General features: G+C 39.1%; 2 protein-coding genes and 3 long non-coding RNA genes across 5 annotated transcripts; 4 read left to right on the top strand and 1 right to left on the bottom strand.

Moving 5' to 3' along the window:
- Window positions 1-2,514: 2,514 nt before the first annotated feature.
- LOC131531568 (uncharacterized) lies at window positions 2,515-35,889 on the bottom strand. Its single transcript, XM_058762403.1, has 3 exons — window positions 35,812-35,889; window positions 31,339-31,973; window positions 2,515-2,700 (listed from the first exon to the last, which is right to left on the bottom strand). The coding sequence occupies exons 1-3, from the start codon at window positions 35,858-35,860 to the stop codon at window positions 2,515-2,517; spliced, it is 870 nt and encodes a 289-aa protein (XP_058618386.1). The 5' UTR covers window positions 35,861-35,889.
- Window positions 35,890-35,947: 58 nt separating this feature from the next.
- Window positions 35,948-38,293, top strand: LOC131532275 (uncharacterized). Its single transcript, XR_009268864.1, has 4 exons — window positions 35,948-36,840; window positions 37,010-37,226; window positions 38,130-38,168; window positions 38,250-38,293. It is a non-coding gene; the product is annotated as an uncharacterized LOC131532275 (long non-coding RNA).
- A 22,896-nt stretch (window positions 38,294-61,189) lies between these two features.
- LOC131531522 (uncharacterized) lies at window positions 61,190-62,534 on the top strand. Its single transcript, XR_009268711.1, has 3 exons — window positions 61,190-61,500; window positions 61,732-61,861; window positions 62,411-62,534. It is a non-coding gene; the product is annotated as an uncharacterized LOC131531522 (long non-coding RNA).
- A 345-nt stretch (window positions 62,535-62,879) lies between these two features.
- On the top strand, window positions 62,880-67,444 carry LOC131531570 (uncharacterized). The gene is made up of 11 exons (XM_058762404.1): window positions 62,880-63,053; window positions 63,166-63,261; window positions 64,312-64,578; window positions 64,658-64,753; window positions 64,909-65,038; window positions 65,140-65,267; window positions 65,380-65,646; window positions 65,736-65,831; window positions 66,059-66,188; window positions 66,733-66,860; window positions 67,133-67,444. Exons 1-11 carry the CDS (start codon window positions 62,880-62,882, stop codon window positions 67,442-67,444), a joined length of 1,824 nt encoding a protein of 607 aa, XP_058618387.1.
- Window positions 67,445-67,482: 38 nt separating this feature from the next.
- Window positions 67,483-68,016, top strand: LOC131531521 (uncharacterized). The gene is made up of 3 exons (XR_009268710.1): window positions 67,483-67,574; window positions 67,730-67,859; window positions 67,961-68,016. It is a non-coding gene; the product is annotated as an uncharacterized LOC131531521 (long non-coding RNA).
- Window positions 68,017-72,089: the final 4,073 nt, after the last annotated feature.

Genomic DNA, 72,089 nt, shown 5'->3' on the forward strand with positions numbered 1-72,089 from the left:
AATCCTCCTATTAATATAGCAGCTCCTAAAAACATTCCTAGTTTAGCAAACCATGCTCCCCATGCTCCAAATTTCAAATCAAACCAATCCCATATTCGTTTGTCCCTTCCTGCATTTGCTGTAACTTCAGCTCTTAATTTTTTAATTGTAATCATCACTTCACTAAAAGCTCCTCCAGGGGCAGTATTATTTGGTATAAAAGTGCAACATTGATCTCCAAACATAATACAGACTCCTCCCCTATCAGCTAAAAGCCAATTAAGGGCCTGTCTGTTTTGCCATGTCATTCTACTTGTTGCGTGCACTTGTTCTCCTAATAAGGTTAACGCATCGTCAGTATAATTAATAAATCTTTGTTGATTATAATAAATGTAATTAATCCACTCTACATTTTTGTTAGGCGTGATCCAAACAAATAGTGATTCAAAACCTGCTTTCACTTCATCTCTTGCCTTGAACTCGTTAGGAATCCCTCTCGATTGTCCAATTGAGTCTAAATATACTTTGGGGTCTGGCTCATAACCTCTTTTGATTCTGTTGTCTTCCTTGTTTACACTTTGTTCTGTTCCCCATTGTGCCATGTTAAGTTCTTGAAGTAATCTTACTCTTACGCACATACCTTTCCATCCTACTGGTAAAGAAGGCAACAATGTCTCACCTCCACAGATCCAAAAGAAATCTGCTATTATTAGTGATTGTTCTTCATACATTTTTATATAAGGCAAAGCAATAGTTTTATTTTCACATTCTTCAGGTGTTATTTTATTTCCTTTCTTTGTTCCAAGTGCTAAAAGTTCTGGAGCTCTAGCAGGAAGTCCAGACTTCCAATAATTTTTCTTATCTATGTACCAAATGATCGCACATTTGCCCTTGAACTTGCCCACATCTTGTGTTCCTTTTGGTTTATGATAGCACTCATATTCTTGTTTATAATCTATGCCATACCATTTCGGAATCTCTACTTTCCGTTTTTCAATTTTTATATATTGGCTGATGTCCGAATACTGACACCAAGATCCCCAGAGTGGTGTCACAGACCAGTCAGGCCCTTCACTCCACCAATCACAACGTTCCACATCCCCGGAGTTCTAATCACACACACCTGCACCTGATCACTCCCTCATCAACACCCATTACAAAAGCTCACCACACACACACTTCATTGTCCGATCTCGTCATTGCTACATGGACTCAGACAACCCAACATCCTGAAACGAAGAAGACTATATCCTTCCAATATTCTAAGACCGCTTACCTTGTATGACTTACCTCCTGTGTTCCTCCTCCTTGTGTCGCCCTCTCTCTCTCTGCAGAAGTCCCAGCACGAAGTGTGTGTGTGTGTGTGTGTCACTCCCTGGATTCAACCTGTCTCGTCTACCTGTATTCCTGGAAGAAGAAGAGAGTTATCACCACCCTGTCATCCTCATTAGCATTTCTATTCACAAGATATCTACTCACCTCTCAAGACCTCACGATTCACCTGTGTGCTGAACCTGTTTAAATAAACCACCTTATACTCACCCATCACCTTTGTGTCCGAGTCCATCCATAACAAGTGGTCTAAAAAAATTATTTGTTAATTTAGGATTTCCCAAAAATCCTTGACATTCAGCAATACAATATGGTCTAGTAAAATCTGTCAAATGACAAAAGTTTCTCCCAAATTCGGCACCATTTTGGTAGTCATGTGGATTTGGTACGGCTATCACTTTGTTTAACAGAGATTTGGAGCATAGCAAGCAATTTTATTTCCTTGTTTCTCTCGCAGTAAAAGCTGCCCATTTATACCATTCATTATTTTGAGCTGTTTCCCATAATTCATTTTGACTAACTCATTCATCTCTTTGCATCTCATAATCTGTGTCTCTATGATTTTTGATTAGCATTGGCTCTGTCGAGTTGATATTGTTATCTGTCAGTCCTGTCTTCCTGTGTCTTGTGTTTTCCCCTCCTCTCGTGCCCATATTTGGTTTGTTCCTGTCCTCGTTGTATGTCATTATGAGTTGATTAGTCTCCTTCCGTGTTTGATTGTTCCCCACCGGTTTCAGTTCTCCTCGTTTGATTTCCTTCTGTTCATAAGCCCTGTCTCCACGTCAGCTGTTAATTGTCATTTTGGTGTCCCATGTCTCCTGTGTTCCTGCGTCTGGAATAAAGTTTATGTTTTGGTTAAGTTCCTGGTTTGCCTCGTTTCCCTGGCCTGAGAGGATCGTGACAGTTATCACTGTTATTCAAAGGTTGAGAAGTTAGTTGAAGGGAAGTCTGGTTGCTTTCTATTGGTTGAGCTTGGATTTGCATTATTAGGTACATTAGGCATAAGATGGTCTTCATACACATTGTCAGATTTGTTCTCTTTCCTCTCCTGTTCCTCTGGCAGGAAGACGGGAGCTCCTTGTGAATCCTTTTTTGTGCTATTGTTTGTTTCCATTTCATCTTGTGTTTCTGGTTCCTCCTTGTCACTGTCTGCTGCATAGTCTGCCTGTCTGTTTTCCTCTTTCCGTCTTTTTCTTGGGAACTCTAGTACAGTGGTTTAGATGATACCAGGTTGTGCTTTCCTCCACTTGGAGTAGCTCTCACCACTTTGTAGGGTCCCTCTCTCCTGGGCTCATTCCATTTTCTCTGGAATACCCTCAGATATACCTGGTCACCCGGAACAACTGGACACGTCATCTCCATTTCCTCTCTGGGCTCTTTTCTTTTTTCCTGTAAATAGATAGCTTTATGTATGGCAGTTGATTTCTTCATATATGAACGAAGTTCCATTTGTAATTGCTCTAGAGGCGGTCCTTTGTAGGGATCTACAATATGGTACAGGCATGGGTCGACCCGTAAGCATTTCATGCGGTGTTAAGTGCGTGGTTCGGTTAGTTTGCATGCGATAGCTCATTAGTGCTAGAGGTTAATTCAGATCTTTAACAATAAAAATCTTCTTCAAAAGCAAATAAGATACCATCATTGTCAAATCCTAAGTAAATATAAGATTTTCACTTTGTCTTTTTTCATTATGTAAAGCTTGTTTTTTAAATGTCTAAATGGACTTGCCCCTATGCCCTGATGTAAATTTTTTGTGAGATTGCAGGGAAGCAGTAGATCCACTAGAGTGGCTTCAAGTGGAAACTGTAGAGTTATACATTGTAAAACATAATTTGCTCAGACTGTTCTCTCAGTGAAAGGTGTAAAATTTTTGAATTCATTGCCTGACTATTTGAAATATTGTCAGACTGTGTCTCTGCGTCTTGTGTTTCCCCTCCTCTTGTGACCTTATTTAGAGTTCCTGTTCTTGTCCTAGTTTTTGTCATTAGTTAATTAGTCCCCAGCCCTGTGTCATTAATTATCTCGTTTCCCAGTGTTCTTAAGCCCTGTGTTTCCTAGTCTCAGTGTTTGGTCTTGTTTCGTCATATGTTGGTAAGTTGTCATTGTGATTGTCATGAATCGTCTTTCTGTAAGGTTAATAGTTGTTAATGAAGTCCTATGCTCCGAAGCTCCTACGTCTCCACGTTTCCCTGGTGTCAACAACGTGACAAATATATTGTAAATTATAATCATTTTAAAAAAGCCACGAGATCTTGGCTGATGCATCAACAAACTTGTAATCATGTTTAGTGTACTCATATTATAAACTTGTGTATTATTTGTTGTTTTGTTTTATTTATTTATTGTTTGTAATTGTAATTTATAAAAGCCATCCTAGGGACAAATGTTGCAAATTAGCTTTGGTTATAAGCACTATGGTACATGCATGGGATGACTGTTATTTCAGCTTTCATCTATGTTTATTGTATCTGTCCCTAACAAATAAAATATAAAAATAAAAAATATGTTTTGATCTCTATGAAATACACCATGTTCAATTGCAAAATTAAATAAATTAAGCATAAGTGTCCCTACCAAATCCCAAATTTCCAAATATAATTCAGGGGGGAGACCATCTAGACCCGCAATTTGCCTTTTTGAATGCTTTTTAGAGAGACGTGGAGCTCCTCCAAACTTAATGGGGCCTCTGAAGATTCTTTATCCACCTGTGAGATCCGAGGCAATTCCAATTTATCTAAATACTGCTTACAAATTGGTTCATCAAAATATGTTTTGGCTTTATACAGATTTGTGTAAAAACCTTTAAATATGTCGTTAATCGTCGCAGGGTTCATGGTGACCTGACCATCCGGTGATTTTATTGCGCTAATATATGCCTTAGACTCACATTCTTTCAGCCTAAGGGCCAATAGGTGACTAGGTCTCTCTGATTCTAAATAATATTTTTGCCTAGTCCTATAGAAGATAAATTCTGCCTTTGAGTGTGAAAGTAAATCATGTTCTTCCTTTAAAGAGGACAGCTGTGTAGCCTGTTGCTCAGTAAAATGTTGTTTTTGTAGGTTTTGTAATGATTGGATTTTATTTTCTAATTGTGTAAACTGGTGAATTTTCGCTTTGGCAAGAGTAGAAGAGAAAGATATACAGAATCCTCGTATAGTAGACTTAGTCGTTTCCCACATTATTTGAGGATCCACATCAGAGGTCATGTTAATTTCAAAAAATTCCTTTATATATACTTTTAGAGAAGTAATGAAGGTCTGATTACTTAATAATGATGCGTTAAAGCGCCATCTAGGGGATTTGGCTTTAATATCGGAAAGAGGAATATTGCATATCACAGCAGAATGATCAGATAATAAAATCGGTAATATAGAGATGGAGGAATTAGACGAAATTAAAGATGGGCTGAGAAATATGTAGTCTATCCTAGAGAAAGTCTTGTGTCTTTTAGAAAAAAAAGTGAAGTCCTTAGATTTAGTGTTCTGAATTCTCCAAAGATCGATTAAGTTGAGCTCAGTGATAAATTTATTCAGTAATTTAGAAGATGGATTGATTGTTGTATCAGATTGAGATTCATCCAAAGCAGGATTTACAATAGCACCACCCACTGTTACGGAACTATACCAGGACACTGAGATGATAGTTAGAAGGTTTATTATGCACACACAGCAGAAGGAGCAGGAGAGATCAGGTGAGTAACCAGGACAATGATACTTTAGGTTTTCTTGAAGTGGTGGGTGATGCTATGGCTTGTCCTACAGGTGATGGAAGCACACCAGTGCCGAGATCCGGGACAAGGAGGACTAGGAGACGAAGAAGGATGAAGACGAGGAGAACACTCTGGAGAAAACACAGGAGGTAAGTACAGGAGTAAATACTTTCAGGAGATCGCTTGGAATAATCACTTGCATCAGGTAGGAGTCCAATATGTATCAACGAGACTGGAAACTGGAGTGAGGTGCTGTGAGTGCTTAAGTAGCTGGCTGGGTGAATGAGTAAATGAGTAACGTGTGGATGATCAGTATTCTGGCGATAAGGTGCGCTGGTATTGCCTGGGATGTGAATCAGGCTGTTCTGTGTCACCCACCACTAATGGGCAATCAGTATGCTCAAGTAGTGTTTTGGAAATATTTGTAAAGAATTCACTGTCTGTCTTATTCGGACCGTAAATAGAGACCAATGCTAACCTATTATTATGTATCTTGCAACGGATAAAAACAAATCTACCCTCCTCATCACTTCCGATATGTTCAGTTGTTATATGTAACTTCCTGTTAACAAGGATAAGCACCCCCTTAGATTTATTAAGACCACAGGAGAAGGCTGTTTTCCCGTTGCTTTGTAGAGCTGCAGCATATGTCTTCTTCTGTGACAGTGAGCTGATAAAATCCTCCGCTTTCTGAGGAGAGTCAAACATCATCTGCTCACCTTTGTGCCGTAGTTTAATTACCGCCGGATAGGTGAGAAAGGGCTGGAGACCAAGTGCTGTCATCTTCTTCAAGACTGGATTAAAGCTCTTTCTCTTGGTAGTTGTGGCTGGACTAAAGTCGGGAAAAAATAGTAGCGTGACATTGTCCTGCGTATATTTCACCGGATATGCCTGCTGAGCACCCTTCAGGATCGCTGATGTGTCATGCCATCTTAATACACGGAAGATGAGAGTACGCGGCCAATCTGAGTTTTTCCTTCTGTCATACATGCGATGGGCCCGGTCAATCTTGATGTCACGGCCTTTCAGGGAAGGGATCCACTTGGAAAGATTAGCTCTGAGGAAGCCAGCTGCATCGGAGCCCTCCCACCAGTCATACGTTATTTCTCCTGCTCCTATCTTCAACGTTTGTCGTCATCTCATTGAGTTGTTCCAGCTGATTTCTTAAGTTTGTGACTGTCCTCCTATCCTCACGTGCAGTTGCTTGATTGGAATCGGCCCAGTTACGTGTCTGCTTCGTGCTAGCTAGTCCAGTCCCTCAAGCTCCGCTCTTGCAATGCTGGGGTCAGTACAGAGTCTACCGCATCTCTTAATGTTGAAACCACAACCGAATCCAAAGTACTTTGCTGCTCTTTAAGTGTTAGCTTGATACCGTTAGCGATAGAACCGTCGAGATCCTCTCTGGAGATGGTCGAATCTTTTCATTGCTTTCTTTATTGGCGATTGCTCAATCTCTCTTTTCCATTTGTCTTTGATTGTTGAAGTATTCACAATGGGTTAAATATCGAATGGTTCGAAATTTACTGACAGGATTTTATCATATTTGACAGAGTGAGCAGAGCGAAGGACTACGCGTGCATTGCTGTCGAAGGGTCACATGATCTCTGTCCTTTGTTGGACTGTTTTAATAAACATCCGCGTATGGATTCTGCCTAGGCTTCCACCTCACCTTCATTACAGACCAGAGAAAAGTGGTGAGGGCATCTTCAATGTTACGCTTTGTGTGTGCAGTGGGGCCTGCAGCTACGGTCATGACATTTTGACTTTTTAGCTGTCCTCTATTTTCACCCTGCCATATAACAGTCCACACAGTGCCACCTTTCACTTTTCATGAATCTCTGCTGAAGGTGGATTTAGCGTGATAACTTTTTCATGCAGTGGCGGGCAAAGAAGGCACAGGTGATGATTCTGGATTTTGCACTGTTGCCAAAAAATTATAGCCTAATTAGTTTGTTTTATTTCATGAAATATCAGTCTTATCAGGGCTAATATTAGCCTATATGCATTAGCTAGCATTATAATAATGATAAGAATAATAACAACAACAATAGAGGCTATTTTGACATAACATAATAATGTTATGTCAAAATAGCCTCTATAACAGCCAGGCTATAGTCTTCTTAGGATCAGCCCAACATACCTGGAACAGTAGATGTAGTGACAGCAGTTGTCGAATTGGAGGTGTCCATTCTCCTTTTTTTATGAGTGAGAATTATCTGTTATGAACTTTCAAGAGACATCACTATCTGAGCCTGCTCCTCCATTGGACTCAACATCATTAAGGCTCTATAGTGAGACTAAAACCTCTGTGGCAGTCCATCTCTTTTTTGCTGACATTTCTGAAGTAAAGCTAAGTTTTTGCTTAAAAATAGTATATAAAAACAGCTAGGAAAAAAGTTGCTAGGCAACAGTGATGCAGATTTTTCAATGGTGGGAAAAGTAGCAAACGCTGTAATATCGATTGTCATGACTAAGTCGGAACTGACCTTTTTTTTTTTTTCTTTTTTCTCTGAAATAGCCTTCGTGCACAGCCAGCCTTGTACTCTCCTAGGTTCACGAAATTGTCGTCCATAAAATGCGTTGCACAAATTCGAACATTTGGGTTGTGCTGTTCTGTTGTAAACAAATCTTAACCAATGATTCCTAATTGCATCTACTTTCGGAAGCCCAAATAAAGTGCTTTTGCTTTCGCATAGAAACACACAGTGTCTCCCTGACATGGCTGCATCAACACTACTGTGGTTACTGAAACCACACCTTCTTTCATTACGCAAATATTTCCACATCGTGACGTTGACATGTGGGGGCGTGTTTTAATGAGGCGTTTTAGCCCGGTCTGGATCAGCCTTCTCTTTTAGATAGAATAAATTATTTTGTGGGAGACTTTGAGCTTTGTAACTTTGCAGATCTTATACATGGACAAACAGCTACATAACACACTAAAAAAAAAAAAAGAAAAAAAACGAAAACAAGAAATTGCATCATATGACCCCTTTAAGATTCTAAACATCCACGCGAGTCGCGCGCACATGTAAACGGCCACATCTCCTCCGCGTAAACAAACAAGTTCATCCTGGCTACTTTTGGGTCACACTTTATATTAAGTGGCCTTTACAATATGACCACAAAAAGTACATTGTACTTATTTTCCGATGCAAGTACATAGTAGTTTTGCAAAACACTTTTGCTGCTATTGAGGTGGGATATGGGTAAGGTTAGGGAAAGGTTTGGTAGTATGGGTAGGTTTAAGGTGTAAGGGATGGGTCAACAATGTAATTATAAATTTAATTGCAGAAATTAATTACAGATGTAATTGCATATATATATTTTTAAAAATATAAGTACAATTTAAAAACATGTATGTGCACAATAAGTGCATTGTATCAAATGATTAATTTAAATTTAAGTACATAGTAGTTAAGGCCACCTAATATAAAGTGGGACCACTTTTTGTTTCTGGAAGAAGATGCGGTGAGAGGAATAACCCAGAATTTAACTCAGAAGAACACAACGCGATGCGTCGTGCGGCTGGATCCAGTACAGGATATCACTCTGATGAGTAGCCTAAGATTACTTGCATCTGTTGTTATTGTGACGTAACATACACATTTGGTAACACTATTTCGATAGTCCACTTTAGACATTGTACTAACAGTAAGTAACTTTGCAACTACATGTCAACTAGCAGTCATTAGAGTATTAGTAGACTGTCTGCGTAATATCTTCTAACAATTTATTTTGATGGATCCACAACATATAACATACTGACTATGAGAAACTTTGCAAGTATATGTCAACTTATTATACTAACCCTACAAGAATAACAAGATGGAGACAGGAACTAACAATTGGAATTTGCATTGATCAAGTAGAGTAATCACCTTTTGGGACAGAAGGTAATTTGCATGAAAGACACTGGGAACTGACCCACCCTCTACAGTGTGCAAAATATCTCTAAACTCTTAGGATCTGTATTAACTTTTAGTTTACTTCTTGTAAGAATAAGACCATTGTACCAGATGCCCTGAGACAATTCAAATGATACCAAACATGGCTGTAAATATTACTTGCAGTCATGTAGAACATTATATTCTACGATTGACCATTCTGAGTGAGCTGAGTGAAGGGAAGGATGGGTGAGGGGAAGGAAGGGGATGTAAAGCAACTGATGCATATGTGTGAGAGGCGTTTTCCCGCATTTTCTCTCAGTGGGATGTGGAAACAGATGTCTGTATGTTACTACACCATGTTTGTGTTGTCCATCTCAGAAGTTCAAAGTGTCTGAGGTTCTGTAATTCTTACATGGTTAAATAACCAGTCACACTTTTGTAGTAAGATTTGTTTGTGTGTGAAGGCCCTGCAGGCAGTGGTGTAGCACAATCCGTGTTCTTAAGTGAAGTAAACTTCAGCCGAATTCCCATTTGCAGGGAGCAGAGAGCAGTGAACACTGTATAGGGACCATGTCAACTGAAACACAGTTCATTCATGGAGTTCTCTTCTAACGAACTGGTGACTTGAATCAGGTGTGTTAAACAAGAGACATGCAACATATGCAGAGTGGGGGGTCACGAGAACCAGGGTTAATATCTGCTGACTTACAGTAAACCTTTGCATTGATCATGCCACCTTCAGGAGGGTGTGACCTCTGTAGAAATTAAAGGTCATTATCTCAGTCAGCCAAGAAGAACACAGGAACAAAAGATGAAAGAGATCACCTGAGGTCAGCCTCAGAACCTCAAGACTTCATATCTTGGAGGCCTCACTCTTCCCCCAGGGCCAGATTAACATTGTTGAAGTTTGCCTTTCTTCATTTTACTCTGAAAAATATCCAAACAAACTGTCACCACTGCATTGCTCACTTGTATATTTGTATTTCTGTTGCATGACTAAAAGCAAAGTATGTAGCTGCTTAAACATATATTTCAAAGAGAGGTGTTAAAAGAAGCTGTTGACCCCTTGTTACCAAGGTGCTTTGAATTAACACTAGAACTACCAAGGCAGTCATTTTGACTTTTTACATTTTGCATTGTTATAACTGTTGAAATAAAACCCAACTATAGTACCCTGACTTTTCTTAAATGTGTGAATATTTAATTCTAATATTATGTTATTAAAATTACAAAACACAAAAGAGTTCTGAGTATTTCTACCTTAAAAGCACGATTGGCTCGTGGGCGTGGCCGCATTAGATATAATGAGTTGAGACGGGAAAAACTGGACATCGCGTTGGTTTCATACGGATTACTTTAACAGAGAATATTTGTTTTGGACGTCAAGTCAAGTCACCTTTTATTTATATAGCGTTTTTAACAATACAGATTGTGTCAAAGCACTTAACAGTATCAAATTGGAGGATAGAGTGTCAGTAATGTATAATGATAAGATCAATTTTCAGTTAAAGGCATTTCATTATTGCATTCAGAGATGTCATTGACTAGCTCAGTTTAGTTTAAATAGTATCTGTGCAATCAAATTGACGATAGTCGCTAGAAATTAAGTCACATTTGCAGTCTTGGATGTTCAGGGAAAATTGCATTCTCGTAGGTTCTAGAGCGAAATGAGAAAGTAACTGTAATAATCTTTTATATTATTGAATCTTCAAACTTCGAATTATGCCCTACTGTAAGTGACAGTATGTTTCAACGATTTGATATTGCGTTGGCACCTCATGCGCATATCCATTGCAAACAGCGCAGCCTGTTCATTATTAAAATAAAACAAAATCACCAATACGGATAAAATGTTACACAGTCAATTTAAATCGTCTATATTATAGTCTGTGCTGTAGCTACAGCGTGAGCCCTGGTCCACTCCAGTTTGGCACATTTTTGTTCATTATGATTTTTTTTCTGTTGATATTGGAACGTACAAAGCCCAGTTAGTTTAATAAATAATTGTTTAGTTTCAAATACATTGCGGATATGGAAACATTTGGATTTGTGCAGAATGAGAGCGGTGCGTGAGCCCATACTTTTATTTTCGCCTTAAATTAGGTATTGGCTTGTTTATAGCTATTCTCGGCTTGTCTGCTTTCCTGTGAATAATAGGCTATATTTTATTAATAAACTGTGTACCATAATTTGGTTTTATACCATCTTCGTCCATCAGCCTCCCTTAAGCTTTTTCTACAGCCTAATGGCTATCTGCTTTACTGATAGTAATGCTATTAACAAGGTTGTTAATATTACAATTGTTATTAGTATTAATATATTTATTAATACCGAATTGGGCCTCCAATGTCACTGTTATAGTACATTAAGCATTTTAGAATGTCCCAAAACCGTGCCTTAAACTATATGCAAAGCTGACTGTATTTGAACTTGAGTACAAGTTTAAAATAAAACTCTATGAACCGCTCTATTGTGAACGAACTAGCAGTATGAACCACTAACTTAAAAGCTGTAAAATAAAAAGGAAATGTTTGTGGACTTACTTCATTTAAAAGTAAACATTTCAAGCTTTCTATACATATCTCATGTCTTTGAAGCAAGTATTTGCATAGATTCATGCTGTTTTATTTACATGTCTGTGAAGAGAGGTGGTGGAGACAGAGCCGGTGCATGCGCACATCAATATTGCGTCTTTTTTCTCATGCTGAACAACAATATTTAATGTATCTGCATTACTGTATGGGTAGGTTTAGGGTTGGGGTAGGTGTAGACATTAATAAAACACAATCTAATAGGTAGAAAAAAAATATTTATTGTTGGTTTCCGGTAGCTGTATCCCTTCTACCCACAACCGTGAATATAACACAATTACTGTATTTGCATTACTGTAAGGGTAGGTTTAGGGTTGTGGTAGGTGTAGACATTAATAAATCATAATTTGACAGGCAGCATTTTTCGTTGAATTGTACTACCTACTGTTTTAATGGGAGGTAGCAAAATCTGACAGGGTAGCACAAATCGATTAGTCACCAGAAGAGACAGACGGCAGCGCGTAAGTGTTTTAATACTTGTTCGTAGATCTGTTGTTTAAATTAATTACTTGCTGCTAGGAAAGAATACTTTGTTTCCTACCTATTTCTATTCTGCTTTTTCGTTGTGGTTTATATTTGTGATTGCACTTGCTGGTAATTATAATAATTGCCCCTGGGCTAAAAAGGAGCCTGTGTCTTTTGCTTAGCTCCTTTCGTGCACTTAAGTACAAAGTGTTAGTTTCGATTTGAGCCATTTGCCCTGCTATAGGCTGGTGGCTGTGCAAATTAAAAGGTGGCCACAGCTTTTTTTCACTCTAGACTGTGTATTTCTTTGAGGTCTGCGCGCTGACGCGGAAGCGTTCAGCCGTCGTGTTCAGCCTCCTCGTGTAAAGACCTGCGACTTTTTCCTGCACGACTTTAACCGAGCAACGACACCAAGCTACACACTTAAGTATCATTTTTTCCTTCCCTCACACACTCACCTTTCCTATCCTCTTTCCTTCAACCTCTATCATGTGTCTCCAAAACATTCCGGTTCTCTCTCAACCATGCTCTAACATCACACGTAGACGGCAACATAATCCTGCTAACCTACGCCCTATCTCTACATCTTCCACTACACCTCTTGCTTTCTCTGTGGGTCTCTGGAATTGTCAGTCAGCTGTCAACAAAGCTGACTTCATTTCTGCTTTTTCTTTAAAATCCACGCTCAGCATCTTGGGCTAGACTGAGACCTGGATTCGTCCAGAAGACTCAGCAACCCCAGCTGCTCTCTCTAATAATTTCTCTTTCTCTCACACCCCGCGTCAAGTTGGCCGGGGTGGGGGCACTGGCCTGCTCATTTAAAAAAATTGGAAATACTCAACCATCTCTCCCCTATGCAATTACAACTCATTTGAATCTCATGCCATTACTGTATCAGCTCCTGTAAAACTCCAGATTGTGGTAATTTACCGTCCCCCTGGCCAAATTCTAGCCACCTTCCTAGAGGAGCTGGACGGGCTGTTGTCCTCTATCGTGGAGGATGGCACTCCACTCTTAGTCTTTGGTGATTTCAACATTCACCTAGACGAGCCTTATGCTACAGACTTCCATTCACTCCTAACTTCATTTGATCTCAAACGCCTTACCACTACTGGCACGCACAAAGCAGGCAACCAACTTGATTTAATTTACACACGCAATTGTACTGCAGATAACATTCTGGTGCAACCGCTACATATCTTCATTACATTTTGCTAGCCGTGTGCCACCAACCCCCCTACCGGTTACTTTTAGACGAAACCTACGCTCCCTTTCTCCCTCCCATCTTTCCTCTGTAGTGTCCTCCTTTCTTCCCTCACCTACCCATTTCTCATCTCTGGATGTAAACGCAGCCACTGACACTGTATGCTCTACCTTAACCTCTTGTCTAAACAACATTTGTCCTCTCTCCTCTAGGTCAGCACGGGCTGCCCCTTCTAACCCCTGGTTATCTGATGTTCTTCGTGAACATCGGACTAAACTCAGAGCGGCAGAGGGAAAATGGCGCAAAACAAACGATCCGTCGGACCTGAGTAGGTATCAGTCTTTGCTCTTATCTTTCACTGCTGAAGTCCACACTGCCAAATCCTCACATTTCCACAACAAGATCAACAGCGCTCCAGACATGCGTAATCTCTTCAGAACATTTAATTCTCTCCTCTGTCCCCCTCCACCACCTCCCACCACTTCTATTACAGATGATGACTTTGCCACTTTTTTCACAGACAAAACTAGATTGATCAGTGATTAGTTCTCACCTCCACGCACACAGGACCCCCAACCAACCACATCCACTGCTAAAACTCCCATCTTCTCCTTCTGTCCCCTGAATGAGGCTGAAGTATCCAAACTTCTCCTCTCCAACCATCCTACAACATATCCTCTTGACCCAATCCCCTCACACCTTCTGCAAGCAATCTCTCCCACACTCTTACCGGCACTCACACACATCAACACATCCCTCCTCACAGGCATCTTCCCCACTGCGTTCAAGCAGGCTCAGGTATCCCCACTGCTCAAAAAACCTACATTAAACACTTCTCTTATAGAAATCTACAGACCTGTCTCTCTCCTTCCATTCATAGCGAAAACACTTGAACGAGTTGTCTTCAACCAGGTCTCATTGTTTCTTTCACAGGCCATTCAACTGAGACTGCGCTACTCTCGGTCACTGAAGCCCTGCGAATTGCAAAAGCCCATTCCAAATCATCAGTCCTCATTCTGCTGGATCTATCTGCCGCTTTTGACACTGTCAATCATCAGATCCTCCTGTCTCATCACTGGGCATCACTGGGATTCCACTTCGCTGGTTTGAATCCTATCTCACTGGTAGGTCTTTCAGGGTGGTCTGGGGAGGGGAGGTATCCAGAGCACATCAGCTGGTCACTGGGGTTCCAAAGGGGTCAGTTCTTGGACGCCTTCTCTTCTCCACATACACTACATCACTGGGTCCCATCATACAAGCGCATGGCGCAAGACTGAGCTTCTTGTCTTCCCTGCCACCCCAACTCTACAGCATGATTTTACCATCCAGTTAGGTTCATCAAAAATTACCCCATCAAGTTTGTTCAGAATTCTTGGTGTAATCTTCGATGACCAGCTGACTTTCAAAGACCACATTGCAAAAACTGCTCAATCTTGAATGTTTCTAGCATGATTAGCATGCTACTAGCATGATTAGCATGTTATTAGCATACTGCTAGCATGACTAGCATGTTGTTAACATGTTTATAAAATGATTAGCATGTTACTAGCATGTTGCTAGCATTTTTATAGCATGATTAACAAGTGACTAGCATGTCGCTAGCATGTTTCTAGCATGATTAACATGTTAATAGCATATCACTAACATGATTAGCAAGTGACTAGCATGTTTTAGCATGATTAGCAAGTGACTAGCATGTTTTAGCATGATTAGCAAGTGACTAGCATGTTGCTAGCATGATTAGCAAGTGACTAGCATGTTGCTAGCATGATTAGCAAGTGACTAGCATGTCGCTAGCATGATTAGCAAGTGACTAGCATGTCGCTAGCATGATTAGCAAGTGACTAGCATGTCGCTAGCATGATTAGCAAGTGACTAGCATGATTAGCAAGTGACTAGCATGTTTTTAGCATGATTAGCAAGTGACTAGCATGTTTTTAGCATGATTAGCAAAGTGACTAGCACGTCGCTAGCATGTCTCTAGCATGATTAGCAAATGACTAGCATGTCTCTAGCATGATTAGCAAATGACTAGCATGTCTCTAGCATGATTAGCAAATGACTAGCATGTCGCTAGCATGATTAGCAAGTGACTAGCATGTCGTTAGCATGATTAGCAAGTGACTAGCATGATTAACAAGTGACTAGCATGTTTATAGGATGGATTAGCATGTTTCTACCATGATTAGCATATCGCTAGGATAGATAGACAGATTAGAAATATTAGATAGATGAGTTTGAATGGGTTAGAAATAGTACATAGAGGGGAAACTTGATTGAGTCTCAAAGGATTCTGGGAGTTTAAGTTAAAATTTTGACAATTGGAGTTTGAATAGTCTTGGCTCATCTGAACATTCCGTCAATGTAAGTCTATGGGATTTTTATGATTTTTAATCTTCAGTTTTATGAAAACCATAAGTCTGATCAGTTAGAAAAGATATAGCACACCCGGCGAGATCAGTCTGAAGATCTGGGCTGAGTTTGGAGTCTGTAGAGTTAAAGCTCTAGGAGGAGTAGCAGTCAGAAATTTTAGTCTCAGAAGAATAATAATAAGTTTAAATAGGATTTCAGTAAAGCCTAGTTCACACTACACGACTTTACACGTCGGGAGATCACTGTGCTGTTCAGACTACATGACTTGATTGTCTGTATTTAAGTCGTTGTGGTGTTCACACTACGTGACTCTGTGTAAATGATCTGCAACCAGGGGTTACACACTACACGAGCTGACAACAATTCTGTCACCCAAGGACTCGATTCGGTCCCTAAACCACATTTTGTCATGAAAACACGCGAGAATTGACCGTTAGCAAAGAGCTTGATTGACATGAGATCTGACCAATCAGAAGGCTTATATTATGTGCAGCCACTGCTGCCTGTCTTCATAGAAATCCATGTTAAAATGGGGTAAAAAAGATTGACTGAATTTAAACTTTTTCAATATAACTAAATATAAATATGTGAGGAGGGTTAAGCTGTGCTGTTGTTGGCTGCCATGGTAACGGCAATAAGCTAAGGTATTCCTTTAAAGTCTACTTGTTTTGCGCACCAGAAAATCTGTCATGTCCAGCGCTGTATGCATGGATAAATACTGAGTGAGAAATAATAAAATAATGTTTAAACGTGTGCTCTTATCATTCTGTGGACAAAATCCCATGAACTTCGCCCCGAATAGGAGCTTTATATGCACATGTGCGCTCATCTGTTTTCAATGCAGGTTAACCGCGACGCTTCATGTCATCTTCCCACTCATTAAACTATGACAGGTCCTTTACTGCAAAAAGACGGTCACTGCGACACACTACAGTGATGAAACTACGACGCCATGTGCTTTTTAAAACCATTTTTATAGGTTTCACGTTATATTGTTGGCTCGGAAAATATGTAAATGCGCATGCCCAGTAGCCGCAGCTGTATCTAGCCTTAACCACAAATCAGACAGAAGAGCAGATTAACTTCGGTGGACTTCAATTTGAAAAATGGTGTGTTTCGCGGTTGAAATAAAACACTTTCTGATGTTTATTCATATTCATTTTGTGCATTAAATATGAAAAGACAATTGGTTCATGTGAACTGAGGCAATACAGTGATCTGTCACGACACATTGAAAAGCCACAAAACAGTATTTATTGTTTGAATTTCTTTAAAAATAACTCAATTTGAAAGCTGAGAGTCCTGAGATCTTGTTTCATATCAGAAGTATCCTGCTCTGTCTTCTCTGTCGGTGTGTTGTCAGTTTCCTCTTTGATCTGCGATGTATTTTTCACTGCGTGAGAACGTGTGTAGTGTGAGAGCTGCATTGTTTGTCGGTCATGGCAACAGTAACTAGGGTGGGCGGGTTTTGCGAACGGTCTGCCTTGCTCTTTCATTGGCAGTAGCTCATCACCACACCTGACACCACGTGATTTTGAGTCGGCCTACCGGTCCAGATATTTGGCATGCTAGATATTTGTTTTGCATCGGCGAGGCGTCGGCGACGAGTCAGCGAGCGTCTTTGATGCATCGTTGTGTAGTTCACACACAGATTGCGGAGCGCCGATCACCCGCTGATTTTCCCCCGATTACAGCCCGACCTGTCGGCGAGCTCATTAACTTGCAAATCGGGCTTAAAATCCTGTAGTGTGAACTAGCCTTAAGTTGGCTTTCTCAAGCCAACTTAAAGAGAGGTGCTAAAGTCTGATTTTGTGGTGGCTTTAACATTAAATTATTATAATCATAATTATAATAAGTTGTGACAGTGTTGAGTACTACTGTAAGGTTAACCTTGCCTGCTTTAAATGTTTGAAAATGTTTAACAGTTTAGAAAAATGTAGAAAAAAATGTGGTCTTACAGGTTTGGAATGACATGATGGTGAGTAATTAATGACAGAATTTTAACTTTTGGGTGAACTATCCCTTTAACACAGCCAGTAAAATCATATTGGACTCCCCAGAGGCAGCTGGTGGAATACAAACCAGAACAGGAGGAAAGCCTCACAAATAGCTCAGGACCCACCGTCTCCAACATGAATTTGAAAAACTCCCTTCAGGCAGACGATACAGGGTACCCACAGTAACAAGAAATATTTTCAAGAAATCTTTTTTATACCATCTGCCAATACATTATAACATAAATGACCATAATCAGGTACACTATGCAACTAACCATTGTTATTTATTTATTGTTTGTTTTAGTGTTACAAGCCTATGAGTCTATACACTCATTTTATGTCTCATGTTGTTTGTAATTCATTGGGCGAGAAGTTCTCGTATGTCTTGTGTCTCTGATGTATTGGACTGTGAAGTGTATTTGTGGTATATGTTCTGTAGGGCCGAAGATGAATTTCCACACATCTGGACAATAAAGATTTTCAAATTCAAATTTCAGGTGTTTCCATTTAAATTTTGATCTACTTCTTTTTTTTTTTTATTTAAATAGAAATCACAAACTGGATCACAATGGAACATAGGGCTCATTTTGTCAGGACGGACAAAGGGGAGACCTACAATCTCCAGGGCACTTAATGCTGTCCTTAATGCTGGACACTTTCTTTCATATGCCCCAAACACAGGGACCCACCTCCTTCAAACTCAAAGGCAGATCTCAATGCCCCCACTTGAACCCAGCTGGTGCCAAGATCCAAGCCCTGCCCCCTCTAGACTGCGAATTCCAAATGCTCTTATTTTTTCCATTTAGCACTGTGTAGCTGCAGCTTGCAGACATTTCTTGTATTTCCCCTGAATGCGGAGGCCCACCGCCTTCAAACGGGGGTTGAATCAGGTCTCTAAGCCCCCACCTGAACCCAGCTGGTCCCGAGCTCCAGTTCCTGCCCTCTCAAGATTGTGAACTCCAAAAGCACTCACTTCCCTGTCTGCTACGGTGTAGCTGTGTCTTGTGGGGATTCCCATTTATATCTCAGTGAGGGAGGGGCCCTGGAGCTTCAGACTCAGGGGGATGAGAGGACCCCTCGGCCCCTTCTGAACACCAGTCCTATACTCTGTTGTGGAGAGAGCACACCCAAATTTGAAATTTTGACTGGCTATAACTCCAAAACAGGGCCATGGAGATAATTGCATCAGGACGAGGATGTAAAGTGCTATACCTGACACCTTAGTTCCAACCTCCAGGACCCCCACCTTACTGAATTATGAGTGATAAAATGGAATAACCCCCCTGTCTGTAATGGTGGATGGCTTGTGGACATTTCTTCTCATATCTCCCAAATGTGGGACCTACCACCTTCAATTTTGTGTTGAAGGCAGGTCTCAAAGCCCTCACCTGAACCAAGCTGGTCTCAAAGCCCTCACCTGAACCAAGCTGGTCCCAAGCTCCAAGCCCCGCCCCCTTAAAGACTGTGAATTCTGAAAGCACTTACTCTGTAGCTACAATGTAGTTTTATTTTGTAGCTGCTGCTCAAGGACATTTCCACTTGTATCTCACTTGTAATGCAGGGGCCCACTGCCTTCAAACTGGGGTCGAAAGGAGCAAGGGGTTTTATGGACCATGATCCAATTGCTAGTCTGCCACTACATCCTGTTAATCAAGAGCCCACAAACATTATAAATACATTAACTGAAATTCAAATGGTTTCCACTTTGCAGTAAGGTTCACAAAAATGCTAACCAAAGAATTGCTGCTCATGTAAATAAGCGTTATTCATTGTTAGTTCATGATAACTAATTAAGTAATGTTAACACAGCATGCACACTGAATGCTAATATTAATAATTGTAATTGTTGTAAATGGGTAATATTCAGGGTTAGTTACCTGCTACCTAGTGGTTCGTCACCTCAACTAACATATTAACAAATGTTTCATCTATACAGTTGTAACAGATGGAGTCCTTAGTTTAAAAATGCAGGAACAAATGCGAAAACGTAAAATCTAACGAATAATTGTAATACAGTATGAAGATCTAAATCAACATTTTAACGATTCACTCGTTTTCTCAATGCATCGATGACAAACCCTGACAATGCATATGCATCGACCTTGAAGTGTTCGTGCCCTCAGATCTGTCATTCACACGCTCCACTGTTTACCGCCTGTCACAGGATTGTGTTTGCGCTCAGTCAACGTGATTTCACCAAGTGCAAAATGTTCCTGGATCAACATCCAGAAACATATAGCTCTCACACATTATTGAGCAGCCAATGTGTGATCTCTCATTAGTACTCGTGGTCAGTACTGCCAGAGTAAAGTAGTTTTACTTTTCTGTAGTTTTTCAATGGCTCTCGGTCATACCGTCAACATTACCTGAGCGAAATATTAGAAATATATTTCGAATGGTGATGCGGTTTATATAAGGAAATATCTCGATTTTCAAATATGTGTAAGTAAATGCATGTTGCGCCTTTATAGAATGACATTTGATCTATAATGGGTGATGGGCAAAGTAGACTGATAGTGTAATCTATTAACTACACATAAAAACACGTCTTTTTAATTAAGTAACCTACCAGATATGGGTGATAGAGCCCTACATTTCAGCCCGGGCTGAACTATTTTGATAGTTTCGAAACAGAATTAAGGGTGATTGGGACATAAGGTAAAATGGGACAGTATAACTATACAGAATTTATTTTCTCACCTAATGAGAGTCCTAGGCATAAGACCACATAATTAAAATGAGATGCCCTCATTGGTGTGACATCATGTAGGTGGGTGGGGCATGCATCAAACAGGAAGTTGACCATGAAATGCATAAACTGAAGAAAATGACATAAGCTTTTGCTAGTTTTCATAATAAGGTCCTAAAATAGTAGCCATGACAATATTATATAAACTTTTGATGGAAACATAAATATGATGCACTACTTCTACAAAATCAGTAAAAAAAAAGTTTCTATTTTCCGAATGGTTGTTTTTATTTTTTCCCCATCCACCCAAACACAGTTTGGGGATGATTGGGAACCATTGTATATGATCTATATGTCCTAAATTAGTGGTTTCCAACCTTTTTATTTATGCAAGCCCTAATTAACCACAAAAGTATTCATGAACTATCTAGATTTTGCTAAAATAAAAATTCTGAAATAGAAGCATTTTGAAAATAGAAGCATTATAGATATATATTTTTTTCAGTAAAAAAACATATTCAGGTTTCTGTTAAAGGTTTGTGCAGGTTAAATGTGTTTGTCAAACAGTTAATTGGTGATGGGGCCACCCAACAATTTATTTAATTTATTTATTTATTTATTGCTTGTCTAATATTTTATTTTTAAATATTTTCAATGACTTCAAGACTTCTTTTACCTCAATTACATGTGTTGCATTGTATGAATATTGGATGGATTTATGAAGTGAGAAATAAAGTTGAACAGAAATAAACATGGGCTCTTCATAATGATGAACAGAAAATGAAATAATTGCATATAAAATTATATTAAAGTATGAACTAACTTGTCCAATACAGTACATAGCACATTTTTCACTGATTTAGGGTAGTGTAAGACTGTCCCAATCACCCAAACGTTGTGTGCCAATCACCCAAATGTTACCAAAAAATTTTTTTTGGCTCAGTTTACAGAAAAGTGTACATCACGTAACCTTTCATCATAATATAACATTTTCCTCCTCAAATGGGTATTTAACATCTTCAGTATTAAAGAAATATATAATGTTGGGCTGATGTTTTTAATTTATGGCAAGAAACCTTGCTCATACTAGGGTGAATTAAGGGTGATTGGAACGGTCTTTGAATTTCCGATTTAAGCTGTTTTGGGAGAAGGGGGAAAAATGACGAGCTCGGTTCGGACACGGGCCGGTAATTCTGATAAGCTGTCGGACACGGGCCGGGCTAGGGCCTGAGCGTCTCGGGCCAGGGCCGGGCTAGGGCCTAAATTTGAGGCCCGTGCAGTTGCTCTAATGGATGTCATGCCGTAAAAATATTTTAAATGCATTTAATGTGAATTTAACAACAGAAATATTGTACATTACCAATTATAACACTTTCATTTTACAGAGAACAAAAAACAATTTACATTATCAAAGAACATTTTCATTCAGTCTAGCCAGTTCAGGCACTCTCAAAAACTCCCATTAAAATCACAGACGCACGCTGTTTACACTGTGAAATGAATATCTTACTTACATTTGTACGTACATCTGCACTTTTTTTGTTTCTGATGAGAGAATTCGAGTAACCCCAGAGTGCACCCTGGACAATGGGGCGACACGTGTCGCTCCGCCCACCTTCAATTTCATTGATTTATGATACAGCAGAGCTTATTGGTGTAGACATTTGCGCATGCGTATTCTTTTATATAGGCTACATTTTTATGAGTGATCTATGCTGTTTGGCTGTATTACAGACATATTAAGTGCTAACAACAGCAATTTCAGTTAGAATCAATTAACAAATGTGTTTTTTTTTTAAAACCTATGACGAATTAGTTAGATTAAGTTCCTATCAAACGCTTGGTGGCGGGATCTCCGAGTACTTCGGGCAGAACAGAGCTGTGTAATAGGAGCAGCTCATGAATTCAGTCTGGGGAACAAATTCTTAATTCGTGCTTCTTACCTACGAAAAAAAACCCAGCCCCTGCCGGTGAAGTGGAAGGCCGAATAAATCCATTCTCCAGTGCCTTACAAATGTAATCATCCATTGCTGACCTCTCTGGAGCCAACAACAAGAAGAGTCTACCTCTTGGAGGGCAAGTTCCTGGCAGCAACTCAATGGCGCAATCATAGGGTCGGTGAGGAGGAGTATCGGCCCGGGATTTACTAAACACATCCTGGAGATCGACATATTCCTGGGGGACTCGAGATAGGTCAGGAGAAGAAACAATCAGAGCAGGAGGTGTTAGTTTGACTTGAGGAACGGCTAGTACCTTAGTTCTTGGCGTATTTGACTCATGCTGGTTCCAGATTTGTCGTTTAGGCCCCCAAAAAGACTCAGGAGATGAAATAATTCCATCCATTGGACATGCACATCTCCATCTGGTGAAACGGCTAGTTGGCCAGTCAATTTGAGGATTGTGAGAAACAAGCAAAGAAACAAAGAAAGATGGGTAACTCAAGAACCTCCGGAGATGGAGGATCTTGGGGCAGAGCCAGAGAGTTCAAACGTTGAAGTATTTCTGTGAGTATCTGTTCATGATGTTGAATAGCAGTAGCTTGATTGGTGAGCTCGGATAATATTCTCTCCACATTTGACGAAGGGCCTTGACTCTCTGCTGGGTCCATCTTTTGGTTCAATCTTGCTGTAATGATACAGAAGCAGGAACTGCCAGACTATAGACTAAAATCTTGAAGGTTGTCCTTAGCAGGGCTAGAACCCATATTTCCTGGTCACAGAGCTGGTGTTCTTCCTGAGTGAGCTAAATCAAAGTTGAGGATTTTGAGACCCAAGTGCAGAGGAATAACAAGTGGGAGACGAGCAGTATAAACTTCAAGTGGCTTTACTTGTAGAAGACACAAAAACAAAAACAATGAACAAATTACAAACAAAACCAGAAGCAAAGCTTCCAATAGTTACAAAAAAAGGAAAACAAGCACAATTGCTTACAAAAGACTCACAGTATGCAACATGTAGGTAGGCTCAAGATTGAACAAAAAACAATGGCTAAAGGCAAACTTAAATAGAGCCCTACACAGGTGAGTATCGTCAACAATAATTGCTAGGTACAACTGAGAGTTCTTGCCAATGGTTGCCCCCTGGCAACTGGGAGGAAGATTGCAGGCAACAGACATCCTGCGCCCCCTTGTGGCTGGGAGCAATACTGCTCGTCGTGGCAGGAGTATGACCCCTAGTGGTTGGAGGATGTATTGCTGGCTAAAGTCTTACAATTTATATGTATAGCCTATATTCTTTATTTTAGGATCGGTGGATAAAAACTTAGGATATGATGATAATTCACTGTAGTTCAGTAAGACATAGGACAAACCCGCAAATGGCAAATAAGACAATTATACCAAATAGTCCATCAGCATGAACTGGGGTTTTATGTGTGGATAATGGGAATAAAAACCTTGCTGAAACAATATATATATATATATATTAGTGCTGGGCAACGATTAATCGCATCCAAAATAAAAGTTTTTGTATACATAATATGTGTGTGTATTTACTATGTATATATAAATACACACACATGCATGTATATATTTAAGAAAAATAAATGTTTATATATAATAAATATATTTATATATAATATAAATTATATGAATATAAATATATACATGTTAATACAAGTAAATATTTTCAAAATATATACTGTATGTGTGTGTCTTTATATATACATAATAAATACACACAGTACACACACATATATTATATAAACAAAAACTTTTATTTTGAATGCGATTAATCGCGATTAATCGTTGCCCAGCACTAATATATATATATATATATATATATATATATATATATATATATATATATATATATATATATATATATATATATATATATATATATATAATTTTTTTTTGCATATAGGCCTATTTTAAATGTTTTCGTTTACTAAATAACTGTTATTAAATCTGACCTACAGCAAATATTATTAATGTGCTTTAGTGTGTATTTAAGCAATTCAATTCAATTAAATTCAAGTTTATTTCTATAGCGCTTTTTACGATACAATCGTTGCAAAGCAGCTTTACAGGAAATTACGTTTCTACTATATATATGCATACAGTGCAGAACAGTTGTGCCTTTACATCGTACACCCGTTGTGAGCTTTTGGATATCGGTTTGCGAACTTCCGACACTTTTATGGACAATCTTCGACTCCTTCCTGAGATCGCTAGGACACCCGAGGCTATGCACCCTACCCGGCCGGGCGGAAGTGCTCGCAGGCGGCGTCGAGATCGTAAACAAAGGCGGGGGAAGCGCGGAGGACTAAGAGCTAAGCTAAGGCTAACACCACACCGGCTCTCTTTACCCAGCATTTTCCTTGCCAATGTACGGTCGCTAGTGAACAAAATGGAGGAGATTCGACTCAGCATCACACACAGCAAGAAACTTTTGAACTGTAACGTCCTAATCTTCACGGAAACCTGGTTAAACAGCGGAATACCGGACACCGCTATTGAGCTAGCGGACGCCACACACTCGGGCGGATAGAACATTAGATGGCTCCGGTAAGACCAGAGGTGGTGGATTGTGCATTTACATTAACAAAGCTTGGTGCACAAACTCTGCTATTGTTGGGAGTCATTGTTCAGCTAACCTTGAGTTTCTCATGGTTAAATGTAGACCGTTTATCTACCGCGGAGTTCACTTCCACCATTATAACTGCAGCCTATATTCCCCGGATGCTGATGCCAAGCTTGCTATGAAAGAACTTCACGCAGCCATCAGTAAACAACAGACTGATCACCCGAAGCGGCTTTTATTGTTGCAGGTGACTTTAATCACTCAAACTTAAAGTCAGTGCTACCCAAGTTTCACCAGCATGTTTCCTGTCACACCAGAGGAAACAAAACCTTAGACCATGTTTACACAAACATGGCTGGAGCTTACGTTGCGACACCCCTCCCCCACCTGGGACAGTCAGATCACCTTTCTTTGTTCCTCACCCCCAAATATGCACCCCTCATCAACCGTGTGAAGCCATCAGTGAAGACCATCAAGGTGTGGCCTGCGGGGGCAGATTCCACACTCCAGGAAAGGTTTCTACACACAGACTGGAGTATGTTTGCTTCTCAAGCCACCAGTGGCGCTCACACAGACATTGACTCTTACACCTCCTCTGTATTGGATCATATCAATACCACCATTGACAGTGTTACAACCCAGAAACAGATCACCACATATCCAAATCAGAAGCCCTGGATGAACAAGGAAGTGCGTCTCCTGTTGAAGTCACGCAACACTGCCTTCAGATCAGGAGATGCACAAGCCTACAGCACATCCAGAGCAAACCTGAAGAGGGGCATCAAAAAGGCCAAGCACTGCTACAAGCTAAAGATAGAGGGACACTTTTCCAACTCTGACCCTCGACGCATGTGGCAGGGCATTCAGGCCATCAGTGACTACAAACCCACCCACTCCACCCCCGCAGCCACTGATGTCAACTTCCTGAACGAGCTAAATTACTTTTATGCTCGCTTTGAAAGAGACAACAGAGAAACTGCCACCAAGCTCAATCCCTCAGCTGACCACCCACCAATCATACTCTCCTCCACAGATGTCTGCAAGGCACTGAGCCGGATCAGCGCACAAGGCTGCTGGACCAGACAACATCCCTGGTCGTGTTCTCAGGGCATGTGCGGAGCAGCTCGCTGGGGTTTTACAGACATTTTCAACCTGTCTCTTGCCCAAGCAGCCGTACCAACATGCTTTAAATGCACTTCCATTGTGCCAGTGCCAAAACACTCTAGTCCGAGGTGCCCTAATGACTACCGCCCTGTAGCACTCACACCCATCGTCATGAAGTGCTTTGAGCGGCTGGTCCTGGAACACCTAAAAGACTCTCTACCATCCACATTGGACTCACACCAGTTTGCCTACCGTAGCAATAGGAGCACAGAGGACGCAGTTTCCATGGCACTGCACTCTGTGCTCACTCACCTGGACAATAAGAACACTTATGCACGTATGCTGTTTGTTGACTTCAGCTCAGCATTCAACACTGTCATCCCAACCAAGTTAATAGCCAAACTTGGAGACCTGGGCATCAATACCTCAATGTGTAACTGGATTTTGGACTTCCTGACCAACAGACCCCAGAATGTTCGATCAGGATTCACCTGCTCCACATCCATCACACTTAACACTGGTGTACCACAGGGCTGTGTGCTAAGCCCGTTTCTCTACTCCTCTTCACCTCCGACTGCAAGCCTGTGTATGGATCTAATTCCATCGTCAAGTTTGCAGACGACACCACGGTGATTGGCCTCATCAGTAACAACGATGAGACTGCCTATAGGGAGGAGATCCAGCACCTGGCCACATGGTGCACTGAAAATAACCTGCTCCTCAACACCACCAAAACGAAGGAGCTCATCGTGGACTTCAGGAAGGAGTCAAGAGGCACACACGACACCATCCACATCAATGGAATGGCTGTTGAGCGTGTCTCCAGTTTCAAGTTCCTGGGGATCCACATCTCGGCGGACATGTTGTGGAAAACCAACACCTCCAGCCTGGTCAAGAAAGCTCACCAGCGCCTCTTCTTTCTGAGGACACTGAGGAAGAATCAGCTCTCCTCAGCTATCCTGGTGAACTTCTATCGCTGCGCAATAGAAAGCATCCTGACCAACTGTGTCACAGTATGGTATGGGAGCTGCTCTGTTGCGGAGCGCAAGGCACTGCAACGGGTGGTGAAAACTGCCCAGCGCATCACAGGGACTCCACTACCTGCCATCGAATACATCCAGAGGAAACGCTGTCTGCATCGAGCTCGCAGCATCCTTAAGGACTCCTCTCACCCAGCCCACAGACTGTTTTCTCTCCTGCCCTCCGGTAGGCGTTTCAGGTGCCTCCGGACCAGGACCAGCAGACTAAAGAACAGTTTCTTCCCCAGAGCTGTCTCTTTACTGAACTCTACCCCCCGTTGATCCACTTCCTCATATATTATTAACTCTTCTCTCCTACCTCACATCTGCCTTATTTGCACTACTGAATGTAAATTTTTATCACAGTAACAACTGTTTACTTTTGTATCTTGCACTACCATACCTAAATTGGATTATGCTCATTTGCACTGCCGACTGTTGTTACATTATCAATGCTTACATTAATATTTTGCACCGTATGTCTAATTGTAATACGCAATCACTTCCACTGCACTTTTACACCTTGTTTATAGTAACAGTCATCTGTATATATATTATATTGATAGTACATATCACCTGTAAATTCTGCCTATAGTAATAGCCATCTGTATATTTATTCACTATACATATTCACCTGTAAATTCTGTATATTTATTCACTATACATATTCACCTGTAAATTCTGTATATTTATTCACTATACATATTCACTTGTAATTTCTGTATATTTATTCACTATACATATTCACCTGTAAATTCTGTTTATATTAATAACCATCTTTCTATATATATTTATACATATACTCAGTACATATCCTTGTCCTGCACTTATTCAACCATTGTATATACTGCACTTGCTACTATTGCACTTCTGGTTAGACCTAAACTGCATTTCGTTGCCCTGTACCTGTACTTGTGTAATGACAATAAAGTTGAATCTAATCTAATCTAATCTAATACACATACGCACACATGCACATATATATACATACATATACACATACACACATAAGAAACCCAATATATTTAAGTTATGACAGACTTAACTTGGTAATTATGTGTTGGGTTGGCATCCTCCGTGGTCCTCTGTGGTGTTGCCATCATCTCTTCTCAGGTGTTTGGTCATCTCGGATCTTTTTAAGGGTTGGATCCAGACTGACGCTTCAGTAATTCCTAGTTACCACGGGATGTTAATCCCGTGGCAGAATCAGAGAAACAGATAGAGACATAATTAGCGTAGCTGCTGTTCTATTCAAGCAAAAATGATTTGTTCAACTCAATCTAAAGAATTATAATGTACATTTGATCAGATATAAATGCAGTACAATATTATAAGATGCATTATGTGAATGCTTGGCTAAAGAGATGTGTCTTTAATCTAGATTTAAACAGAGATAGTGTGTCTGAACCCCGAACGTTATCAGGAAGGCTATTCCAGAGTTTGGGTGCCAAATGTGAAAAAGCTCTACCTCCTTTAGTGGACTTTGCTATCCTAGGTACTACCAAAAGTCCATAATTTTGCGACCTTAGGGAGCGGGTTGGATTGTAGCGTGGTAGAAGACTAGTTAGGCATGCAGGAGATAAACCATTTAGTGCCTTATAGGCAAGTAATAATATTTTGTAATTGATCCGGAACTTAATAGGTAGCCAGTGCAGGGACTGTAAAATTGGGGTAATATGATCATATTTTCTTGACCTGGTAAGGACTCTAGCCGCTGCATTTTGGACTATCTGTAGCTTGTTTATTGAAGATGCAGGACAACCACCTAACAGTGCATTACAATAGTCCAGTCTAGAGGTCATGAATGCATGAACTAGCTTTTCTGCATCTGAAACAGGTAGCATGTTTCGAAGCTTGGCAATGTTTCTAAGATGGAAGAATGCTGTTTTTGTACCATGGGAAATATGATTTTCAAAGGACAAGTTGCTGTCTAATATAACACTCAGATTTTTGACTGTAGAGGAAGTAACAGAATCTCTTGGATTACAATTTGCAACTAGACGGATGTACTGAGTACTGTTTTTTGGACCAATAAGTAATATCTCGGTCTTATCTGAATTTAATAGGAGGAAATTATTGGTCATCCAATCTTTTACATTTTTAACACAATCTATTAGCTTAGATAGTTCAGAAGTTTCATCTGGTCTTGTTGAGATATATAGTTGAGTATCATCAGCATAACAATGATAACTAATCCCGTATTTTCTAATAATATCACCAAGGGGCAACATGTATATTGAAAATAGCTGAGGACCTAGGACAGATCCTTGTGGTACTCCATACTTTACTGGTGATAGTTGAGATGACTCCCCATTTAAAAAAAACAAAGTGGAAGCGATCGGATAGGTAGGATCTAAACCATCTTAAAGCCTGCCCTTGAATACCCGTATAGTTTTGTAATCGATCTATGAGTATGTCATGGTCTATAGTGTCAAACGCAGCACTAAAATCAAGTAAAACTAGCAATGAGGTGCAGCCTTGGTCTGACGCAAGAAGCAAGTCATTTGTAATTTTAACAAGTGCAGTTTCTGTGCTATGGTGAGGCCTGAAACCTGACTGAAATTCTTCATAGAGATAATTTTTTTGCAAGAAGCGGCACAATTGAGCAGACACAACTTTTTCTCAAATTTTAGACATAAACGGCAGATTTGAAATGGGTCTGTAATTTGCCAGTTCACTAGAATCTAGTTGTGTTTTCTTAATAAGAGGCTTAATAACCGCCAGCTTGAATGGTTTTGGGACGTGACCTAAAGATAACGATGAGTTAATAATATTGAGAAGCGGTTCTTCTGCTACAGGTAACAACTCTTTCAGTAGTTTAGTGGGTACAGGATCTAATAAACATGTTGTTGGTTTAGATGCAGTGATTAGTTTATTTAGTTCTTCCTGTCCTATAGTTGTAAAGCACTGCAGTTTTTCTTTGGGAGCGATGAATGAAACTGAAGTACTAGACGGTGCAGAACCTACATTTGTTATTGTATTTCTAATGTTATCTATTTTATCAGTGAAGAAATTCATAAAGTCATTACTATTAAACTGTGAGGGAATATTTAGATTGGGTGGCGTCTGTTTATTTGTTAGTCTAGCCACTGTGCTAAATAAAAACCTTGGATTGTTTTGGTTATTATCTATGAGTTTGTGGATATGCTCTGCCCTGGCAGCTTTCAGAGCCTGTCTATAGCTGGACATACTGTTTTTCCACGCAATTCTAAAAACTTCCAAGTTAGTTTTTCTCCATTTGCGCTCAAGATTACGAGTTTCTTTCTTGAGAGAATGAGTATAACTGTTGTACCATGGCGCAGTACGTTTTCTCTAACCTTTTCATATTGAGGGGCAACAGCTTCTAATGTATTAGAGAAGATAGTGCCCATGTTGCTAGTCATTTCGTCTAGTTCACGTGTATTTATGGGTACACAGAGCAGTTGAGATAAATCAGGCAGGTTATTTTTGAATCTGTCTTTGGTGGCTGGAACAATAGTCCTGCCCAGACGATAACGCAGAGCCATATAGTTAATATCGGTAATATGCAGCATGCACGATACAAGGAAATGATCAGTAACATCATCACTTTGAGGTACGATATCTATATCAGTAAGATCAATTCCATGCGATATAATTAAATCTAGCGTATGATTAAAACGATGAGTGGGCCCGGTGACGTTTTGCTTGACTCCAAAAGAGTTTATTAGGTCAGTAAATGCAAGTCCTAACGCATCATTTGTATTATCAGCGTGAATGTTAAAATCTCCGACAATTAGCGCTTTATCAACATTAACCAATAGATCTGAGAGGAAATCTGCAAATTCTTTTAGGAATTCTGTATATGGCCCTGATGGTCTATACACAGTAGCCAGAGCAAGAGATAGGAGAGATTTCTTTTGCATATCTGACAGTGTAACATTAAGTAGAAGTATTTCGAATGAGTTAAACCTGTATCCTGTTTTCTGAGTAACATTGAGAAAATCACTATATATTGTCGCGACACCACCGCCACGACCAGTCTGACGGGGTTCATGTTTATAACAGTAGCTTGGTGGAGTAGACTCATTTAGACCAAAATATTCATTTGGTTTAAGCCAGGTTCCAGTCAAACAAAGTACCTCAAAACTATTATCTGTGATCATTTCATTTACAATAACTGCTTTGGGTGCGAGTGATCTAATGTTTAGGAGCCCAAGCTTTAGAAATTGTTTTTGTTCATTTATTTTGCATTTTTCAGGTTTAATCACAATCAGATTTTTTTCTAGATCCTACATTAAATTTATATGTTGACCTCACTATTCGGGGAACAGATACAGTCTGTATAGATTGGACAACGCAAGTACTTCTGTCATTTAGGAGGGTAGCGCAAAAGCCATCATACCAGTTATTTGAGAACTGGCTTACTAGTCAGATGGAGCGTAGCGTCCTGGAGATGTTGTCCGACAGGAGTTCGGCTCCGTCGCGGGCGATGTGCTGCGTACCGCCTCTATCAGGCTCCTGAAGTCCCTCTTCAGTGTCTCCGTCTGCCGCAGCTTGGTGTCGTTAACCACCGCGTGCAGCATGACAGCGCCGATGCTCTCGTCGCCCTTCAGGATCACGGGTATCTGCTCGGAAACATCGAGAACACGAGCACCAGGGAAACAGTGAGTGTGCACTGTACCTTCAGCTAACGTAGCACGGACGTGCCGGACGATGGAGTCTCCGACGATCACAGCGCCGCGTTCCGTCTCGCGGAGGGGAGCGAAGCGGTTCCGGGTGGAGATCTCGAAGACCGGAGGTGGCGGAGGGGGAGAGGTCATCACCCGGGGCCTGGCTCGCGTCTTCCGCTGCTGGTGCACCCAGGGTCCGTGGTGTCCCAGCGCCGGAGTGAAGGACACCTGGGAAGATCGTGTCCTGGGTGCACAGGGCCTGTGCAGAGAAACACACGGAGTAGAGGTGGTGGGAGTGTTAGCAGCGCGCTGTATACTTACCCCGGACTTGTGAGTGTCAGCCCGGGATGTTTCCAGCGCGGCTCTCCGCTCTCTCAGCTGGGCCTGCTTCTCCACCAGGTCGCGGATCTGCTTCTCCACGGCCTCCAGCTCCAGCTGCACCGAATGTAGCTCGAACATGTCCTCACCTGCACTCAGAGGTGGACACAAATCCGCCATTTAAGCAAGTAACAGTGAAACAATGGTAATGTGTGTAATAGAGTATTAGCAATGTAAGCGAGATTAGCAGCAACCACGCTGGCGATGCTGACTGGCTATAAGCTAATAGCAGACTCGGGAAATCAAAATAAAACTAGTGATAACAAGGCGCTCTGATTGCTTTTGTTGTAGAATGCTATAGGGGATATAATCACACGTTATAGAAACAAAAATGATAGTGTATAAAACTGATTGTAAGATAGAAAATAGACGATAAGGAATTAACTTGACGGAGCTCAAGCTCAAAACACGCAGTAACAACAGTCTCAGCAATGCGCATGCGCAGATCAATAAATGTTAATTTTCTCTGCAACATATTTATTTATACTTTTATATATAGGCTATATGCACAAATTAAATTACTGGTTTTATGGCTCAGTCCTTTAAAAAGAACCAGGAATCACTGTACTATATTAAGCTGATTTTAGATTTTTAGTAGTTATAGTCTTTAATAAATAAAAAAAATATATTAATCACAGAGAAAGTCTCTTTTACTCTTAAAAGTGCTCACGTACCTATTGCACAGATTTACAGCTCTGAGTGATTTAATATTCTATATTTATGCAGGTCTATATGGGTACAATGATCGAGTGTTAATAATTGAATCTAAATTCATCCCGTACACAGATTATAACACGCACACACAATGAGGGTGTGGATACATAAATAATTCTGATGTCACGGACACTTATTTAGGCCTACTATAAGATAGAAACCTTTAAAAACTGTAAGAGAATCAATATAGGCTCAAATATTTTATTAAGATATAAACAAGGAAACATTGAGCTTGCTATGAAAACATTTTATTAGCACTTCATAACCTACAAGTTTGTGACGCATTGAGCAACTTTGGCTATAACTCATCTCTTTAAACAACAAAAAACGGTTGCGCGTTAAAATGTAAAATCAGCTGCTTATGTTCGTGTTTGTCCATCTCTAAAATAGCCTACAGTAAATTATCATAATTTGTGTATAAAATCCAAGCGGCAACCTCCCGCTCTCTCTCGTGAAGCCAACACGGAAGTGAAAAACTGCAATTCATCGACTGGCCGCTGGAGGCTGGTTGCAAAAGGGAGTCAATCCCATAGACTCCCCATGTTAAAATGCCCAACTTTACAACAGAAAAAAACATGTTTACAGCCTGGTGCAAAAAAATTATTTTGGTCTATATAGCAAATTTTGCCCTTCATGACAACTGTGAGGGGTGAATTTTTTTAGAACTCATCTGTTTAAATTATATTGACCCTTAAAGTTCTGCATAATTAGAGCGTGGCCAGTTGAGTGACAGGCGGATTGCCGCTGCTGTCACCACTGGCGAGATAGGTGGGCGTGGTTTCAGCAACCAGCTCCACCCATGTACCGCCTTTTTGCCCATTTCGGATTATCCGGGAGTGACGCGTGGTGACGCGCTTGCCAAGTTGGCGGCGGCCGGCTCCGCCCACTTTAGACTTCAAAAATGCTCTTCAGAAACCTATGGGTGACGTCACGGACACTACGTCCATTTTTTTTTATACAGTCTATGATAAAATCCCAATTTAGTGCTGATCCGCGGCCTGCCGATCCTCAAGGAAACATGAATGAAGGGCTATTCAGCTGAAGAACCCGGGGGTGTTTATTTGTAAACAATGACTTCATCTGACTAAAATTACCATGGTTACTAAACAGATAATAATTAAGATAGGCCTATGAGTCTAGAGTTAGCACATAATATTTCTGTAATATGGCCAAATTAAATACAAAATCGTACACAAAGGAATGCGCACGCTGGGGTCTACACCAATAAGATTTGCCGTGTTATAAACCAATGGAATTGGGGGTGTCGCCCCGCCTCAATCGTCCAGATTGCACTCTGGAGTACATGGAGAATTCAGTCAGCGAGCAAGTGAACAAAACACCGTGTTTCAGCAATGACTCATCTGAACGTCTGTGATTGGCCCTTGCATTCATAAGCTCAACAGAATCGTGTGTGATTGGTTATAATCCAGCGCTGTACAAACACGTCTGTCTCTGGCTCAGCATCAGCCAGCGAACACAGATTTGAATTTAGCAGCTGCTTGTGCCAGGTGTACCGACAAAACATGCTACCTATCAGATTGTGCTACCAATAATATATTTGCATTGTTTTAAGGGTAAGTTTAGGGTAAGGGTAGGTGTGGACGGGTAGGTTTAGGGTAGGGGTATATGGACATTAAAAAAAGCCTCAAACCACATGAATAAGATGCTAGCACAATCTGATAGGTAGCATTTTTCGCTATCAATTTGTGCTACCTATCTTTTTAATGGGAGGTAGCACAATCCAAGCGGGTAGCACAAATCGTCAGAACACCGGCAGTGCCGCACTGAACGATCTAATCACGTGTGATCCTATCAAATATAAAAAAATATTATTCGGCTATTATTTGTCTTTTGGAAGCTGCATTCCACTTGGCTCAGAAATCTGAGGGGGCACTTTTAATGGGCATGATGCAGTTCCATTGAAATAAATTTTAACAATGTCGTTAAACCGAATGTACAAAGGAAACTGTTCAAATAATTACAGCATTAACAACAACCTCGAAATAAGAGCGCAAGGTTTATCTGTTGATCAGATGCATGAAAGTAGAATCGCAAACAGACATCAGCCACGTTTTTCAGAATCATCATTCGCCGATGGAGGGGGGAAATATTAGCCTTTTATTTTATGAAAATGAGATAGGCCTAAAGAAGTTTTCGCATTGAAAGAGAAGTGATCTCATGCTCAGAACATAAGATGTGACAGGAAATGCCTAATAAAGGCATCCATCTATCGCTGCAGCTAAGTTGAATAAAAAGCAGAATTAACTGATGAAACGTTAAGACAATATAAATACAGTAAATAAAGTTTATGAATGATGCAGTGCTAACTGACATAATTTATTACAGTATAGAAACTATAAAGTATATTTTCTACCTTATTCTGTGCAGAAAATGGAAATAATTGTTTGTAGTATATAAATTAGTGCTGTCAATCGATTAAAAAAATAACTAATTAATCGCATGTTTTTTTTTCTGAAATTAATCGCGATTAATCCCACCTAACATTATTTTTTTTTAAATATACTTTTATATTGCAATAATTTCACATTCAATCTTCAAATTAATGTAGAAACCACATAAATACAGTATATTTTTAATATTTGATTAATGGCATCTTTTTTATGACTGAAGGCCAGTATCACTGATACTACTATCAGACAATACAAATATTGAATCAATGTTGATTTTTTTTGTCAGCATTTCACTGGTGAAACTTTAGACTGTCAATCCCTCATTCAGCACTTAAATATGGTACATTTTCCTGAAATGTAGTGAGCACATGCTCATCAAACAACAAATTCTGAAAATCGTCACCACTAGCAACACCGTTAAATACATAAAACTGTCTGCTGAGTGTGTGGATTAACAAAGAACTGTGACCATTAGATAGAACTCAGATAAACAAATTAAAATTAAAATTAGCAGCAGCAGCAGTAGTAATGTTTTTACATTAGTAATTAATTGTGTTCATTACCTGTTTTTGGCTAGCTAGAGGAGTACATTCAGCCAGAGACTGATAATGACTAAATGCTCCAATGAATGTCCTTATAATTCTTGTGGTCATCCCATTAACTTAAATTAAACATTTTTATTTTTAAATCAAAATATTTTTAATCTATAATTAAAAATTAAAATTATAATTATAATTTATATTATTTATAATTTATATATTAATTATAATTATTAGATTTAAATCATGTGGAATATACATACATTTAATGATACCTAAGGAGAATAGAGAGAATTCAGAGGTTTTTTTCATGCACCACAATCCAGTCCATTAGGTGGCAGTAATGCAGCTAAAGCTGGCTGCCAACCGCCAATCAAATCAAAGCGCGGGATAACAGATTTCAAATGCGAAACGGACGGAAACCAGGCCTAATGCCGAGTTCACACTGCACGATTTTAGCCCGATTTTTCACTCGCCGACAGGTTTTGATAAATCGCCGACAAATGCCCGACATCGGAGGCAAATCGGAGCTCGTTCACGCGAGTGACAATCGCGCAGTGTGAATTACCAAAGACGCGATCTGAGGGAATCGCCGACATGTCGCCGACGCCCGCGAAATATTTGGCATGCTAAATATCTGGAGCTGTCGGCGATTCACAATCACGCTGTGTGCAATGATTTCTGACTGAAAACTACATCGCGATGACCTTCAGCCAATGAGAGACAAAGATACAGGGCAGAGGGAAGTTCAGTGAGTTATAGACCATATCAGTATTTTAATATGTACAATTATATCATACAGAAACAAGCACAAACGCTTGACCAGCCACAACATCAGCATAACAGTTACTGCAAAATTATTATTTACCACTCTTTGCAGAACACAATCCCTGTTCCCTGCATCTCCCTCCTGCATAATCTGTTTTTGTTTTTGTAGCTGGAAATCAGGGCACAGACAATTTGCAGGCTATATTTTTTTTAATACTTCCAGTCTCGCTCGAGAACTGACGCATGCAGGTTCTGGCGTTATTTCCTTATCACTTCTCGCGTGTGTTTTGTTGTGAAACGTAGTTTGCGGATCAGACAGAGTTGTCGGCGATTCTTCCTATTGTGAAATCGTGCAATGTGAAACCCCCTGTCGCCGATCCATCGTGCAATGTGAACACAGCAGCGACTGAATGCTACCCCAGATAGTCACGCAGTGTGAAAACAACAGCGATCCGACGAGTTTGAAAATCGTGCAGTGTGAACTCGGCATAAAGGGTAACGGCAAAGTGTTTTTTTTTTTAGAGGTAATAAAAGATTACTAAAAAATAAAAATAAAACTTGACATAAAACATAGAAATAATTATATATATATATATATATATATATATATATATATATATATATATATATATATATATATATATATATATATATATATAAAAATCATTTTAACTTAACTTACTTTCTTTACAGAGAGTTCCCTTTATATGACGACAGTTGACAGATCCTTTACTTAGCTACGAACACAACGCATTCACCTCAGAGAAAAGAAGTACTGATTTCATTTCGCGTACATTTCACTATTCATCTTCCGTTACAACTTATGTGTTTTTCTGGACAAGTCCAAGTGAACTGCGAGTCTGCGACGAGTCACATGAACGCGCGCCGTCCAGACCAAAGAACGGCCGAGGTAAGATTTTTTATTAAATATATTTCACTTTGTTTTTCCACCAAACCTTACCAGACACAATACTGAGAGTGCAATGTTTGTGTTTGAACACTGTGTGTGACCGCATACGCAGGCTGATCGCGATTTTGACTTTTCTTCCTAAAAAAAACAAACGTAAACATATTTCTACAAACTTATTTGCGCCATCGACCTTATTTGAATTTCGTGGGAGGGAAAACCTTGCATTATTTGATTTTATGTAATTTTTATGTTATGTGAACAATTTTATATATTACTTTTTGTTTTACTGTACACCTGTGACACACCTTAAGTCAAGTCACCTTTATTTATATTTATATAGCGCTTTTAACAATACAGATTGTGTCAAAGCACTTAACAGTATCAAATTGGAGGATAGAGTGTCAGTCATGTATAATGATGAGATTAAACAGTCAATTTTCAGTTAAAGGCATTTCATTATTGAATTCAGAGATGTCATTGTCTAGCTCAGTTTAGTTTAAATAGTATCTGTGCAACCAAATCGGCGATAATCGCTAGAAATTAAGTGTCCCCAACTGAGCAAGGAACCAAAACTCCCTCTGAGACAGAATGGAGAGAAAAAAAAACCTTGGGAGAAACCAGGCTCAGTCGGGGGTCAGTTCTCCTCTGACCAGACGAAACCCGCAGTTCAATTCCAACCGCAGCCATGTCAGATTGTGTAAAGGGCTTATCTGATTCCCGTGGACTTAAAGGGGTAGTTCACCCCAAATGAAAATTTGCTGTTAATTTACTCACCCTCAGGTCATCCAAGGTGTGGGTGACTTTTTTCTCCAGTATAACAGTAAAGACACAAAACCAATTACAACCAATATTTGGTTAACCTAATAGCTATATTTTTCATTCTTCATTTATCCATTTTTGTAGGCCCATCAGTGGGACATTTCCTTGGTTTGCTCACATCAGGTAAGAATTAATTTCTGTTGATTGTTACCTGTGACAGGTGTTGCATACTCTTAATTTTTACTTTTACCTTTTTAAATCTAGGTCAGAGGATGGAATCTCCTGGATCAAGGTTAATAATAAAAGGCAAGTTTATTTAAATGTACAAAATACACGTCTTAAAGCATCTTAATGTTAATACAATCTTTTATTTTGTAAAGGGAAGTACTGTAAGATGATTTTTAAGCTATTTATTTAAGCTGCAGCAGTAAATAGTGAAAGAGTTATAGTCTCATCTCCAGTCCTCAGGCCCCCCTCCCAGAATGTTTTAGATGTCTCACTAATTGAAACACCTGGTTCAGCTGTAACATTCTGGGAGGGGAGGCCTGAGGACTGGAGCTGAGAAACTCTACACTAAGGGTTATGAAAAATTAAGGCTGTGTATCATAGAAGTTGTTGATATACTGTGTTTTTTTTTCTCAAACTGCTTTCCCATTGCTTAGACTAGGTTCACACTGCAGGCTAAAGTAGTCCAAATTCGACTTTTTGCCCAAATGTGACCCATATCTGATTTTCTTATGACAGTCTGAACAGCACAAATCCAATTTTTTTTTTCAAATCAGGCCCAGGCCACTTTCATATGTGGTTCTAAATCGGATACATAGCCGATGTTTTGCAATGCGACTTCAGTCTGAACGGCCATGTCGCATTTTCATTGAAATGCGACAGACGTCGCAATTCTGCACTGGAGGAAATCGTGCTCTCCTTCTTCTTAATATTCTTCTTCTTATCACTTCATTATTTAGGCTCCGATTGCACATTAACTTAAAAATTGCCAAACACGCGCTAACACGAGCAGCATCCATTTTTATTTCCGCAAACACAGTGCGCTGCGTCTGATGTCACGTCTTCTTCTGCGCATGCGGGTCACTTCAGGGCTGTATACGGTTCACACATGATACTGATGACAGTTAGCCTGGTAATACCAAACTCTGCTACTTCGCTTTGCTTCGTAGACAGAGTCTGGAAGGGCATAATTGACAAGTGTTTACTTTCTCGTGGGCGGGCGCTTGTCTGAAGTTTAAAATCATTGGTGTACCCGTAAGCCAATCGCATAACGGTTGGTTATGACGTATGTAAAGCGCCGGCTCAGCCGCCTCGAACTTCCACTGTAAACACAGGTATGTGGCAAACACAAAACCATCGAGCGAAATATCGGAGTGAAGATGGCTGTGAACGACTTTTGCAGATTATGTGAAGTAAATCTAAGCATCCACAATTATCGCCTTGCCAGACTTTGGCCTCCCCAGTTTCTCGCTGACGATCGGTAACAGTTGATAAATTAAACTTTTCCCAAAACCTGTCAGGAGTAGGGCCACAACATCACCTCCATTCAAAATGTGAACCAAACACTCTTCTTGTTCGGGCTTCAGTTGGCAAATGCCGGGAATATTCTCCACAACAGAGCGAATAGCATCCCGTCCGCTGTCGTGTTAGATGTCCCTCACCTAAACTACAATCTTAAATTCGGCGCTTAGCGTCTACGTCACGGCTCTCAGCCCACCCTCTGTTCGTTGATTGGCCCGGCTGCTGCCTTATTCTGAAGTGACTGGAATACTGGCTGAACTAGTGTCTAGAGGTCTGGGGTTTCATCATGAGACACAGCTACCAGAGCGGATTCTTCAAAGTGAAGATGACAGATGTGTGATGGTAATTTACATTAAGATTTATTTATTGTTGTTTTATTTATTTATTTATTGACAAAAGCATGTTTTTCATTCAACACGGAAACTACATTCCCATGACATTTATTTGTAACCTACACTGTAAAAACAAATCTGTTAAATTTACGGAAAAATACCGGCAGCTGTGGTTGCCAGAATTTTACCGGGAAAAATACGGTAGCAACATTTTAGGATTTACAGAACTATTTAAATTTACAGTGAAAAACTGTATCTCATTGACTGATACAATGTTAATACACAAACCTTTCAGTTAACTCATTTTATTTGCAGAAACCGACTACGCTTAAATTATCCAACTACCATTTGTTTATAAACTAATATTTATAATGTTTATGTAATGTGAGCATAAGAGTATTGAGAACTATTTTGTTTAAGTCCATGAAGAAAATCTTACTGATTTATGCAAAGTCATCAATTCAGCTCAAATCTCTTGCAAATAACAACAGCACACATACATGTGTGATTAAAACTAGCAAAAAGATTCTCACTATTTCAATAACTACACAGTTACTGATTTTAAATAAAACAACATGCAGCATAACATCAGTGTCCCTTTTTAAATTCTTTCATATTGGTTTGTCAACTTAACTTGTAGAGTAGTATTACTACCATAAACAATATGAAATTAGTTACAAATCACCCATATTGTTTGACACTAACTGAGATCAGTGATCCAGGTCATCAGATGATGATGATGACCCCTTTTAAGTTTGAACTAAAACTACAAGCTCTCTTGGCTGTTCTTGTCATAACGAATGTGCTTTATAAACACAATTATAACAACCAAAGAAAAACTATCCTTAAAGAGTCAAGGGTCAAGAGCATAACTAAAGCAAACACCGATCACCAAGATGGTGAGGTCAAACAAAACATTTGAAATAAAATATAAACCTCTGTTAATTCGTAGATATATGACAGAAATGAAGTCAAACTGGTGGAGCTGGGGATGCTGTTTGTGGAGTTGTTTAATCATCCTCTGCTGTTTTATTTCAGTTGATTTCATTTAAGGCTGTATGTCAGTTGTAGTTTTGTTTCTTGTTCTTTCCTTCAGTGATTGTGTTTGTTAACAGCAGGTGTTCATCAGTGTCTGAATTCACTCATATGTTCTCAATCACTCTGTCTAGTGGACTATATAGTGAAGTAATGTAGGACTAGTGAATGAGGGTGTAGGGTGTGGTTTCAGACACAGTCTATGAGTGTCGACTCTGAGGCTACTTTCTCAAAAACAAAGGTTAGATCTATTACAGGTATTCACTGTATATAGTAAGGAAACTTACTCTTAATCATTTAACAGGTTATTACTGTGGTATTTTACAGTTTTGTACTGTTAAAATCACAATCATTTTTTACAGTGTATCCATGTTTTGTGCAAATATGTTCCTGACACTTATAGGTTGGCTGTTTTGCTGTTGGAGGAGCATCAGTTGAGGCATATATTAGGATGCTGGGCTGTACTCTAACCATTGAGTCGGCTTCTCAGATGAACTGGACAGTAGGAGACCGAAAGATCAGCATGAACAACAACAAAAAAAACTAATTTAGAGACACCAGGCTCCAAGATGTGCATGGTAAGTCTCCACATGGGTCCTTTGGTCTTAAATTCAGTTTGATCAAATTTAAATCCATTAAAAGTCTTAAATATCTTAAATGGAATGAGAAAAGCCTTAGTTATGTTTTCAAGAGGTCTTAAATTAAAAAAAACAGGAATTACAAAATGGCCTAATATGATTATTAAGGGTTAAGGCCCGTTCAGACCAAGAGCGATAACTTTAAAGATAACTATGCTCATCTGTTTATTCTAAGCACACCCATCTGCTTTTCAGAACTATATCTTTATCGTTATCTTTAGTGTTATCGTCCTTGGTGTGAACAGGCCTTCAGTTCACTCAAAACTGTTGTTCCAAACCTGTCAATTTTTTTTGTTTAGTTTTTTTTACAAAAGATGATATGTTGAATAATGTTGGTAACCCAACAGCTGACGGAAACCATTGACTTCCACTGTACAGGGAAAAAATCCTATGGAAGTTAATGGCTACTGTCAACTGGTTACCAACATTGAGGCAATGCCGTTTATATCAATATACAGTAGTTTGATATTTGCATAATCCAATTTGAAAAAATGCTTTATATTAAGGGTTTCAAAATAATACGTATGTCTATAGGTGCTTAATTTCTATATTAAAATTAAATAGTCTTAAATTTTAATTCACCATGTTTTAGCTTGAATGTAAACCTTTTATCAAATTTCAATTTGCACTTAATTTTGTAGTACATTAAGTCACATTTCCAAATACTTAGGACCCAACTTCTTTCAGTTATACACTACTACTACTAATCAAATGTTTTACAACATTGTGCAGGTTTAACATCCTGTTTGTTTTTATACTTTAGATGCCTAACAACAAGGGAAAGTTGAGAAAAGGTAGGCCTGCTGTGACAGTGCAAAAATGGCTCCATTGTGGTCCTGAACGGCTTGTGGGCATTGCCTTGTGGTGGAAAGCTTATCAGACTATCCGTTTAATGAGTAAAGACATCTTTTTTGAATCAGAAAAGTAGCTTCAATCTGTGAAACGCTTCAAGTCCTAAACGTCAAACTGGTAATGTTTCAGTCTGTAGTATTTTAGTGTTTCTGCCTTTGATGGTGAGTTTTCATTTGCATTTACTTCCATTTTGCAGATGCAGTTTGCATTTGTTAGGCCTATATGTGTCAGCTTTACAGGCTCTTCCTGGCATTTGCTTTATAAATTCAGAATTAACTGTTCCATGTAATTAAGTCACTTTGTCATTCATTTGACCATATTCTGTATGTAAATTGTATTTTAAGCTTTGTTTCCCAGTTTCACAAGGCTAGTCCCAGACTAAAATGCATGTTTGAGCTGTCTTAACTGAAAATAACTTGCTCTGACAGATCTTAATGTCATTGGCATTGCCTGTCTCAAGATGCACACCAGTAATATATATATTTTTTTTATTGCATTTTTATAAAAGCTGTTTAAGTATCCTAATTTAAGGCCTAGTTCTGGCTTAAACTAAGCCCTGTCTGTGAATCCGTGCCTATATGTTTTGAAGTCACCACCAAGTTTTTATTTATTTATTTATTTATTTTTAAAGAATCACTTTTTTTACTTGAATATAATGTTACTTTCCTGTTCAAATAGTGTGGGGGCAAAAATAAATATTTTTGCATGTAAACTGACTGATGTTGTTTACTTTGAGTGACTTTTTTTATTTTAAAACCACATTAATTGCAGTCCTGCATGTTGTCTGTTTGAAAGGAGTAAAAAGCAGGATTGATTTGATAATGTTTCTATGTTGATTCAATGTTAAATAAGTGATTTAATTTACGTTGAAGAAATGTTGATTTTATGACCATCTTGGTCTATTTTTGATTGATTTTTCATCGTTGAAATATCATTATTTCAGGGTGCAAACCTGACGAAAAATCGATGTTAAACTTCAACATTGATTCAATTATTATTTGATTGATGCATCGGTAACACTTTACAATAAGGTGTCATTTGTTAAAATTAGTTAATGTATTAACATGAACAAACAATGAACAATGCATTTATTACACTATTTATTAATCTTTGTTAATGTTAGTTAATGAAAATACAGTTGTTCATTGTTTATCCATGTTAGTTCACAGTGCATTAACTAATGTTAACAAAAACAACTTGTGATTTTAATAATGCATTAGTAAATGCTGAAATGAATATTAACTAAGATTAATAAATGCTGTAGAAGTTTTGTTCATTCTTAGTTCATGTTTACTAATGTTGTTAACTAATGAACCTTATTGTAAAGTGTTACCGACGCATCAACATTGATTCAATGTTGATTCAGTGTTGGTCTGCTATCTATAGCCATTCAGTATAATTACATTATAATTGAGAGCTATCAATTTTAACATTTATTAGACTTTAATAAAATAACTTCTAATTTAAGTGAACTTTAAACAATCTTCACACACTGTAAAAAATGTTCACCTATTTCAACTTAAAAACTTAAGTTTTGTAGCTGCCTTAAATTTTTAAGTATAAACAAATTACAAATACAAGTCATTTCAACTCACTTTGTAAAATCCTGACTAGCACTGAACCACTCTCTGTAAGTTGATTGGACTTTTCCGTATTAGTTGTTTCAACTAATCATATCAAGTTAAAAAAAAAAAGTAATCACTTGTGAACCTCAACAATGGTGACCATATAAAAAAAAACAATCATGCAGCAATGCATGCTGGGATCCATGGATGAGTTTTGTACTATGCTAGTACCCAGCATGCATTGCAGCATGAATTTTCTTTTTTTTCTTGTTTTATAATGGTCACCATTGTTGAGGTTCACAAGCTGATTCTTGATGTCTGTGTGAGTCTAGTTGCTACCATAGATTAAAACCTTTTGTGGACAAACTGTTTGGAAAGTCCTTTATATTAACTGACGGTCACAGAACCAGTGGCTCTTAGAATCACTCCTACTATAATCAATACATTCATTTAACCAGAAATTAGACACACAACGAGATCAGTTCGCTAACAGATGATTGTCATTATAAACATATAACAACCAACTACTGATCATTTTCTCTGGGCTTTTGAGTTATAACAAATATGTTTGAAAAACACACGGTTACAACAGCCAGAGAAAAAGAGAAGTCAAGGGTCAAGAGCCCAACTAAAGCAGACACTGATCTCTAACATGGTTACTTCAAATGAAACAATAAATCAACATCTAAACCTTAGTTAATTCTCAATAAGATCTTCTGTAGATGTCTGACAGAAATAAAGTCAGTCTGGTTATTAATAAGTGGAGCTGGTGATGATGTTTGTGGGGTTGTTTAATCAGATCTTGAGAGATTTAGTGTATTTTATTTCAGTTGATTTCATCTAAGGCTGTGGCTGAAGTCAGTTGTTCTTGTGTTTCTTTTTCTTCAGTGATTATGTTTGTTAACAGCAAGTGTTCATCACTAATGCTCAATTATTACTCAATTAATCACTTAATTGCAATGTATATCTTATTTTAGTGAACTCAACTGACATAAGTTCAGAGCACTCATAATTGTTAGTTTTATAAACTTAAATGGTTTAAGGCAATAAGTTTACTCAAACAGTTTGAGTTAACCTAACTTGTCGGGTTTTACAGTGCACAAAAATAAGTCGAGCAAACTTTTAAGTTGGCTCAACTTTTTTTTTACAGTGTGCCAGTAAGTTAGAACTTAAAATGTTAAGTTCACTGAATTAAATTGGTCTCCTTGAATTTCAATAACATTAAACTGACTTAAAAAATCAAGTTGAATCTAGCATAACTTACAAAAAAAAGTTGAAATTGCTTAAATTATTTTTATGAGTTAAAGTAACTTTAAAACATAAGTTGTCATGACTTATTCATCATATCATTTTTTACAGTGCATAAACCCATTATATTAAATGTCATATTTACTTGTGCCCTTCAGCAAGTAGGAACTACAAAGAAATTGAATAGTTATCAAACACTAAATTCTAAATTATATATAGATGAATCCTTAAAGCTATAAAAGTTATTGATATCCTCTTTTTTTTATTATTTTTTTTATTATTATTATTCTTGATGACCAGATATCACAGCAGCTGGGTTAATAGGTTATTTTGGGTGCTATTACTTTAAGAGCTTTCCCTGCTGAACATGACGCAGATCTGACACACATCGTATTTTCTCTCAACTCTGTTTACCTTTTCTGACCCATTTCAGGTCTTAAAGTCTCTACTAATGAGCTGACTAGTTGAATCGGGTGTGTTAGATGAGGTTTGGAAAACCATTTCAGAGACATGTTCTTTAATGATGTCATATATAACATATTACATGCATGCACAGTTTTAAGGCAGCTTTAATCACCTTTTTGGTAACTACATTGATGTATGCACGCTGTTTCTTTTGTGCGTTTGATATGAAATGATACAGGCTGCAGCACGCACCTGCACATTTGTGCATGCAATTGAAGAGCACACAGTTCCGTTTCCACGCTCATTTGATAACTCACACCTGGTGCTGAGGCAAGTGAAGCGCCCATTTGAAACTTTTTTTTTTTTTTTTTCACTGTGAGATTAAAAGATCAACCGATGTGTGACTAGAATATCATTAGAATAGAATAGAATAATAGTATAATTTCCTGTCGTACTGGAACTATGATAATTGAGGATGAAAGAAAAGCTCTTGAAGAAAGGCTTCGGGATACATCAAGCATTGTAATACATTCTAGAGAGATCATTAGCTTTAGAATTTTGTTGCGTGGACAGAAGGCAAGGGTAAAGTTGAATCCTGAACAAGGCCCACATTCTTCTCTAAGCAGACAACTTAGTTGTCTCGTCTGATTCTGTTCAGAAAGCAGGACTTAGGTGAAAATGTGGCTCTGATTCCAGAAAATTTTGTCTCAGAATTTTTCCAATATCATTTGGTCAGATTTGTTACTTACAAAAATAAGCAAAGTTTTCATTTTCATTATTTGGCAAATTCAGACTTAATTTTTATATTTAAAGTTTCCAAGTGCACAATATCGCTTGACAGTCAAAGGAATTTGTTAGTAAAGCAATGGAATAATAAAAATAATTTTAAATACAATTCTGAAATGTTTTCAATGGACCAGAACCAGTTTGAAAAAAAAAAAAAAAAAAGAAAAGGTTGAAGAAATAATGTAGACAGTGTAATATAAACACATTTTGGGGGATGCATTTTGATTCATAAACGTAGATGTAAATGTTTAAATTTCACATGCCATCAGGTTCACATAATCCCCTTCAAGCTAAATTGATTGACTTATTTTTAACCTCACAAAACAAGTTTAAAGCATTAGTTTAAAAATGCAGTCTTAAATGCTATGCATGGAATATAGTTTGTAACACGCAAACATGACAAGAATCTGTACAATGTAGACATACGATTTGAATCTAAAGCCAACCTTTTTATTTTTTGTAAATAACATCCTTGAGATATAATAATAATAATCATTGTTGGTAACACTTTAGAATAGGGAACACTTATTCACTATTAACCATGACTTTTCCCTCAATAAATTCCTAATTTGCTGCTTATTTAATAGTTAGTAAGGTAGTTGTTAAGTTTAGGTATTGGGTAGAATTAGAGATTTAGAATAAGTTAATGTAGAATAAGGCATTAATATGTGCTTAATTAATACTAATAAATGGCTAATATTCTAGTAATATGCATGCTAATAAGCAACTAATTAAGAGACCCTAAAATAAAGTGTTACCTAATTATTATTATTATTATTATTGTGTGTGTGTGTTTGTGGTTTATGAGGACACACATTTGTATAATTACATGGATATGACATAGGCATTACAACATGAATGTGATTTAAGAAGACACTTTCGGTGTCCCCGTAATTCAAAAAGGCTTATAAATCATAAATAATTATTTTTTGTAACACCTACAGATATACTTTGATTGATGCTGAACACATTTTGGATTTATATCATAAAAATGGATTGGATTTTTAGATCCCTTAAACCAGTGTTTCCCAACCAGTGCAGTTTGGATCACGGACTTCATGTCAAACGGGTCGGGTATGGAATTAATAAGTGCTGCTGTCAGATAACGGGTTGGGTGTTCTGTAAAGTTTAAAAAGGGGCAGGTTTACCAAACAGGATCCGTGCAGGAAAATATGACACATATGACGTTTCAAAAAACGTAAGCACAGAAATAAGTTCTCTTTCTTGTCTCCTCACAACTGAACAGACACATACTGTATACACAAAATTATCTCAAAACACCAGTTTTGGCAAGTATTCTCATAAACACAGTTGGTTACGTCTTAAAGGTTAGTTCACCCAAAAATGAAAATTCTGTCATGAATTACTCACCCTCATGTCGTTCCAAAACAGTAAGACCAGGAACACAAATTAAAGATATTTTTGATTAAATTCGAGCGCTTTCTGTCCATGCATAGATAGCAATGCAACTATCACATTCAAGGCCTAGAAAAGTTGTAAGGACATCTTTAAAATCGTCCATGTGATAACTGTAATTCAAGCTACAAGAATACTTTTGTGCACAAAGAAAACAAAAATAATGACTTTATTCAACAATTTCTTCTCTTCCGTGTCAGTCTCCGCTGCCATTCATAAAAATGCCATGAGTGCGTGTGGTGCTGCTGACGCAGGAGCCTGCGTTCTGTCACCCATTTGCTGCGCCTTGTTTACAAGCAGAGGAAGACGCAAACAGTCTTCTTAAAAAGTTGACTGAAGTTGCAGTTTTTTGCCCAACCATACTTATTTGAACCAGAATATACAGACAATGGAAATTGTTGAATAAAGTTATTATTTTTGTTTTCTTTGCACACAAAAAGTATTCTTGTAGCTTCATAAAACTGCAGTTGTATATAATCGCAATCCACTCCATTTAGAACACATTTATCATTCAAATGCACATCACCCCAAACACGGCTCTGTAACGGGGCTGACGAGACGAGAGGCGTGCGGATCCATGTGCAGGCTTTTATTTACAGGCATGCTCAAAGATATAGGCAGGGTCGAAACAATGGCAAACAGGTATGGCAGAGACAAGACAAAGAGTAAACTTAGGGCAAGCGTGGGTCGACGATCAGCGAACAGTATCCAAAGGGCAAGACAGGAGAGGTAATCCAAAACGGCAAGGCAAGGCAAGGCAAGGCAAGGCAAGGCAAGGCAAGGCAAGGCAAGGCAAGGCAAGGCAAGGCAAGGCAAGGCAAGGCAAGGCAAGGCAAGGCAAGGCAAGGCAAGGCAAGGCAAGGCAAGGCAAGGCAAGGCAAGGCAAGGCAAGGCAAGGCAAGGCAAGGCAAGGCAAGGCAAGGCAAGGCGCTCTGTAGGGCAGCGATAGTGCATAACGATACTCGGCAACGAGGGAGAGAATGTCCAGGGTTCAAATAGTGTGTGTGATCAGTGATGCTGTGTGATCAGGTGTGCGTGTGATTAGTGCAATGAGTGATTGGTGACAGCTGTGTGCGTGTGATTGGTGAGATGGCTGATGGGAAATGCAGTCCATGTGATGTGTGGTGTGAAAGTCCATGTGGTGAGCGGGTGACCTCTAGTGGTGAATGAACGGGAGTGCAGACCAGATTCGTGACAGGCACGTTGCAATCTGTGACAAAGCAGACGAGAGCCAATTGAGCATTTGATTTCACTGCTTCACAAGCAGTCGTGTCCTTGAGGCAGTAAATTTAGATTTTTTTTAATGAGCCTGACACTTATGGTCAATGCTGAGTAAGGAATTGAATCACTGAATAAAAAGTGTTACCCTATAGGTGTTACCCTAGAGGTTTCATATTAGAAAAAAGGTATAATTTAAACTCGTTCACAGATTTTACCCAGCAAATCATTATTGATAATTAAAAAAAAAAAAAAAAAAGATTTATCAATTTAAACTGTACTTTTTGTAATAGTCAGCATGAATCTACCTTGCATTTGTTTTGTGGAATTTTACTTTTTTTTAATTTATATTGTGGTGTAAGTTACAGAAATGTATTAATGAATGTTTCAGAATGTTCTCTCCTATGGGAAAATGGCCTCTTTGGTTTAACTGATTATCCTGAAGAAGATGAAAAGTGCTTTTATTGAGTAAAAAATAAATAAAAAAAATCACTGGATAAAGACTTGAATTTGCATCGGCTCCTCGCAATCATATGGATTCTGAAGTGGATTACTACACAAATAAAATGTATTACTTTTGTGATTTTTTTTGGTTCTGTTGTCAGTCACAGCACGATTGAGAAAACACCTTTATTGACCCACGGCAAACAAAATTACATGATATGTAATGGTAAAATGATCACAGAAATGTTATTTATTTTTAAAAATTAGGTTTTGAAGTATAGCCTAGTTTAACATTATGTAATCATTCAAAACGAGTTGGCAGCAGAAGTCACATAGAATAGACTGAAATGTTATTATATCATATTAAGTAAATTATTAGTAAAGTAAAATGCATTTAATATATGCGACTGAAAATATAATGCCATGATATGACAACTAAAAAAAATATTGTCAAAATGTTAATGCCACAAATTCAGTATTCATAAGGATTAAGTTCATATGTAAATAAGATGTTGTCACGTATTGTACATTTAGATGATGTCTGTACGTCAGTATACATTTCGGTGTCTGTGTAAACATAAGTAAACTTACGTGTGGTAGAACCACACTTAAAAATAAATACACATAATTATGTTGCATTTCCAGTCTAACTTCATTCATCCCCTAAGCAAAATGTTTTCTTTGAATATAGCTTTAAACAAAACTGGTTTAGAGCATTGTGAGGCCAACAATGAAAGAATTCAGATTAAAATGTGTGATGTAGCATATTGTAAACATGTCAACAAGAATCATAAAATATGTCTAAAACCTGATATTTCAAGCTAGAATCTTGTAGCTTGTGAATGTTTCAAACAAATATTGAACTTGCAGTTTTTGTTATTTAAAACATATTATAAGTCATTCATCTTAAGGTTAGGGATTCTCCATGTTCAGACATCCATCCATCCATCCTTCTGTCCGTCCATTCATTCATCCATCTTTCCATCCAACCGCTTCTCCTATATTTGGTCTCAGGGAGCGCTGGAGCCTATTCCAGTCTTTCAAGCCCCAAAAAATTTAAATGGAAAAAAATTGTGTTAAATAAATTGTCTTGTTGTGCGAATGAAACACATACAGTATTTATTATTTTTTCCATTATTTTATTTTATTTTATTTTATTTTATTTTATTTTATTTTATTTTATTTTTTTTATTTTTTTCATAATTACTCACACTGTTACACACATTCTACACAATTTGTTCCTGGATTGTATTTATCATCACTAACATAAAAAGGTTAATAAATACAGTAAAACTGCACGTTCCCGTTGTCTCCACACTTTATTAATTTTACAAACCTGTATTAAATATTTGTAACAAGCACTGTTTTATTAATTTTCTTCTGTTTTTTTTTAATTTATTTTGTTTATGAAATTGTGAATCTAACATAAACAATTTATTCATAATATCATAAACATTTAAGATCAACTAGCAATGACATCTCAATGCAAAAAAAAAAAAAAAAACCATAAATATTCCCAAAGTCCTCATAGACATCAGAATGTATGATGACCTTAAAAAGATCAAAGCAAATAGTTCAAAGCAAAAGGTCAAAAACACACCAAACAAACAAACCCCACCCAAAACGTTTAGGTATAAATACACACACGATAACATTGAAGTGCTTCAAAAACTGCAGGAGAGTGCTTGTTCTTCAGAAAAGTCCAAAATTTCCATTTGGACATTTGGTAAGATTAGATCTATCTATCTATCTATCTATCTATCTATCTATCTATTAATGCGGACAAAAACTATATGTGTGTGTGTGTTTTGCAGAATACATTGTGAAAGACCAACAAAAGGATGGGGAGACCTGTCCCATTTTATGTTATAGCACTGCTGTCTTTTCTTGCCAGTAAGCCACAAAACAGATATTAAATGTGACAATAATCACAACTCACTGCTGATTGATGAAATTAATTGAATTGTTAAAAGTCATCTTTGTATCTTAATTAATATGCAGTTTTGTTGAGCATAAAATACTTACTATACAATTTTGAATTCAAAATATTATGATTACAGCTCTGAAAGTAACCGTTCTGTTTTCACTCCACCAGGTGAAATAACTGAAGCAGAAGGTAATGACAATGTAGCCTAATGTTATTAAAATATATATTACTTTTGTTTTTATTTGTGACTGAAAAAAAAAATACTACTGTTTTAATTGAAAATGTGCTGAAGAATGATGAATCATGTATTCTTTCAAATATATTGGATATACGTACAAACCCTGAAGCACAATGTATCATCTTAATGAGTAACTGTAGTACAATAAGACAGCAATGTATAACCTTTCTTAAAAAGCTGAAAGTACAAATGTTCAGGGACATGTCTACATTTTGCTAACATCTGGAGCTAAGCCCATGCTCCAATATAGACATTAGCAATATACTGTTAATTAATTAACTATGCAACAATTATCAAGCCCTGTTAAATTTGACTAGGCTGTTACATTTATGAAGTGTAGGCTAACATTTTGGATGTTTGAAGCTGCCCATGTTATTGTTACCATGATTTTAACTTTAAAGAGGCCTAAATGTACTTTTACTCAATTCAATTTCCAATAAGAAGTTAGTATTATATTTATTATTGTTTGCATATAAGGAAATATTATTCATAATTACTGATTGTTTACTGTCTACTGGAAGTCTTGTCCACATTTCAAAGTGCCAAGTATGAATATTGTGGATAGCCCAATTCATCTGATTCAGTTAATATCCAAAAATCTTCTGAGAGTTGTCAAGATAGAAATATACAGTGGGGCAAAAAAGTATTTAGTCAGCCACCAATTGTGCAAGTTCTCGCACTTAAAAAGATGAGAGAGGCCTGTAATTTTCATCATAGGTATACCTCAACTATGAGAGACAAAATGAGAAAAAAAAATCCAGAAAATCACATTGTAGGATTTTTAAAGAATTTATTTGCAAATTATGGTGGAAAATAAGTATTTGGTCAATAACAAAATTTCATCTCAATACTTTGTTATATACCCTTTGTTGGCAATGACAGAGGTCAAACGTTTTCTGTAAGTCTTCACAAGGTTTTCACACACTGTTGCTGGTATTTTGGTCCATTCCTCCATGCAGATCACCTCTAGAGCAGTAATGTTTTGGGGCTGTCGCTGGGCAACACGGACTTTCAACTCCCTCCAAAGATTTTCGATGGGGTTGAGATCTGGAGACTGGCTAGGCCACTCCAGGACCTTGAAATGCTTCTTACGAAGCCACTCCTTCGTTGCCCGGGCGGTGTGTTTGGGATCATTGTCATGCTGAAAGACCTAGCCACGTTTCATCTTCAATGAGGTTTTCACTCAAAATCTCACGATACATGGCCCCATTCATTCTTTCGTTTACACGGATCAGTCGTCCTGGTCCCTTTGCAGAAAAACAGCCCCAAAGCATGATGTTTCCACCCCCATGCTTCACAGTAGGTATGGTGTTCTTTGGATGCAACTCAGCATTCTTTCTCCTCCAAACACGACAAGTTGAGTTTTTACCAAAAAGTTCTATTTTGGTTTCATCTGACCATATGACATTCTCTCAATCCTCTTCTGGATCATCCAAATGCTCTCTAGCAAACTTCAGACGGGCCGGACATGTACTGGCTTAAGCAGGGGGACACGTCTGGCACTGCAGGATTTGAGTCCCTGGCGGCGCAGTGTGTTACTGATGATAGCCTTTGTTACTTTGGTCCCAGCTCTCTGCAGGTCATTCACTAGGTCCCCCCGTGTGGTTCTGGGATTTTTGCTCACAGTTCTTCTGATCATTTTGACCCCACGGGGTGAGATCTTGCGTGGGGCCCCAGATCGAGGGAGATTATCAGTGGTCTTGTATGTCTTCCATTTTCTAATAATTGCTCCCACAGTTGATTTCTTCACACCAAGCTGCTTACCTATTGCAAATTCAGTCTTCCCAGCCTGGTGCAGGTCTACAATTTTGTTTCTGGTGTCCTTTGACAGCTCTTTGGTCTTGGCCATGGTGGAGTTTGGAGTTGGACTGTTTGAGGTTGTGGACAGGTGTCTTTTATACTGATAACAAGTTCAAACAGATGCCATTAATACAGGTAAAGAGTGGAGGACAGAGGAGCCTCTTAAAGAAGAAGTTACAGGTCTGTGAGAGACAGAAATCTTTCTTGTTTGTAGGTGACCAAATACTTATTTTACCGAGGAATTTACCAATTAATTCTTTAAAAATCCTACAATGTGATCATAGTTGAGGTATACCTATGATGAAAATTACAGGCCTCTCTCATCTTTTTAAGTGTGAGAACTTGCACAATTGGTGGCTGACTAAATACTTTTTTGCCCCACTGTATGTACGTCAGCTTTGGTGTAATCTGCTCATGATCATGATTATGATGAACGAGAAGAAAAGTAATGTATCTGAAATAGATTAATAGCCTAATCATGACCCTGCATATATTTCAGCTTAATTTAATATTCAAATAGGAAATTTATACAGAAGACATCATTGGATGTTTTTTGAACAATCTTCATGATGTAATATCACTTACCATGTCTTTAATGATAGCTGATTTTCTGCCGTTTGGGGTTGGAGACACACTAAACCCCATATTGGATGATGGAAGCTCTCATGCCATTTCCTTACAAGAGCCCTTCAAATACTTTGGAAACAAATACAATCAGATCTTTGTAAGCATTTGACTTTCTAATTGTGTTTGCAGATTTATTTATGCAGTGCACTGTGTCATTCATATTTAGTTTTGTCAGATATTTTGTTTTAATAACTTGCTTTCAATTTTAGGTGAACAACAATGGCCATCTAACATTTACTGAACCACTGTATTCCTACACCCCAATTTTGAAGTCTGAAAGAGACATCATTGCTCCTCTGTGGACTGACCTTGACAATCGACGAGGTGGAACTATCTCCTACAGAGAGGATACAAGCAGTGCTGTACTGGCAAAAGTCACTGCAGCTGTTAAGCAATACTTCCCTAACATACCTTTTGCTGCTACATCAGCTTTTGTTGCTACCTGGGACAGGGTGCCGTACTATAACGGTGGAGGGGTAAGACAATGCTTATCAGTGAATCCCCCTCCCCCTTTTTTAGAGGAGTATTTAAAAGCTGTCTATTTATTTTGTGAAGGTGGTCACTTTCCAAGTGGTTTTGGCCTACAATTTCCAGCGCTCTTTCATCCTGATCAACTATAGTAACGTTGTTACTACAACACAAAGTTGGATGGTGAGTGGTCTTTAAATATTTTACAATTTAAAAAACTAAATCAAAGGAAAGGAAAGGAAAGGAAAGGAATTGTTCTCTTCATTCAGCCTTTCCTCTACTAACAAAATAAAGCTTTGTTCTGAAACGGTTGAGAATTCTAAAATTTACGTTCACTTCTGTAGGCTGGCTATCACACAGAGGACTCTGTCAATTCTTTCACAATTCCAGTGAAAAGCACCCCAGAACTGTCATCCACCAGCAATGTCAATGTGAATGGTCAATGGTCTTTCAATGTCGATGGCTCACCAAAATGTAAGCCAAGATTTCAAAAGTAACATTTCTGAGCTTAAGTTTCATTACCACAACTAAACAATTTCAATGTCACATATACTTTTTCAAGTGCCTTCTAGATTTATAGATTTGGAGGAAGCAAAAATAGTGAAACCCATTGCTGATAATGGAAGCTCTGAAGCTATTGTATTGCACCAGCCTTTCAAATATTTTGGACGCACGTATAGTCAGATCTTTGTAAGCATTAAATTTTCTTCCTCGACCATTTATATTACAAGATACTTATATGAATTTCACCCATTTAAAATTATCTTTAAAAACCTTTTGAAAAAAATGGTCCTTTAATTTTAGGTGAACAACAATGGCTACCTAACATTTACTAAGCCGCAGTTTGCCTTCAACCCCTCTCTGCATTCCGCGAGAGATATCATTGCTCCTCTTTGGACTCTCCTTGACAGTCGACGAGGTGGAACCATCTCTTACAGAGAGGATACAAGCAGTGCTGTACTGGCACAAGTCACTGCAGCTGTTAAGCAATACTTCCCTAACATACCTTTTGCTGCTACATCAGCTTTTGTGGCTACCTGGGATAAGGTGCCATACCATGATGGTGGAGGGGTAAGACTTACCGTTATCTATGATTGTTAATAAATGGTGTCTTGTTGGTTTGCAAGGTGTTGAATACTGTCTCTTGGTGTTTTGAAGGTGGTCACTTTCCAAGTGGTTTTAGCATACAATAGTCATCGCTCTTTCATCCTGATCTATTATGGAGATGTTTCAGAAACAGGACAACCTTGGCAGGTCAGTGGAGTTATGCTTCTTGTTCATTGTACAAATTAGAAAGAAGAAGAAAAAAAAAAAAACACTTAAATGATTTCATTGCATAAGTATTCATACCCTTTTCGGGACAGTTACTACACTTTGAGTGAAGTTAAGCTGTGGCAAATTCAGTTGATTGGGTGTGATTTGGAAAGGCACACACATGTTAATAAAAGGTCTAACAGCTGAAATTGCATATCAGAGCAAAATCCAAGCCTTGAGGTAAAAAAAAAAAAAAAAAAAATGCGGCATTGAAGGTTCACAGAAGCATGCAGTCTCTTTTACCCTTAATGGAAGAAGTTTGAAACAACCAGAACTCTTCCTAGAGCTGGCCTCCTGGCCAAACTGAACAATTTATGGAGAGGGGCCTTGGTTAGAGTGGTGACCTAGAACCTGATGGTCAGTCTAGTTGAGCTCCATGATCATATGTGGAGATAGGAGGAACCTACAGAAGGACAAACATCACTGCAACACTCCACCGATCTTGGCTTTATGGCAGTGTGGGAAGACTTAATCCTCTCCTAAGTGAAGATGCATGAAAACACACTTAAGAATTTCCACAAAAAAAATATATATATATATATATATAAAAAGCACCGAAAGGACCCTCAGACTGTGCGAAACAAGATCTGGTCTGATGAACCTCAATTCCAAGCATCGTGTTTGAAGGAAACCAGGCAATGCTCATCACCCCTGCTGAAAAATCCAGCATTGCTGGTCACCAGCATAAGGTATGTTTTGCATGCTGGGACAAGGTTGGGATGCTGGTGTGCTGGTGGACCAGCATTTGTTTTCCTTTGGGTGCTGGTATGATCCTAGCAAGACAAAATTTGTGTATGTGTTATATAGATCACATTTCTTTTGAAATTGGTTTGTGTTTGTAGTTGAAGTCTAAGACAATTTTCCAAATTAATTGTAATAAATTATTTAATTAAAAAAAAAAAAAAAAACACGTTGCTGGTTATGTTTACACAGTAAAATCCCCAGATTTTAAACAAACAATGATAGAGGGTAAAAGTAACACTGAAGCAGTGTTGTAGTTAGTGAAATTAATTATATTCACTCTACAAGTGATGACTGAGCATTAGTGATGACACCTATGATTAACGAGCAGAATCACTGAGGATAAGAGGAACAGCAAAAACAGAAAAAAAGTGAAGAGGTGAGCAGAAACACATCAACTACTTACAACCACACAGCCTTAGATGAAATCAAAATCTCACCAGAGATTGTAAGAACAGAACTGCCATATCCACTTATTGCAAACCAGTTTGGCTTTATTTCTTTCATATTGTATGTGTACAAAGTTTGCTGATCTATGTTACCACTATGGTGATTAGTGTTCCATTTAGTTGGGCACTTGGTCATTGACTTTATTTGAATTAAGTCTACTTCAGCAATTGTTGAAAGTGCATGCTATCACTATTTTCAATAATATATCATGGTCCTGACAGCACTGACATACCTTTTACTATGTGAACTTTTTGAAATCAGTGACTGACAGCTGGATTTGGACATATGTGACCTCCCAGATAAGTATAAAAGTCTTTAAAAACAACAACTTTCAGTTTTTAAATTTCATTGTTATTAACTATCCCATTGAAAAAGCTCTTTTCATAACCCCTGTTATTGAACGAACTGCTTATGATTAAACTTCTATTAGACAATTTTGGTTTTCATATATCTAAATGTTTTTGTTATGCTCTTTTTAACTGATTTTAAATTATTTGTGTACAGATCTTATGAAACAGGAGACAATTCATTTGATGCTCTAAAACGTTTTACCAGTTTTGCAGTGACATTGATTAATAATGCAATCATAACTAAAGCAATTCAAATTTTTAGTTCTACTTTCAGCAGAGGTAGCAAAATAAATTACAAAGTTGTCATATAATTCAATAAATCATATGTTAAATAAATATGGTAAATAAATCATATTTAACCTTATATTGTTTTTCCTTTACATTATTCATGTTTTAAATAGAGAAATATGCTCGCAAAATCTATGTTTGTCCCCAAAACACTGCTTGCATACAGACAGCTGGCCTACTGACAATCAACCTTGCAAGACCATGCTGGTGAACCAGCATCACCACCTCAGTTTAGCTTGAGAACAGCATATATATACTGGTCCACCAGCTAGACAAGCACTATACCAGCATAAACCAGCCTGGACCAGCTTGGAATCCTTGGAATCCTAATGATGCGGGGCTGTTTTTCAGCAGCAGGGACTGAAGGACTCGTCAGAGTAGAAGAAGGGCTCAATGCACCAAAATATTGATATAGCCTTAATGAAAACCATTCTGAACCTCAGACTGGGCAGAAGAACCTAAGCACACAGCAAGAGTTATAGACAACTCTGTGAATGTCCTTGAGTGGCCCAGCCAGAGCCTGGGCTTGAACACACTCAATTCTGAACACAATCATTTCTGTACAAACCTGAAAACGAGCATCCGTCCACATCCAAACTTCAGAGGTGAGGTGAAGAATGGCATATAATTGCCAAATGATGATGAGCAAAGCTTGTCGCATCATACGTAAAAAAGACTTGAGACTGTAAAGGTGTTTCAGCTAAGTACTGAACTAAAGGTATGAATACGATTTCACTTCATTTCGATGGTCCCTTTAACACATTTTGTTGACTATAAGTAATGTTGCACCTACATGTCTACTAACTCTCATTAGAGTGTTAGTAGAGTATTAGTTGACTGGTAGGGTTACGGTTAGAATAAGTTGAAATGTACTTGTAAGTTACTTATAGTCAGTAGAATGTCTTTTGGAAGACTACCACAATAAAGAGTTAGCAGATATGAAGCAGGCAGTCTACTAATACTCGAATGAGAGTTAGCTGACATGTAGGTGCATCATTACATAGTGTCAATAGAATGTTCAAAAGTGAACATCAAAATAGTGTTACCACGAATACTTATGGAATGCACTTATTTCAGTTATTTATTTTTTTGTATTTTTTTTTTTAACATAAATTTACGAAGTTGTGACAATTCCATTTTTGCTTTGTCAATATGGTGTATGGAGTGTAGATTGATGTGGAAAAGAAAGTAATTTAAAGAAATGTAAAATAAGGCAGCAACATAATGAAATGCTAACAAAAATGAAGGGGTATGAATACTTTCACAAGGCACTGTACAAACATACAGTTTATAAGAAATTGCTCATGAATGCAAACCAAGGGATTCTTTCTATTTCTACTTTTTTACTGTATGTTACTTAATTACTTAATTAATTTCTTTCCTTGCTTGTTTATGACTTATTTTTATTTTTATTTTTTTCTGTACTCCTACAGGCTGGTTATAACACTATGGACTCTGCCAGTTCTTTCACAATTCCAGTAGCACGTGTCCGTGAACTTTTGTCGAGCAGTAATATCAATGTGACTGCTTGCTGGTCTTTCCATGTTGATGGGTCACCAAACCGTAAGCCCACGAGTTATATTTTTCTATAGTACAATCACAGAAAAGTCTGCCAGATTGTACTGGTCTGCCACATTCTCCAGAACCATGCACTCAGAAGAAGCCTGCGAGCTGGGCGACTACCCTGGGCAAATTCTGATCAGCTGTAATTCTGTGGCCATAACACTCTATCTCCCTTACCTGCTTTGCATCATTTATGCAGTGAATTGGGTATGAAAAAAAAAAAGTGGACCACAGCAAAATAAACAACCCTATTAGAGTGGACAATTAAGTCTTAATAAATTCCCCTTTCTAACTTTTAACCAGGGTAGTGTTTGTGAGCTCATGTTTTTGGGATGACCTAAAGGATTCCTTTTCACTTGCATTTGTCCTAGTGCCAGCTAATTTTCTACCATTTGGAAATGAAGAAATAGTAACGCCCCGATTGGAGAATGGAAGCTCTGAAGCTATTACATTGCAGCAGCCTTTCAAGTTTTTTGGACGCACACACAACCAGACCTTTGTAAGCATTTTAGTTGTTCATTTCCTTATGTAGATGGAGTTGGTTTATCTACTTGTGTCTGAAATGACAAGTCTCTTTATATGAGTGCGATTAGTTGATTTTATTTGCTCAGACGTTGATATCTGTATGGACGAGCCTTTGTAAATGTGAAATTCAGAGGACTGTTAATTTGTGGAAATAACGAGTAGTAATTGTGCCTAATTCTACATCTTTATTCTGTCACCATACATTTCCCCTCCCAACACGTGTAAATGTTTTGTCCTAAATTTTAGGTCAACAACAATGGCCATCTGACGTTTACGGAGCCGCTGTCCGACTACATTCCCCTTGTGAATTCTAGAATGGAAATCATTGCTCCTCTCTGGACTCACCTTGACAATCGGCGTGGTGGAACTATCTCCTGTAGAGAGGATACAAGCAGTGCTGTACTGGCACAAGTCACTGCAGCTATTGACCGATACCACCATAACATAACTTTTGTTGCTACATCAGCTTTTGTGGCTACCTGGGATAGTGTGCCATACCATGATGGTGGAGGGGTAAGAAGAAATTGTTGTTTATTAGTGAATTGGTGTTATCCTTGAAAGGTTTTTCATACTTTCTATTGGTATTTTCAAGGTGGTCACGTTCCAAGTGGTTTTAGTCTCCAATGTCCATCGATCTTTCATCCTCATCAACTATGGGGACATTGCAGAGACCGAACAAATATGGCAGGTGAGTGATGACAGGTCCTTGTAGACTTTTTCAATGAGACAAATGACAAAGCATTTCCCTTGCTTCACGTCATACCGTTTATACTGAAACCCAGTTATACCTGGAACCGGTGGAGGACCTAACATGAATTCATTTTTACTTTTGCAGGCTGGTTACAGCACATTGGACTCTGTCCATTCTTTCACAATTCCAGTGAGCAGCGCCCCAGAACTCTCATCCAGCAGCAATATCAATGTGAATGGCCGCCTCTCTTTCCACGTGGATGGCTCACCCAACTGTAAGCCAATGCAACTAGAAGCTCGTGCTTAAGCTCTACCATTTGTGAGCTTGTTTCTTTAGCAGAACCAGAGAGTTCATTCTCACTTATCCTTTTCTTAGTGCCAACAAATTTCCTCGCTTCTGGGGATGAAGACATAATGAACCCCCCCACTGAGGATGGAAGCTCCGATAGAATTTTCTTGCAGCAGCCTTTCAAATACTTTGGGCGCACATACAATCAGATCTTCGTAAGCATTTCATATTTCCCCCACCACTGAAGCTGCAAGTTACTTGAGTACCACTCATTCCTACAAAATTATCTTTAAAATACTTTGTAATAACTGTGGTCCTAAATTTTAGGTAAACAACAATGGCTACCTAACGTTTACCGAGCCGCTGTCTGCCCACAACCCCTCTCTGGATTCCGTGAGAGACATCATTGCTCCTCTTTGGACTCGTCTTGACAATCGACGAGGTGGAACTATCTCCTACAGAGAGGATACAAGCAGTGCTGTACTGGCACAAGTCACTGCAGCTGTTAAGCAATACTTCCCTAACATACCTTTTGCTGCTACATCAGCTTTTGTAGCTACCTGGGACAGTGTGCCGTACCATAATGGTGGAGGGGTAAGACTTACCGTAATCTTTGACTGGTAATGAATGGTCTGTCTTGTTGGTTTGGAAGGTGTTGAATACTGTCTGTTGGTGTTTTGAAGGTGGTCACTTTCCAAGTGGTTTTAGCGTACAATGTTCATCGCTCTTTCATCCTGATCTATTATGGAGATGTTTCAGAAACCACACAACCTTGGCAGGTAAGTGAAGTTCTGCTCCTCGTACATTGTGCAAATGACAAAAATAATAAAAAAATAAATAAAAGTAATACAAACATACGAATAGTGAGAAATTGCTCATGAATTCAAAAGAAAGGATTCTTTCTCTCTTTTTTATAAATTTTTTTATTTTATTTTAATGCGTTCATTCATTCATTTCTTTATTTCCTTTCTTATTTATGACTTCTTTTATTTTTTTCTTTACTCCTACAGGCTGGTTATAACACTGTGGACTCTGGCAGTTCGTTTACAATTCCAGCAGCACGTGTCCCCGAACTCTTGTCGAGCAGTAATATCAATGTGACTTCTCGCTGGTCTTTCCATGTTGATGGGTCACCAAACCGTAAGCCCACGAGTTGTATTTTTCTTTAGAACCAGATTCTCAGGGGTGAATTCACTAAAGGTTTTAGCCACTGTAGCATATCGTGCTCGGACACAAAAACCTCACTCTTATTTTCAGTTCAGCTCTACCTGGCACATTGTCTTTGAGTGCACTTTCGGTCTTTTCATAAGCCAATTCAGGTGCTGGATGCAGTGGGTGAGTCACACTATGTAATCCCACAAAAGTCTGCCAGATTGCACCGGTCTGCCGTATTCTCCAGAACCTTACACTCAGAAGCAGCCTGCGAGCTGGGTGACTGCCCTGGGCAAATTCTGATCAGCTGTAATTGTGTGGCCATGACACTCTAGCTCCCATAACTGTTTTGCATCATTTATTCAGTCAATCGGGTCGGAAAAAAACAGTGGCTGACAGCAAAATGAACAACACTATTAGAGAGCACAATGAAGTCTTAGTGAATTCCCCTTTCAAACTTTTAACCAGGGTAGTGTTTGTGAGCTCATGCTTTTTGGGATAACCTAAAGAATTCCTTGTCTTTTGCATTTGTCCTAGTGCCAGCTAATTTCCTACCATTTGGAAACGGAGAAATAGTGACGCCCCGATTGGAGAATGGAAGCTCTGAAGCTATTACATTGCAGCAGCCGTTCAAGTTTTTTGGACGCACACACAACCAGACTTTTGTAAGCATTTTAGTTGTTCTTTTCCTTATGTAGATGGAGTTGGTTTATATACTCGAGACGGAACCGACAAGTCTCTTTATATGAGTGCACTTAGTAGATTTAATTTGCTCAGACGTTGATATCTTTATGGACGAGCTTTTGTAAATGTGAAATTCAGAGGACTGTTGATTTGTGGAATTAACGAGTAGGAATTGTGCCTAATTCTACCTCTTCATTTTGTCACCATACATTTCCCCTCCCAACACGTGCAAATGTTTTGTCCTAAATTTTAGATCAACAACAATGGCCATCTGACGTTTACTGAGCCGCTGTCCAACTACATTCCCCTTGTGAATTCCGGAATGGACATTATTGCTCCTCTCTGGACTCACCTTGACAATCGACGTGGTGGAACTATCTCCTGTAGAGAGGATACAAGCAGTGCTGTACTGGCAAAAGTCACTGCAGCTATTGACAGATACCACCCTGACATAACTTTTGTTGCTGCATCAGCATTTGTGGCTACCTGGGACAGTGTGCCGTACCATAATGGTGGAGGGTAAGACTTACCGTAATCTTTGACTGGTAATGAATGGTCTGTCTTGTTGGTTTGGAAGGTGTTGAATACTGTCTGTTGGTGTTTTGAAGGTGGTCACTTTCCAAGTGGTTTTAGCGTACAATGTTCATCGCTCTTTCATCCTCGTCAACTATGGAGACATTGCAGAGACAGAACAAATGTGGCAGGTGAGTGGTGACAGGTCCTTGTATACTTTGCCAATGAGATGAGACAAATGACAAGGCATTTCCTTGTCTCACGTCATACCTTACATACTACTGAAAGCCAGTTATAACTGGAACCGTGGAGGACCTAACATTGATTCATTTTACTTCTGTAGGCTGGTTACAGCACGTTGGACTCTGTCCATTCTTTCACAATTCCAGTGAGCAGCGCCCAGAACTCTCATCCAGCAGCAATATCAATGTGACTTCTCGCTGGTCTTTCCATGTTGATGGGTCACCAAACCGTAAGCCCACGAGTTGTATTTTTCTTTAGAACCAGATTCTCAGGGGTGAATTCACTAAAGGTTTTAGCCACTGTAGCATATCGTGCTCGGACACAAAAACCTCACTCTTATTTTCAGTTCAGCTCTACCTGGCACACTTTCGGCCTTTTAATAAGCCAATGCAGGTGCTGGATGCAGTGGGTGAGTCACACTATGTAATCCCACAAAAGTCTGCCAGATTGCACCGGTCTGCCGTATTCTCCAGAACCTTACACTCAGAAGCAGCCTGCGAGCTGGGTGACTGCCCTGGGCAAATTCTGATCAGCTGTAATTTTTTGGCTATGAATCTCTAGCTCCCATAACTGTTTTGCATCATTTATTCAGTCAATCGGGTCGGAAAAAACAGTGGCTCACAGTAAAATGAACAACACTATTAGAGAGCACAATGAAGTCTCAGTGAATTCCCTTTCAAACTTTTAACCAGGGTAGTGTTTGTGAGCTCATGCTTTTTGGGATAACCTAAAGAATTCCTTGTCTTTTGCATTTGTCCTAGTGCCAGCTAATTTCCTACCATTTGGAAACGGAGAAATAGTGACGCCCCGATTGGAGAATGGAAGCTCTGAAGCCATTACATTGCAGCAGCCTTTCAAGTTTTTGGACGCACACACAACCAGATCTTCGTAAGCATTTCATATTTCCCCACCACTGAAGCTGCAAGTTACTTGAGTACCCTCATTCCTACAAAATTATCCTTAAAGTACTTTGGAATAACTGTGGTCCTAAATTTTAGATCAACAACAATGGCCATCTGACGTTTACTGAGCCGCTGTCCAACTACATTCCCCTTGTGAATTCCGGAATGGACATTATTGCTCCTCTCTGGACTCACCTTGACAATCGACGTGGTGGAACTATCTCCTGTAGAGAGGATACAAGCAGTGCTGTACTGGCAAAAGTCACTGCAGCTATTGACAGATACCACCCTGACATAACTTTTGTTGCTGCATCAGCATTTGTGGCTACCTGGGATAGTGTGCCATACCATGATGGTGGAGGGGTAAGACCAAATTGTTGTTTATTAGTGAATTGGTGTTGTACTTGAAAAGTTTTTCATGCTTTCTGTTGGCATTTTAAAGGTTGTCACGTTCCAAGTGGTTTTAGTCTCCAATGTCCATCGCTCTTTCATCCTCGTCAACTATGGAGACATTGCAGAGACAGAACAAATGTGGCAGGTGAGTGGTGACAGGTCCTTGTATACTTTGCCAATGAGATGAGACAAATGACAAGGCATTTCCCTTGTCTCACGTCATACCTTAAATACTACTGAAAGCCAGTTATAACTGGAACCAGTGGAAGACCTAACATGGATTAATTTTGACTTCTGTAGGCTGGTTACAGCACGTTGGACTCTGTCCATTCTTTCACAATTCCAGTGAGCAGCGCCCCAGAACTCTCATCCAGCAGCAATATCAATGTGAATGGCCGCCTCTCGTTCCACGTGGATGGCTCACCCAATTGTAAGTCAATGCAACCAGAAGCTTGTGCTTAAGCTGTACCATTTGTGAGCTTGTTTCTTTAGCAGAACCAGAGAATTCATTCTCACTTATCCGTTTCTTAGTGCCAACAAATTTCCTCGCTTCTGGGGATGGAGACGTAGTGAACCCCCCCGCTGAGGATGGAAGCTCCGATAGAATTTTCTTGCAGCAGCCTTTCAGATACTTTGGGCGCACATACAATCAGATCTTCGTAAGCATTTCATATTTCCCCCACCACTGAAGCTGCAAGTTACTTGAGTACCACTCATTCCTACAAAATTATCTTTAAAATACTTTGTAATAACTGTGGTCCTAAATTTTAGGTAAACAATAATGGCTACCTAACGTTTACCGAGCCGCTGTCTGCCCACAACCCCTCTCTGGATTCCGTGAGAGACATCATTGCTCCTCTTTGGACTCGTCTTGACAATCGACGAGGTGGAACTATCTCCTACAGAGAGGATACAAGCAGTGCTGTACTGGCAAAAGTCACTGCAGCTGTTAAGCAATACTTCCCTAACATACCTTTTGCTGCTACATCAGCATTTGTGGCTACCTGGGACAGTGTGCCGTACCATAATGGTGGAGGGGTAAGACTTACCGTAATCTTTGACTGGTAATGAATGGTCTGTCTTGTTGGTTTGGAAGGTGTTGAATACTGTCTGTTGGTGTTTTGAAGGTGGTCACTTTCCAAGTGGTTTTAGCGTACAATGTTCATCGCTCTTTCATCCTGATCTATTATGGAGATGTTTCAGAAACCACACAACCTTGGCAGGTAAGTGAAGTTCTGCTCCTCGTACATTGTGCAAATGCCAAAAATAATAAAAAAATAAATAAAAGTAATACAAACATACGAATAGTGAGAAATTGCTCATGAATTCAAAAGAAAGGATTCTTTCTCTCTTTTTTATTCATTTTCTTATTTTATTTTAATGCGTTCATTCATTTCTTTATTTCCTTTCTTATTTATGACTTCTTTTATTTTTTTCTTTACTCCTACAGGCTGGTTATAACACTGTGGACTCTGGCAGTTCGTTTACAATTCCAGCAGCACGTGTCCCCGAACTCTTGTCGAGCAGTAATATCAATGTGACTTCTCGCTGGTCTTTCCATGTTGATGGGTCACCAAACCGTAAGCCCACGAGTTGTATTTTTCTTTAGAACCAGATTCTCAGGGGTGAATTCACTAAAGGTTTTAGCCACTGTAGCATATCGTGCTCGGACACAAAAACCTCACTCTTATTTTCAGTTCAGCTCTACCTGGCTACTTTGAGTGCACTTTCGGTCTTTTCATAAGCCAATTCAGGTGCTGGATGCAGTGGGTGAGTCACACTATGTAATCCCACAAAAGTCTGCCAGATTGCACCGGTCTGCCGTATTCTCCAGAACCTTACACTCAGAAGCAGCCTGCGAGCTGGGTGACTGCCCTGGGCAAATTCTGATCAGCTGTAATTTTTTGGCTATGAACCTCTAGCTCCCATAACTGTTTTGCATCATTTATTCAGTCAATCGGGTCGGAAAAAAACAGTGGCTGACAGCAAAATGAACAACACTATTAGAGAGCACAATGAAGTCTTAGTGAATTCCCCTTTCAAACTTTTAACCAGGGTAGTGTTTGTGAGCTCATGCTTTTTGGGATAACCTAAAGAATTCCTTGTCTTTTGCATTTGTCCTAGTGCCAGCTAATTTCCTACCATTTGGAAACGGAGAAATAGTGACGCCCCGATTGGAGAATGGAAGCTCTGAAGCCATTACATTGCAGCAGCCTTTCAAGTTTTTTGGACGCACACACAACCAGACTTTTGTAAGCATTTTAGTTGTTCTTTTCCTTATGTAGATGGAGTTGGTTTATATACTCGAGACGGAACCGACAAGTCTCTTTATATGAGTGCACTTAGTAGATTTAATTTGCTCAGACGTTGATATCTTTATGGACGAGCTTTTGTAAATGTGAAATTCAGAGGACTGTTGATTTGTGGAATTAACGAGTAGGAATTGTGCCTAATTCTACCTCTTCATTTTGTCACCATACATTTCCCCTCCCAACACGTGCAAATGTTTTGTCCTAAATTTTAGATCAACAACAATGGCCATCTGACGTTTACTGAGCCGCTGTCCAACTACATTCCCCTTGTGAATTCCGGAATGGACATTATTGCTCCTCTCTGGACTCACCTTGACAATCGACGTGGTGGAACTATCTCCTGTAGAGAGGATACAAGCAGTGCTGTACTGGCAAAAGTCACTGCAGCTATTGACAGATACCACCCTGACATAACTTTTGTTGCTGCATCAGCATTTGTGGCTACCTGGGATAGTGTGCCATACCATGATGGTGGAGGGGTAAGACCAAATTGTTGTTTATTAGTGAATTGGTGTTGTCTTTGAAAGGTTTTTCATGCATTATGTTGGTATTTTGAAGGTGGTCACGTTCCAAGTGGTTTTAGTCTCCAATGCCCATCGCTCTTTCATCCTCGTCAACTATGGAGACATTGCAGAGACAGAACAAATGTGGCAGGTGAGTGGTGACAGGTCCTTGTATACTTTGCCAATGAGATGAGACAAATGACAAGGCATTTCCCTTGTCTCACGTCATACCTTACATACTACTGAAAGCCAGTTATAACTGGAACCGGTGGAGGACCTAACATTGATTCATTTTTACTTCTGTAGGCTGGTTACAGCACGTTGGACTCTGTCCATTCTTTCACAATTCCAGTGAGCAGCGCCCCAGAACTCTCATCCAGCAGCAATATCAATGTGAATGGCCGCCTCTCGTTCCACGTGGATGGCTCACCCAATTGTAAGCCAATGCAACCAGAAGCTTGTGCTTAAGCTGTACCATTTGTGAGCTTGTTTCTTTAGCAGAACCAGAGAATTCATTCTCACTTATCCGTTTCTTAGTGCCAACAAATTTCCTCGCTTCTGGGGATGGAGACGTAGTGAACCCCCCCGCTGAGGATGGAAGCTCGATGTCATTTTCTTGCAGCAGCCTTTCAAGTTTTTGGACGCACACACAACCAGATCTTCGTAAGCATTTCATATTTCCCCACCACTGAAGCTGCAAGTTACTTGAGTACCCTCATTCCTACAAAATTATCTTTAAAATACTTTGTAATAACTGTGGTCCTAAATTTTAGGTAAACAATAATGGCTACCTAACGTTTACTGAGCCGCTGTCTGCCCACAACCCCTCTCTGGATTCCTTGAGAGACATCATTGCTCCTCTTTGGACTCGTCTTGACAATCGACGGTGGAACTATCTCCTGTAGAGAGGATACAAGCAGTGCTGTACTGGCACAAGTCACTGCAGCTGTTAAGCAATACTTCCTAACATACCTTTTGCTGCTACATCAGCATTTGTGGCTACCTGGGACAGTGTGCCGTACCATAATGGTGGAGGGTAAGACCAAATTGTTGTTTATTAGTGAATTGGTGTTGTCTTTGAAAGGTTTTTCATGCATTATGTTGGTATTTTGAAGGTGGTCACTTTCCAAGTGGTTTTAGCGTACAATGTTCATCGCTCTTTCATCCTCGTCAACTATGGAGACATTGCAGAGACAGAACAAATGTGGCAGGTGAGTGGTGACAGGTCCTTGTATACTTTGCCAATGAGATGAGACAAATGACAAGGCATTTCCTTGTCTCACGTCATACCTTACATACTACTGAAAGCCAGTTATAACTGGAACCGTGGAAGACCTAACATTGATTCATTTTTACTTCTGTAGGCTGGTTACAGCACGTTGGACTCTGTCCATTCTTTCACAATTCAGTGAGCAGCGCCCCAGAACTCTCATCCAGCAGCAATATCAATGTGAATGGCCGCCTCTCGTTCCACGTGGATGGCTCACCCAATTGTAAGTCAATGCAACCAGAAGCTTGTGCTTAAGCTGTACCATTTGTGAGCTTGTTTCTTTAGCAGAACCAGAGAGTTCATTCTCACTTATCCTTTTCTTAGTGCCAACAAATTTCCTCGCTTCTGGGGATGGAGACATAGTGAACCCCCGCTGAGGATGGAAGCTCGATGTCATTTTCTTGCAGCAGCCTTTCAAGTTTTTGGACGCACACACAACCAGATCTTCGTAAGCATTTCGTATTTCCCCACCACTGAAGCTGCAAGTTACTTGAGTACCCTCATTCCTACAAAATTATCTTTAAAATACTTTGTAATAACTGTGGTCCTAAATTTTAGGTAAACAATAATGGCTACCTAACGTTTACTGAGCCGCTGTCTGACTACATTCCCCTTGTGAATTATGGAATGGACATCGTTGCTCCTCTCTGGACTCACCTTGACAATCGACGGTGGAACTATCTCCTGTAGAGAGGATACAAGCAGTGCTGTACTGGCACAAGTCACTGCAGCTGTTAAGCAATACTTCCTAACATACCTTTTGCTGCTACATCAGCATTTGTGGCTACCTGGGATAGTGTTCCATACCATGATGGTGGAGGGTAAGACCAAATTGTTGTTTATTAGTGAATTGGTGTTGTCTTTGAAAGGTTTTTCATGCATTATGTTGGTATTTTGAAGGTGGTCACGTTCCAAGTGGTTTTAGTCTCCAATGCCCATCGCTCTTTCATCCTCGTCAACTATGGAGACATTGCAGAGACAGAACAAATGTGGCAGGTGAGTGGTGACAGGTCCTTGTATACTTTGCCAATGAGATGAGACAAATGACAAGGCATTTCCTTGTCTCACGTCATACCTTACATACTACTGAAAGCCAGTTATAACTGGAACCGTGGAAGACCTAACATTGATTCATTTTTACTTCTGTAGGCTGGTTACAGCACGTTGGACTCTGTCCATTCTTTCACAATTCAGTGAGCAGCGCCCCAGAACTCTCATCCAGCAGCAATATCAATGTGACTTCTCGCTGGTCTTTCCATGTTGATGGGTCACCAAACCGTAAGCCCACGAGTTGTATTTTTCTTTAGAACCAGATTCTCAGGGGTGAATTCACTAAAGGTTTTAGCCACTGTAGCATATCGTGCTCGGACACAAAAACCTCACTCTCACTTTCAGTTCAGCTCTACCTGGCACACTTTCGGCCTTTTAATAAGCCAATGCAGGTGCTGGATGCAGTGGGTGAGTCACACAATGTAATCCCACAAAAATCTGCCAGATTGCACCGGTCTGCCGTATTCTCCAGAACCTTACACTCAGTAGCAGCCTGAGAGCTGGGTGACTGCCCTGTTCAAATTCTGATCAGCTGTAATTGTGTGGCCATGACACTCTAGCTCCCTTACCTGTTTTGCATCATTTATTCAGTCAATCGGGTCCGAGGAAAAAAAAAAAACAGTGGCTCACAGTAAAATGAACAACACTATTAGAGAGCACAATGAAGTCTCAGTGAATTCCCCTTTCAAACTTTTAACCAGGGTAGTGTTTTTGGGATAACCTAAAGGATTCCTTGTCACTTGCATTTGTCCTAGTGCCAGCTAATTTCCTACCATTTGGAAACGGAGAAATAGTGACGCCCCGATTGGAGAATGGAAGCTCTGAAGCCATTACATTGCAGCAGCCTTTCAAATACTTTGGGCGCACATACAATCAGATCTTCGTAAGCATTTTAGTTGTTCTTTTCCTTATGTAGATGGAGTTGGTTTATATACTCGAGACGGAACCGACAAGTCTCTTTATATGAGTACAATTAGTAGATTTAATTTGCTCAGATGTTGATATCTTTATGGCCGAGGTTTTGTAAATGTGAAATTCAGAGGACTGTTGATTTGTGGAATTAACGAGTAGGAATTGTGCCTAATTCTACCTCTTCATTCTGTCACCATACATTTCCCCTCCCAACACGTGCAAATGTTTTGTCCTAAATTTCAGGTCAACAATAATGGCCATCTGACGTTTACTGAGCCGCTGTCTGACTACATTCCCTTGTGAATTATGGAATGGACATCGTTGCTCCTCTCTGGACTCACCTTGACAATCGTGGTGGAACTATCTCCTACAGAGAGGATACAAGCAGTGCTGTACTGGCACAAGTCACTGCAGCTATTGACCGATACCACCCTGACATAACTTTTGTTGCTACATCAGCATTTGTGGCTACCTGGGATAGTGTTCCATACCATGATGGTGGAGGGTAAGACCAAATTGTTGTTTATTAGTGAATTGGTGTTGTCTTTGAAAGGTTTTTCATGCATTATGTTGGTATTTTGAAGGTGGTCACTTTCCAAGTGGTTTTAGCGTACAATGTTCATCGCTCTTTCATCCTCGTCAACTATGGAGACATTGCAGAGACAGAACAAATGTGGCAGGTGAGTGGTGACAGGTCCTTGTATACTTTGCCAATGAGATGAGACAAATGACAAGGCATTTCCCTTGTCTCACGTCATACCTTACATACTACTGAAAGCCAGTTATAACTGGAACCGGTGGAAGACCTAACATTGATTCATTTTACTTCTGTAGGCTGGTTACAGCACGTTGGACTCTGTCCATTCTTTCACAATTCCAGTGAGCAGCGCCCCAGAACTCTCATCCAGCAGCAATATCAATGTGAATGGCCGCCTCTCGTTCCACGTGGATGGCTCGCCCAACTGTAAGCCAATGCAACCAGAAGCTTGTGCATAAGCTCTACCATTTGTGAGCTTGTTTCTTTAGCAGAACCAGAGAGTTCATTCTCACTTATCCTTTTCTTAGTGCCAACAAATTTCCTCGCTTCTGGGGATGGAGACATAGTGAACCCCCGCTGAGGATGGAAGCTCCGATGTCATTTTCTTGCAGCAGCCTTTCAAGTTTTTGGACGCACACACAACCAGACTTTTGTAAGCATTTTAGTTGTTCTTTTCCTTATGTAGATGGAGTTGGTTTATATACTCGAGACGGAACCGACAAGTCTCTTTATATGAGTGCACTTAGTAGATTTAATTTGCTCAGATGTTGATATCTTTATGGACGAGCTTTTGTAAATGTGAAATTCAGAGGACTGTTGATTTGTGGAATTAACGAGTAGGAATTGTGCCTAATTCTACCTCTTCATTTTGTCACCATACATTTCCCCTCCCAACA

This window comes from Onychostoma macrolepis, chromosome 23 (genome assembly GCF_012432095.1).
Source record: "Onychostoma macrolepis isolate SWU-2019 chromosome 23, ASM1243209v1, whole genome shotgun sequence".
NCBI lineage: Eukaryota > Metazoa > Chordata > Actinopteri > Cypriniformes > Cyprinidae > Onychostoma > Onychostoma macrolepis.

Bases quoted from the DNA above. Each gene is read 5' to 3' on its own strand.
- LOC131531568 (XM_058762403.1), bottom strand. From the start codon at position 35,860: ATGAAAAAAACCTCTGAATTCTCTCTATTCTCCTTAGGTATCATTAAA. The intron at 31,974-35,811 runs GTATGTATATTC...CTCTGAGTGCAG, and splicing joins CTCCTTAGGTATCATTAAAT to GTGAGGACATGTTCGAGCTA. The intron at 2,701-31,338 runs GTACGCAGCACA...ATCTATTTACAG, and splicing joins TCAGGAGCCTGATAGAGGCG to GAAAAAAGAAAAGAGCCCAG.
- LOC131531570 (XM_058762404.1), top strand. From the start codon at position 62,880: ATGGACATTATTGCTCCTCTCTGGACTCACCTTGACAATCGACGTGGT. The intron at 63,054-63,165 runs GTGCCGTACCAT...GGTGTTTTGAAG, and splicing joins TTGTGGCTACCTGGGACAGT to GTGGTCACTTTCCAAGTGGT. The intron at 66,189-66,732 runs GTAAGCCCACGA...CATTTGTCCTAG, and splicing joins TGTTGATGGGTCACCAAACC to TGCCAGCTAATTTCCTACCA.